At 38.7% G+C, this 72,089-nt stretch overlaps 3 protein-coding genes across 3 annotated transcripts; 1 reads left to right on the top strand and 2 right to left on the bottom strand.

The window, feature by feature from the left end:
• Positions 1-5,071: 5,071 nt before the first annotated feature.
• Positions 5,072-25,234, bottom strand: fmr1 (fragile X messenger ribonucleoprotein 1). Its single transcript, XM_030146224.1, is given in 18 exon segments — positions 5,072-5,359; positions 5,361-5,396; positions 8,634-8,713; positions 10,030-10,075; positions 10,078-10,128; positions 10,131-10,222; positions 13,105-13,345; positions 13,450-13,536; positions 14,922-15,049; positions 15,161-15,239; positions 15,420-15,590; positions 15,713-15,829; positions 17,377-17,470; positions 17,547-17,695; positions 20,666-20,737; positions 21,778-21,871; positions 21,980-22,032; positions 24,793-25,234. Coding segments are annotated over 18 exon segments (1,803 nt in total). The 5' UTR covers positions 24,844-25,234; the 3' UTR covers positions 5,072-5,197.
• Positions 25,235-34,701: 9,467 nt separating this feature from the next.
• rab33a (RAB33A, member RAS oncogene family) lies at positions 34,702-70,842 on the bottom strand. Its single transcript, XM_030146225.1, has 5 exons — positions 70,632-70,842; positions 64,798-65,359; positions 43,007-43,147; positions 39,905-39,985; positions 34,702-39,466 (listed from the first exon to the last, which is right to left on the bottom strand). The coding sequence occupies exons 2-5, from the start codon at positions 65,197-65,199 to the stop codon at positions 39,242-39,244; spliced, it is 849 nt and encodes a 282-aa protein (XP_030002085.1). The 5' UTR covers positions 65,200-65,359; positions 70,632-70,842; the 3' UTR covers positions 34,702-39,241.
• Positions 46,906-52,618, top strand: LOC115427615 (uncharacterized). Its single transcript, XM_030146223.1, has 12 exons — positions 46,906-47,123; positions 47,234-47,311; positions 47,408-47,503; positions 47,761-48,103; positions 48,287-48,569; positions 48,671-48,904; positions 49,028-49,113; positions 49,207-49,311; positions 51,169-51,362; positions 51,458-51,622; positions 51,758-51,921; positions 52,035-52,618. The coding sequence occupies exons 1-12, from the start codon at positions 47,002-47,004 to the stop codon at positions 52,058-52,060; spliced, it is 1,896 nt and encodes a 631-aa protein (XP_030002083.1). The 5' UTR covers positions 46,906-47,001; the 3' UTR covers positions 52,061-52,618.
• Positions 70,843-72,089: the final 1,247 nt, after the last annotated feature.

The following is a 72,089-nucleotide window of genomic DNA, read 5'->3' as shown; positions in this document are numbered from 1 at the left end:
TTCCCACACACAAAAAAAAAACCCTTTTACAAATATGGACCAAACATATTTCTGATATCAAATATTAACGCCATATTGACACAGTTACAACTTTTACTCTTCTTGCAAAGGCAAATGCATTAGAGCAAGAGAGGTGGATTTTGGCTTAAACAGTTATTCAAGACATTTCTATAGATGATGGAAAAAAATCAGTAATAACCTCCGTGGCAATGGTGAACCTAAGGGCAAAACTACCGACAGCTTCAAGTTGTTTGTAAGGCCAATTGATGAACAACAGCAAAAGTACCTAAGTCTCACCATGTCAGCCAAGCATGTCTTATATTAAATGCTATTGGATTGCCATCTGATTTAGAAGATAACTATTTTTTATGTGAATTCAGTTTTAGAGTGGATTTCCATTGTCAAAAAAATGTCAGGATTGAAGGTAGAACTAAGGACAATGGTCATCAATGACAACTGTGTGACTCAGCCCTGCCATGGGGTTACTATGTTTTCACACATTATTAAGTTAATAATCAGAGGTCCTAGCATTTAACTGATATTAAACAGAACAAAGAAAATATCAGGATAAGTGCACATTTTCTCAGACAAATAATGACATCATTATATACAGTATGCCACCCTCCCTGCTGTTACCATCTATTTTTTTTTTTTTTTTTTTTTTTACAATACATTGCAGCTCCATACTGTTGATGCTCTATTGACAAGATAGAGGTTACTTTCACTTCAGTCATGTGTCAATACACAGCAGAGATGCATACTGGAACAAATGCAACATGACTGCAGTGAGAACAGCAACATCAAGTGAAAGCAAAGGTCCGACAGATTAGTGAAAGACAAGCTGATACTAATAATACTTTGGAGAAAGGAAAAGGAACTTCTAAAGTAAAAAATGAAGTAGTTTCATGGTCATTACTTATGTTACATAGCTGTTCTTGTGACATTTTCTAAAGTAAAAGATTCCCATATGTGACTCTACGTTGTCTGTCATCCATTACTCATGACTCACTACTTCCAGCTAAACTCAGGTCAAGGAGAAATTAGATAAAGTACACTGCTTAAAAACTAATCTTCCATGTTTTGTTTAATTTTTCTATTACATGTCTCCAAAATCCATAATAAAAATGTACATTGATGTGCATTGCAAGTGTAGAAAGGTAAAGAAAAGACTTGACTCAAACTTCTTCAAGAAGAATAGAGGAAAGAGATAAGGATTAAACGATGGGCTACACTGAGTCCACACTAGTTTGCATCTTTGATTAAATGCAAGAAATTATGGAAAAATGGCTGCCATTCTGGAAGAGAACCGATGGCGCCAAAGAAGTCTTATGTAAGAAATCATGAACTGCACAAAAGTGACCTGAATCCATTACATAGATCAACTGAGCTGTGTAACTGTACAAGGATACAGGACCCACTTATCAGCATGAATTTAATGAGGGTTAACTCAGGCAGTTTACTGGTACGCCATAATCAGTCTCATAAAATGTAACATTAACACCTTGACTGAGCTCAGAAATGCTAAGTGTCGACCCAGAATGGAAAGCAGAGCAGCGGCCTGTACACTTCTGGTCTCACCTTCCCTGATTTACATCTTCTAATGCTAGCCACAATTAAAGGCACACAGAATACAGTAAGGTTTCCTTGAGCATTCGCCACTTTCTAGCTACAGTAGGTCTCATTAACCATTTTGCCAGCACTTTTGAAGGGTAAAGCTATTATAAAGGGTTAAATATTGACCGGAAGGCTGATGAATGTAAACTTAAATGGTAAACATCAACATTCTGTCAAATAATTTTACATAGCTAGGGTTAACCACATCAGTGCAAGGTAAATTTACACACTTATTCATGAACAAGACCCAATCGCATTAGAATGAGAATGAAAACCCCATATTGTGTGATGAAATTTAATTTAGCCAAACCACAAAAAGGTAAGCTTATTTTTCACAGCTCTTCCTGGACAAGTCTTAGTGAGTTTAGCTAAAAACCCAAAAATGCTGTGAAGTTTACTAAGCCATATTAGCCAGACACACCAAAACAGACACTAAAATTTATGCAGCTCTCATGGAGAAGTCCTAGCCACATTAAACAAATCTTTCAGGCACTCAACTCTGCAATGTGCATGTAGCTGCCCCCAAAAATGCAAAATTACAGCTAGTCTGCTTAGCCTTATACAAGACCAGACAGATTTACACTACTGGACTCCACCAATTTACTGTTTATGATTTATTACAGTATTCATGTGAAATGACATTAAAGAGTGAGATGCTCCAAGAAACCCTCAGAAACTTTTTTTTTTTTTTTTTAAATTTTATAGTGGCTTAAACATTTAACAGTTTCTAGACAAACAAATACTATTATTATGAGCCTTTTTGTCAACCATGAATCCTGAAAATATGTATTGTACACTAGCTGCAGTCAGTTTAAGTCCATGACAATTTAGGACTCTTGACCTCAAACTGTAAGATGGTGGCGATATTGATCATTCTATGCACACGCATGTAAAGTCAGTGATTCACTGGAGTGAGATGAGCGTTTTTGAAGTCAACTTTTAGTATCTTTGTTTGGTCTGAATGTTCATTCACATCTGAACACCTGAACTGGTTAAAGACAGGGTCCTTGATTTGTTTAAGACTACAGTCAAGGAGTCACGGTGCTCTAGCACATGCAAACACAATAAAAACCAAGACCACAGGATGGAACATACAGCCAGATTATCTATATAAAATAATAAAATCCTTCCTTATAATCAAACTCAATTTAAACAAAAGTGAAATATGGTCACATATTGCCAATATTAGCTAAGCTCAATATCAAACTATAATAATCAACTATTACTAGTACAGATTAAGAACGGCTGTCTTTACCTATAACCTGTCAGTCATGTGAAGGGAACAACAAAAAAACAAGTGTTGCACTGGGCCACAGAGCTTTAACCCTTCAGTGCTAAAAGCTTTGCTGTATTCACAGCAGTGAAGATGGGCAGAACTACCAACACTACAGAGGCATAAATCCAAGGCACCAGCAGCATGAATGCAATAGGATTGAGAACTGATTTAATACTGTGGCTTAGAGACAGATTGTACTTGAATCATCAAGCTGAGATCAATGTGCAGTCAGGTAACACACAATCCCTCCAGACATAAAGGAATGGACTGTTCACATCAGGCTCTCAATTGACCGATCCCAGACACATACCATTTGTTATGATGTATGAAGTTAAAGAAACAGTAGCTGTATTCGCTATACTTAACATGACAAACAGAGTGACAAACTCGGAGAAAATGTACTTCTTTTGACTCAATTTGCTCTGCGATATCTGGAACTTCTTCTGATTCATCCTAACTTTTTTCATTAGTGTCAGTTTAAGACAAAAGCAGATGTTAGTGACAAGTTAGTGCAAACTAGTGAGGACACCTTTAGTCAGCTTAGCGTTAGCAACAGTTAGTTAGAAAACGGCTAGTTACTAACTATACTGAATGAATGCCCAAAACAATATAAACTAAACATATACTTAGTGTCATAGCTGTTTGATACTGTTTTAGCAAATTTGCCATATGTACTTGAGTAAAAATGATCATTTATCAAAAAAGAGAAAAACAAACAAAAAAAAAAACCAAAACTCTAAATGGAGTTGTGAATACATGGGAATAAATTGTAAATCCATATAAGAATGTACATCAACATTTATTCTGTCAAGGTATGACTCAACGATATGTTTATTCTACAGTAGTCCTTGCTATCTGCAAAACAAAAACAGAAAAATACAAAGGTTTTCATAAATTAAACAAACACTCCTGTAACCAGGCCAGAGCTGCTTTTACAATAATATGGAGTTAATTTACAGTAATCTTGTAGGTTTCACCTGCATAGAACTGCAACATGACCAGGTCTGTCTCCAATGTAAACAAATAAAACTAATGCTCATCTGATATTTATTTGGTTCATGTGCAGTAAATGAATTAGAACTCATCAGGCTAACTGTGAGCTCTGAATGTTACATTAAGGTGGAGGAACAACTCTGACTCACTTTAAAAGGACATGTATTGGGTTGTTGCTGTTTATATATTGATGTGAACTGTATACCTTAGTGAAAATATAGAAACCTTTTTTTTTAAACCCATATATAGTACACTGACCATTTACTCCCTTCATCGTTGCAACATAAATGGATTCTATGTTTGTGCACAAAACAGCAGTTGGTGACATTTTGTTTGTTCCTGTTAACACACACCAGAGCTACACTGCTCTCTCCTTCAATCAAGATAAGGTTTTTTATGTATCTTTTTTTCTTTCTTCCTTTTTCTTTTAATTTTTTTTAACATCAGGGTGCCTCAGATTTATGTTTCCTGTTGTAAGTTTTACACATTGTTGACTTCATGCATGGTCATTAAATTTCCAAGGCAAAAGGCAACAAAACAGATATGGATTCACTGCTGAAATAATGTGTGATGAATCTGCACAATATCACTGCTGTCAGGGGGAAAAAATATTACAATTCATACCTTTCACATATGTTCCTGAAACTGGACACAGACTGAATTCCTCCTCATTTGTGATGTCAAATAGGTCAATATCAATATCAGTGGTTGAAGGTATGAAAAACTGCTGCCGCTACCAGTGTTCCCAAATGTTTTCCTTTTAAACATGCCTCTGGAAAGGCCACACTACAATCTCCACTTTCTGCAAAACGGTGTTTCTTTTACTTTATGTGCTTGAAAATTCCTTTTTGTTTGGCCTCTTAAGCCAACAATTTATTAAATCCGTCTGACTTTTCTGTTGTCCTAAGAGGGTCGTGGAATTATTCAGAAAATTGAATTTAGTGGATGGAAAAAAGAAAAACAAAAACACATAATTCGCTGCATTTGACAAGTAACAAATAATGCCTCTGTGAGAGATGAGCTCTCGTCAAATCCCTCCTCTTCCTGTCCTGCTGTCCAAAATGTTTCTTTTACTCATCCTTCCAGAGAAGAATGGGAGATAATCAGTCCAGAAACAGACCAGCCCAGCAGACACCAGAGCAGCTTTGATGTACGACTTCGCCGCAGTAAACTCTTCCATGTGTTTGCATGTGTTTGACAAAAGGAGAAAGAAAAAGCAAGAAACTGAGACTATAATGAAGCATGACCAGTTGCCTGTGGATGTGTGTTTCATGTGTGTTTATGGCAGTGTGAGAGGGTCCTCCAGGAGCGGATCTACGAGGACTCCGTTCCACCAGCGGAGGAGCGTCCTGTTTGTCCTTCTTCATCCCTCTTTCTCTGATGGGTCGGTGGTGATGGCGGAGGACCCTCACCACCAGTGACTCCGCCCTGGGATGAGGAAGGTCCTCCTCCTCCTCCTCTGGCTGCAGAGGAGGTGCTGCACGCTACGCTCATTGTTCCCATCTACACGGATCTGAAGGAAAGAGAAAACACGTTCAAGTTGAAGAGAGTAACTCGAACGAATTAATGAACCATAAAATTCCTAGCATGAAACCACAGACATGTAATGAGAGGAGTCTGCAGTACAACCAGAAATCATCTTTCACTGTCAGTGTTCATGTAACAGTGTCAGTAGAGACAACACCACATTTCAACTCCATATCCTGATCCCACATTATGAGCTTTTCAGAAAGTCACCAATCATCAGTGGTCGTTTCAGTGAAAAAAACTGCAGGTATCCTAATGAAACAGAAATGTGAAGGATTCAGAGCAGAAAGTCATGTTTTACACCAGTTGTCAACTGAGGTTGCAGGAACACCTTAGGGTCTCATACCCACATCCAGGGAGTCTGTAAAATAATTTGCGATCCATTTTAAAATTGTGCTGTATCTTTAAAAGGTAAAATATATATATATATCTTTATTTGGTTATTATTTTGTCAAACTTCTGCTCTACACTCAATGAATGATGGAGAGTGTGGTACTTGTGCTAGCCGTGGGTGACAAAAGGTGTTATTTTCTCTTTTAGTCCCACAGTTTATATTGGGTTTCATTTTACAATGTTATCATGCACTGTTTCATATAATGCAGGCAAGAATAAAAGTTTATTTCTGACTGTTTCTCAATCGTTCTGTTCTATAATAAGCTTGCCCTTTCTACAAGCCAATGTTCTAAATAAAATAGGACCCAATGGCCTGTAGCTTACCGGACAAATTAAAAGCTTTGGGAAATGTATCCAGATGCCATTTATTATCACCCAGTTATGTGTATTTATTATATCAGAGAAATAGCCCATGTTTTGGTCATATTCCAATTACATCTGTAAAAAATTCAAATTCCAACTTGATATGATTGATACTTACTGATTTATTGTATCAATCCACTTCCTATCTGTTACAATGGGAAAATTTGTCAAAGTCGCACCAAATCCAGAATCAGATTCCAGATCAAAATAATTTCAATACCTTGTGTTGACATCATCATAAGAAGCTGTATACCAAGTTTGAAGTCAATCGGAATTATCGTTTCGGAGAAGAAGACGATTGAAATTTATTCCCCATAAGAGCCCATGTAAAATTTTCCCTAAGCTCCTGGATCCAGAAGAAGATCCTAATCAGCATGTGGACATTATGTTTTGGTCATCTCCCCATCAGGGCTGGACTGTGGAAATTTTAACTTGATATCATTTATATTTACTGAGTTATTGCATTGATCCACTTCCTATCTGTTATAATAGGGAAATTTTTCAAAGTCGCACCAAATCCAGAATCAGATCTGGATCCAAATAATTTCACTAACTTTTGTTGACATGACCATAAAGAAGCTGTACACCAAGTTTGAAGTCAATCGGAATTGTCGTTTCGGAGAAGAAGACGATTGAAATTTTTGTAACGGACAACAGATCGACGACAGATGCTGCCGGACGCCGCATGATGACAATAGCTTACAGCCTGTCGGCCGGTAAGCTAAAAAAAGCTAAAGCACATACTCTCTAGTGTCTATGTAGCTTTGTGTCATTTTACTACAGCAGTTGTATCTGCCTATGAGGAAACAAATAGGAATTGAGTACACCTACTTGTGCAGAGACGAGAGTCACACAAGCACCTATGTTTTTAACCGATTCCCATTCACACACACACACACACACACACACAACACTATTATTGGTTGGAGGTTGTCTCATATTCAGACCCATCTACGAGGGCTGTTCAATAAGTTCATGGCCTCACCCAGAAATACTGGTTGTTATAATACAGGATGTTACATTCTTTCGTGATGGGATAGTGATGCTTGAACATCGACTGACCAAGTGCATTGCTGTAAATGGAGATTATGTTGAAAAATAAAATATAAATTATCAGTCTGTGTTGATCTGTTCTGGGTGAGGCCATGAACTTATTGAACGGCCCTCGTACACATTGTTAGTGCTATACCAGCATTGGCTCAATGATGATGTCCCATTCTGGACTGGGGGAAAAAACTCTGATATTTCTTTACATGAACCACACTCACTCAGCACCAAGCACAGGTTACAGCAACAATGTCTTTGCAAAACTGTGCTGGGGGAGAACATGTGGCTTGTGGCAATGTCAACTGTTTGGATCTTCACAATGTCATCAATCATTGAGGTTACCTTGGCATCGGACAGGGAACTGAAGCCGTTACATCTCTCTTTTCAAAGTCAATAAGACTCGCACCTAGTCATTTTACTATGCAAAACATAGGATCTAGTCTACCCTAAGTCTGTGAGTTTGTTAGTTTGCAACTCAACTAAGACATTAGAGCTACGTCTAACTTTCCTCACCAATTTTTCTTCAAATCTGTAAAACCCGAGTCATAGCCTAAGTATCACGAATCTGTAAGTCCTTTCCGTGATGTGGCACCTGAAACTCTTCCCTCACAGTGAACAATTTCAAAGTGGACTCCACCATAAACACTCCATTTGTTTACAGAGTCGGTAGGTCCCTCGGGCATTTTGGAAATTTGTTGCAATGTGCATTGTGGGAAGCAGAGCTCCACGCAGCCACATTATGGCTGCTGCAAACATGGGAAACGGCTTCATTGCCTCTTGCTCCTGCAGCTGTGTGGAGCTCCACTTCCCACAAAGCATATCGCGACAAATTTCCGAAAATGCCCGAGTGACCTACTGGCTCTGTTTGTATACACATGGAGTGTTATGGTGGAGTGCATTTCGAAACTGTTTGCTGTGAGGAAAGAGATTCAGGTGCGTAATCACAGAAAGACTTACAGATTTGTGATACTTAAGCTATGACTTGGGTTTTACAGATTTGATGAGAAATTGGTCACAAAAGTAATACTCAGCTTTGAAGTACAAAAGTCACAAAATAACACAAAGTAGCCAACTGAGGCAGTGGTAGAACAGCAATTCCTGTATTCTAAGAGTAAAATGTACTGTTTGCAATGTGATTTGGAAAAGCTCTTCTACACTTCACAGTGCCATGGGAAAGGGTAGTCTCACAGCATTGTAATTATAATCTATTTATAGCATAGAATGGATAATTGTTTTTAACTAGTTAAAATACATTTTGCTGTTGCCCCAGATCAAAACAGCTCTCAACTCCTGTCTCTAATAAATCTTCCAACAGTTTATATTAAAAAGGCTGCCTCATGTATCTGTGGATTGTTTACTGGATGTTAAGAGGATTAAAACACAACAGACCAGACCTTATAGGGGTTAGTAGGTGTGTTACCTGTAGGGTGTCTTCTGGTGCTCTGGACTTAGGGTCTCTGATATGACGAGGTCTCGGTTCTCCCCACTGCATGTCATCACCTAAAAGGGACACGGTGTGAGCTATCATTTACTGCTTACTACTCTATTCCCAGAATCCCAAAACCTGGATGTTATATGACAAAACACTGGCTCCAAGATCAAAATACTGTGAAACATATATGTATCACTATTAGTTTTGTCCGAAACACTTCTATTTCAGTCTACATCTCTCCTTGAAAGTAAACACTCCTAATTAGAATCTGTTAGAAGGAGGAGACTGCTGAGATCTCATTTGATCCATTTACTTTCTTGAGGCTTCAACATGAGGAAATGCATCAAAAACTGTTATACTGATTCAACCATTGTTTGTCTCTTTCTTTTTTTGTCCTTTATTGTCAACCATAAACACAGATAATGTACAACATTAAGTTTCAAATTAACCCAGTCAATCATTGAATAAAAATAGTGTAATAATTGAGAAAAAAACAAAAATAGGACAAATGGCCCTGTAGCTTACTAGCCACATTAAAGCTTTGGGAAATGTATCCAGATGCCATTTTATGATTACCCAGTTCTGTGTATTTATTTTATTACAGAAATAGCCCATGTTTTGGTCATATTCCAATTAGATCTGTAAAAAATTCAAATTCCAACTCCAATTTGATATCATTGATACTTACTGATTTATTGTATCAATCCACTTCCTATCTGTTATAATGGGAAAATTTTTCAAAGTGGCACCAAATCCAGAATCAGATCTGGATTGAAATAATTTCAATACCTTGTGCTGACATCATCATAAAGAAGCTATATACCAAGTTTGAAGTCAATCAGAACTGTAGTTTCGGAGAAAAGACGACTGAAATTTTTTCCCCATAAGAGCCCATGTTAAATTTTCCGTAAGTTCCCGGATCTAGAAGAAGATCCTGATCAGCGTGTTGACATTATGTCTTGGTCATCTCCCCTTCAGGGCTGGACAGTAGAAATTTACACTGGATATCATTTATATTTACTGAGTTATTGCATTGATCCACCTCCTCTGTCTTATAATGGGGAAATTTTTCAAAGTCGCACCCAAATCCAGAATCAGATCCAGATCCAAATAATTCACTAACTTTGTTGACATCATCATAAAGAAGCTGTATACCAAGTTTGAAGTCAATTGGAATTGTAGTTTTGGAGAACAAGACGATTGAAATTTTTGTAACGGACACAGCGCTGACGACGCTGAATGATGACAATAGCTTACGGCCTGTCGGCCGGTAAACTAAAAACACGTATTATGACAGAAAACCACCCATGCTCCAAAGGCTTCAGTCGCGTAACAAGACATCTATCCAAAGGAGCAATGACAGCCTTTGATAATTACTCCCCACCTTTATATCCTCCTCTTCCTCTTCCCCCTCGTCCTCGCGGTCCCCGCCTCCTGCTCTCTTCCTCCCATCTGTCCGTCTGGGCAGGGTCCCTCTCCTGTCATTAGGTCCTCTGTGGGGGCCAGTGACCAATCGCTGAGCTCGTCTCTGTGGTCTGATTCAGTTTCAGAAGCGTTGGATGCCTCAGAGTTGGTGCCTGAAGGATGAAGTGCACAAGCCAACAGCAATTAATCAACTGAGTGGATGATGTAGCATTAACCTTCAATCATCCATTTCATTTATACCAACTCATCTATTGGAGCGGTATTTCTCTGTGTTTGCAAAGTGCTTTATGTAAATGTACTGTTACGACACAGCACTGGGTTTCATCTGTTTAAATATGTATTTGATTCTGAATGGGCTCACTGCGCACGAGAGATTCAATTCTTTTGCTTAGTCACTGTATTTTAGAGCTGCAAAGAGTACTTGAGTGTTTCAAGTACAAAAAAATCCTCGAATCACTTTTGGCCTCGAGTATTCATTTAATTATTAATTTTGTTAAGCAGCTCTGGCTTGGACCGCTGTTCACCACTGGGTCCTGATGCTTGGTACCTGGGATGGACACATTCCTTCCCCGCTGCGGTACACACCGAAGTGGCACACTCGGACACACACCCTCCTTTGGGTGAATCTGAGGAATGAGCAGCGGCCCCGGTGAGGAATTGGCTGTTCACCCACGCAGGTGTCATCACTGAGGTTGAATATTATGGGGAGTCACCATGTCCACATCTGTCTGAAGTCTGCCGGCTTGTCGGGTTAGAATCGCCTTAGGGGCATGGTGGAGCGAAACACAGACCGGCCTGTCTGTTTGTCCCATATGCCTCATTGTGGGAGCAGTACACCCCCACTGGGAGGAGGAGGCCCAAATACGTGCATATATGCAGGGTTGGTAACGGTCCGGCCCGGAGCATTTTCCCTGGAGGTTGGTATAGTCCACGGTCATCTGGCCTATCTGGTCAGTGAAACAGAAGTTGAAAACATCCTCCAGGTTCCTGATCTGGGGCACAGTATATAAGGTGGGTCCCACAGTCACCTCAGTGGCCACGGGACAATAGTGGATGGGGCACAGTGCATCTCCCTGCTCCTGGAGATCCATCCCCCACGTGAACCTCCTCCATGCTGAAATCTCACTCCATCATGTCAGGTAGTGATGCAAAGTCAGAAATGCCCATTACTTATAAACTGGCCCTCTTCAAACCCGCCTGCAGCCACAGTGGGTTTGAAGAGGTTTTGCTTACAATATGTTCATGTGTCTTTGAAGTGCTGGTAAATGACCCCCGTTCTTGTACCTCAGCGCTGTGTAAAACTTGTGTGTATGGGGCTCTCTGCAGGTTTGTGCAATGTGTGTTTTACAACAATAAAAAAGCAGAGGGATTTTGATCTTTTGTTTAAAAAATAAATAAATAAATAAAAAATCTACATACGAAATGGAGTGACTGAACAGCAGAGCACTTTGAAGGCTTCATGCGCTTTTTATGCATAAGGGCACAAAATCATATAATATACGTACCACGCACATGCGTGCATGCAATAGTACTGTTTTTTACAAATGCAAAATAAATAAATAAATAAAATCTGATAACTCGATTAATCACTGAAATACTCTGAAATACAAGCCAGCCCAAGAGATGAGTAATTTATAGTATAAAACTGGAGGTCATGTTATTTACTACATCGAAGAAGTGGGCTGTTGTTGTAGACTGTTGTTGGACTCTTAGGGCTTTGGAAGCAGAAAAGACCGTATTTGGACAGGTGTATCTGGGGGAAAGCAACTGATGAAAGGCACTACGTTAATGCTAAGGCTAACTTAACAAAAACATTGAACAACCGCACTGCTAACAAACACCAGTTGTACTTCCATAAATTTTGCATGCATGTTCTGAAATACTGCTTTAGAAAATTATTTGTTTACAGACAATGGAATGGTCTACTATTAGTCTACTATTACAATCACTCCAAAACTGTGTGTGGAAACAAACAAAGCACTCATTTTTGTGTCACTTAAAAAAAAATTTGGCTGAAATTCATTTAAAACTTTACCAAAAAACAATCATCTGCAATATCATTTACATGACAAAAGTTACAGCGTACAGTTATACTTTATAACTACTTTTTGTACCTGTCTGTAAAGATGATTTATTCATGCTTTAAAGTTGGCATTTTAACATAGGAGTCTAGGGGGACTGACACTAGGCAGGGACCGCAGCCTAAAAGTGAAGGCAATGTGGATGCATCTTAAAGTGCAATACCAATAATGGCCACTAGATGCTGCCTTCAAAAGCCTGGCTCCCATAGACCTGCACTGAACTTATCCTGAGAGTCATTCTGGTCCATTTTGTTTTATTTGGTCCTTCCATTAAGAGTTCTGTTGATAAATCTTTAAACTACTGCTCCATTAATATGAATTTAGGGCAAATAGAAGGTTTTGATGTATGCTATGTCACTATGATTAGAGCTCATTAACCTTCTGAGATGAACTTTGGGAGAGTCTATTAAATAATAAAATATATTTTTATACCGACAGCTTTCCTGTTTTTAGTAAGTTAGACTAACAAGGCTATCAAATGATTCTGATGTTTGAATGACTGGTTTGCATGTCAAAACTGCAGGTTTTCATCATTGCAGTCATTTTTCAGCCTTGGGCACTCTTGCTTGGGTATGACTACAGGTTTAAGAAAACTACTTCATGATAAAAGTTCAGTGTAGAGTATTTAATGACAACTAATGTTGAAGTTGCTAGACACAGTGTTTGATTTGTCCATTCTGGGCTGCTGATCTGCTGGTTCACTCAAACACAGCAGGTGACAGTACTGTATACTGGACAGCAACAACTACAAAATGAACAAAAGGATAATAATAATAATAATAATAATAATGTTAGTTCTGAGCTACTGTAGAAACATGGCAGTGCAACATGGTGGACTTTATGGAGGTTATTGACTCCCACTGTGAAAGGTAATGAAACATCAATTCATTTCTGAGACTAGATCTCTCTAAATGTTGGCATCTTCGTCACACTTGTTGATTACTATGTTGTACCTGAGGCAAAGGCAGCACCTCCTCCTCTTCGCCCTCTGCCACCTCTTCCACCTCCTACATAGGGCTTCCCTCCTCCGCCTCCTCCTGCTCCTCTGCCCATCCCAAGCCCCATGCCGTTATCAAACACATAGGTCTTGTCTTTGGGATTTCGCGGTCCCGTTCCTCCTCCAACACCTCCCCCTCCTATTTGTCTCAGCTGCTCATCAATCTGAAGACGCTCCAGACGAAGCTGATCCACCTCCTGAATGGCATAGACAATTAAAAAAGTATTGATTTAGGGTAAACTTTTTAGTGGAAGTTGGTTTAAAATTGAAAACATTTGATACAGGGTGTAGCTTTGCAAACCTTAAGGTAGTTGAGGTGATAGTCCAGCAGAACTGTAGCGTTGGAGATGCTTTCCTTTGTACCCACAAATACAAATGGCACCATGCCCTGGGGGTCAAAAGGCAAGAGAAACACTGAATCACCTGGGGCCTCATGTATAAAGCGTGTGTACGCACAAAAACCTGGCGTACACCCCTTTTCCACGCTCACGTTCAGATGTATAAAGAGTGAAGTGACCGTGGAAATGTGCGGTCCTTCACGCCAAGTCCATAGCTGGCGTACGCACGTTCCTAGTGCTTTGGAACCATTGGCGACACTTAGAGGTGACACTGGGAAACTGTTAGTAATGCGAAAAAGGTCATTCCTCCGATTGATGTGCACATCGGAGATACACAGAAGAACAATGAACACACCAGCATGAGATCCTACTGTCAGAGCAGCACATCAACCAACAGAACCAGAACCAATTAGACCCTGTATCCATCAATGCCAATCCTGCCCGGATGGACATTCAGCAACAGCAAAGAGACAAGGACATAAAATTCATAGGTTGATAAATATAGTGTTCATGTCTGTGAGAACATTTATTAGTCGGTCCAGTCGCTCATTGACTCCGCCGATTGTCCTCACGATGTCCTAATGTGACTCGGGTCAGTACAGACCCATGCCGGTCGGACAGGCATCAGCAGTGGGCTGTGGCGGACCGGAGGACCGGCTAACGCTGGGGAGTCAACAGAAGCCTCCGTGACAGGAGGATGACACTGGGTCTGACTGTCTTCTGTCTCATTGTTGGAAAATAATAAATTGAGTGATTAAACATGAGTCAAAGTCATTGATTTCCTCTTTGATATCCTGACATGATCACATATGAACCTTTATCTAGTTTGGCTGTGATCAGACTGTTGTATGACCCGTAGAATGAACTAATGTGTGACTTACACAAATACTAAATCTATATTTATCTTGGGGGTGATCCGCATCAGCCCTGTGAGAAAAGTGTCACAATATCGGCGACTCTTTCCTCAAACAGTCTCAGTTCATCTCTTTTCTTCTTCCGCCTGTTTTGGCCTCCGCTTCGCGTCCACCTTGACGTCATTGTCTGATCCTGCAGACAGGGGAATCCCAGAGGGAATCCCACCTGCAGACCCCTTATACTGATTTGCATATTTAAATGTGGGCGTGGAGAGGGAGGAGTCAGGCACTCCAACATATGCGCTCAATTCCACGCTGATTGAGATGTATAAAGGAAATGTACTTGGATTCGGGCGTACGCACAGTTTTATACATCTGGATTTTTTTGTGTGTTCGGACTTTTCTGGATTTGGGCGTACGCCAGGTTTCAGTATGAAATCCACGCAAGTCTTTGTACATGAGGCCCCAGGTCTCTGTAATGTCCATACAAGCAATACTGAGAAATCTCCTGCTACATTTATGAAGGCTCAAGTAGACAGTTCTTCAAATTGTCAAATAACCTGTTTGTGTTCCTCACTGACCTCATCTGCCGCTGCTGCTGCTGCTGCAGAGGGCTTTTTGTCATTCTCTGGCTCAATGCGAACCCGCACCACACCAGACTTATCAACCACTTCCTGGATCAGTTTCCCGTTCTTGCCGATCACCTTCCCTATAAGGAAAGAACCCACCATCAATCATAGTGTGTAGGGACTGTGAAGCTCAGTAATCTATCTGTGTAAATGGATCCTGAAATACCACATGAATAGTCAGATTGTCTTACCTACTAAGTTTCGAGGAACTTTGATGACATCTTCAGAAAACTCCAGGAAACTCCTGGCTAAACGAACGGCATCCTGGTCCTGAGACAAACAACCAGTATGAAAAGAGTAACTTATGATTCAATTCAAATATGAACATATTTAGAGGATGTTTACAAGGAATCTTTAAGACTTTTCAAAAGAAACCCCCAGAAACATGTTAAGGGATAAACCCCAGAAACCCCTTATTTCTCTTTCCTTACTAAAGTTGAGCTGTCCTACCTCTCCATATATGTGGAAGGTGCATGTCTCTTCGTCCAGGTCTATGTTAGTGACTCCAGGGACTTTACGAGCTTGCTGAATATTGGCCCCGTGCGTTCCAATAGCCAGACCCATTAAATCATCCCGAACAGCAAATTGCTCGTGGAAGCGAGATGCAAGCTGTCTGGAACTCTGTAGAAACATAATGAGAATCCACATAAAGTAACAAAAAACATTAGTCATGGGATATAAGACCTGGCAGTTTCAGAAAAGGGATAAGTAGAGCTATATTTTACGTGGGTGCAGACGTGTACCTCCAGTTGTCTGCTGGCCTCTTCGTTCCTCAGCATAAGAGACAGTTTGGTGCGCAGGCTCCTGAAGTGCATGTCGCTCATCATGTTGGCCCTCTTTGTTGTGACCTCATTCACTGACTGTTGGCACAATCACAGCGCATTTCAATCAAATAATCAGCCGTTATCATGTAGATGATGATGAACAGAGTGATGTTGTGATGAAGTGACAGTTCAGAAGGCTCTACTCAGGCTGTGACAAAGTACTGCTGCCTCCAGTTAGGAAGCATGAGGAATTGAATAATGGGTCATTCACAGCATCTCAACTACATTTCAACACTCTGCTGCTACATGACTACAACTTCATGAGAAAACTTCTTTTATGTTCATGGGACTTAAAGCTCTACTCCGAATACATTTTGAGTTCTGAATTCCTTAAAGTTTGGCTCTAGGGGGTAAATATCATTGTTAGTGTTGTGTGTTTGTGAATTATAAGCCTTAGCCAGTGCTTAGTTTTCACTGGACTGGGTTTAAATTTCTACTGTACACCCAATAAAACTTGTATGATGGCTTTCCTTTTCAAACTGTATGTTTCCACTAGTTTTCACTGTCTTGCAAACAAACTTCTTTTTTTTTTTTTTTAATAATTCTCTGTAATGTTAACACAGTTTCAGCATTTTTAGAACTTATTTGGCCCTGCTCATAAATCTGGCAGCGGAGGTCAGTGTAGTTTCAGAGCTGGGAAAAAAAAAGGGCATATTTTCTTAAGACGGATTATTTACATTTCATTTTAGCTTTCATATTTACTGGAGAAATATATACATTTTTTTAAAAAGACGTGATTTTACTATTCATTTGATTATTTGTTTGGTAAGAGGTAGCTTTTCTCTGGCTGTAATATAAAATTCAGTGGTTCTACATTTGCTCAATCTCAGCATCAATGTCTGTGTGATACCTGTGAAATCTATTCTATCAAGTCATAACTTGGACATCACCGACTTATGACTGGTTACAGCCTAGTTTGTTACATAATAAATAGAGTAATTTATCCTGTGTGACAGGATAAAATAGAATTCATTAGTTCAATATACATTATTTTGTAAACTTCGCTAAATTTTGTTTAGATCAGAAAATACTTGTGTAAATATTTTACTTTTATATGTACATGCAGATGTGTTTCTTAGCTTAGATAAAAGGAATCTCTGGCTTGAATCTCTGGCTTTGTCCAGTGTTGCAAGTGTAAGAGACGCTAATTTAAACCTTTGTCTTTCAACATCTGTTTCAGTCAATATTACTCTTGATGATGTTGACTGCTGGTGATAGATAAGATAGAAAGATTGAATTTGTGTTTATTCATAGACAATGTGATGATGGCCTGATCAAATTTTAAACAGTGCATTTATTTATCTACGGTGAAGATTTCCTGCAAAAAATTGGGAATAAATAAGCACAATAAAAAATAAACTAATAAAAAATAAATATAAATAAATGAAATAAACAGAACATTGGCCAAAGATTGTCCACACTGATGTAAACATCAGTAACTGGTCCATAATTTTAGAATCAGAGCATTACTAAAACCTATGGAAGTGATGAATATTAACACTACCTAATGATCTGGTGTGGAATGACCATTATACGTTTTACAGTTCGTATAATACAATCTTAAGCAAAATAGTGCGACCTACCAAGATGACCAGCTGTTTCTTCTCTGAGTCGTAGGTGACACTGAATGCTCCCACTGCCTTTTTAAAGTCTTTGTGCGCTGACTCCTTGGAGCACCTGTTAACACAGTCACACGTGATTTCACTGTCACATTTCCTGTGTCACTGTGTGGATGAGTGTGTTTTCAACATACATCTGCCGTAAATCCTCCGGTACATCCAGCCTGATTTTGATGAAGGTGTTTTTAGTGGCTGCTTTATTTGGGTTGACTGGCCTTAACCGCTCCAGGGTCACTATCTCATTTAACGTAGCATCGCATGCGGCGTACTCTATAACGTAAAACTGGAGACACACAAAGAAGCAGAATGAGTTATTTTCATTGGTGGTTATTTGCATGAAAGTACATAAAAAGAGAAAAAAAAAGGAGCGATAGACTGAGACCTAAAGGCAGAAGAGGACAGAATATATGATAAGCATAAAACGAAGCTGGAGAAAAAAATGGCAGAACAGCTCATTTCTGAGTGCTCAGTCTAAATTAAATGGTAACTCAGCCTCAGAGACATGATTATATGGTAGGGCTGCTTATCTACACTGACAACTGACTGTAGAGTGCTGCATGAAGCCATGAAAACAAACCCAGTGTTGAGGTTGATTTGATGCTACAGACTCTGGTCTGTATAATACCTGAGTAAAATATCCAGAAGTATCAATCTGCCCACTTTTAGAGTCAGTCTAAGGTTGATGCCATAATGGACAGATGGACACTCTAGTCCACAGTGATTTTTCCATGGCTGACATTGGTTGATCAAATGCAACTGCTTCAAAATATATGCTAATATGGCTAATGTTGTGCGCTAGTCATGGTTAGTGCACTACTAAGTTGATAAACAAGAGCACAAGAGAGTAAGTACACCTTTGATTATGAAGACACACCCAAGAGTCATTCAGTTTCTTCAAGATGAAATATGTTTGTTTTCAACTATAAAATTCTTTAATGGGAATGACTAAATCTCCCGCCAAGCTAAAACACACAGGTCAGTGTTAGACTTGGCTCTGCTTGGCTGCTGACATGTCTAAATAAATGTCATCAACCTCTTGGTCATTTCAACAACTCTAAGGGAAATACAAATGTATGTCTCTACTAGGGATCGACTGATATGGATTTTTTAGGGCCGATGCCAATTTTTTCCCCCCTCAGCCTTAGCCGATGACCGATAAGGGATGCCGATTTCTTGAGCCAATATTTGGAGCCAATACTGCTTTTGCTCCCTCAATTTACATCATAAAAATGACACAATGATAACAAATGTTAAGAGTCTCAGTTTTAAAAAAGGAAACATTTATTGAATTTAAAACAAAATTTAACAAAGAATGAAAAGATGTAGAAAGGTGAGGTAGAACAAGTAATGTTTTATATAGTAGCATTTAACTGCTTAATCTTTGTTAAACTTTATCAAATATACAAAACAAACAAGTTCAGTGCTCTTAATTCTTCAAGTAATTTCTTTGAAAATAAATATTTAAGCATAAATACAATAATTACAGTATTGCACACAGTTGCAACAAACAAGCAACATAATATAGTGCACACTGTACTATACTTAATTTTAAAGTAAACAACTATTTCCCACCTAGTCATTTAATGCTTAGACCTAAGTTTTAGTGCACTTAACTTACAAAATCTCTTGTAGTGCAAATGGCTTTCCTAAGATAAGCTAAGTGTAAACAGTAGTACAAAACAAAAAACAACTTAAAAAGAATTGTGCATAATATGCACATTGCCCCACTTCAAATACTCTTTACCCCAAACACCCCTCACTGACAGTTCTTAATACTCTCACTTTAGGAGCTGCAGGTTATAATGGATTTTACAAGCATTTTCCTCAAAAACTGACATTACTCAAATTAATTTCATCTATTTCCAATTAAATGATTACTTTATATACATGAATCTCTGTGCCGTCTCATATATTAATTGGTTTTCAACCGATAATAAAAATAAGTGAATTTCAATGTATACAAGATGAACAAATGTAAAAACACATGACATAATTGTACAGAACAGATTTACAGGAGAATGTGTTCAATCCATAGCTCATCTCTGGTTCATTTTCATTCTTCATCTCAGTAACTGAGATGAATAAAATAAGAAATGAATAAAATACGACCATACAAAGTGAAAGTGAAACTTGCGTATACTCATTGTGAGGTACGTACAGTATGGAACGCCCCCCACCCCCGTGCCAAGAAAAATATAGCAGCAAACACACCTGTGCATCGCATGATGCTGATACAAGTAAAAAATAAACAAAACACAAATATAGGCCCGATATATCGGCCTTCCAATGTATCAGTCGCTCATTAGACTCTACCACCAAAAATTGTCTGTAAAAAAATCAGAAAATAGTCTCAAAGCAACACCATGCTAATGCAGCTTTGTCCAGTCAACAGCCTAAACCTCCAAATTATCAAAATGAGTGAAAGTATAAGCACTGATTTCACCTATTTAAAAAGTCAGAACTCTGAAATTCATGTGTTTTAAATAAAAAAAGGCGAGCATCATCCATTCTCTTAACACTAAGGTGTCACATAGCCTCTTTTCATATCACCTTTACCCTCAACCAAGAGAGGATGCAACAGTAAAATAAAACAGATTTATCTACTCAAAGATTTTTTTTTTAGAATATCATCAAGTAATCTTACTTCTGTGACATGATGTCTTAATGAAGGACAGGGTTCAACTAGATCAAGAAAAATGAGGCCAAATCAGTCTGGAAGGAAACTAGTGACTTCAAAGGTTGTTAGAAATTTGTTTAGATGGTGCTTATTTTTATTATTCTACATTTAAACTAAAGAACGACGCTGAACAATAGTGGGTTTCTAGATTTAATCTTACATTACTTTCACACAATCATTTTATCTGGCCTTCATCGAGATAACCATGAGTCCACCGGAGCATACACTTGACCAACCATTCAAGTGATGGATATATTATTTAGATTTTGCGACTGGCAGCCTATATTCAGATTTTCTCTTCAGTTTCAGCTTTAGTAATTAAGTCATATTTTCCATCTGTGGGTTGTTAATATCTATAACCAAAGCAGATCCACATCATCATCACTAACCCTGGGTTCAGTGCAGTTGGATTCTCTACACTACAGTTGTCTGTTCCAAAGTATTCATGAATTAATTCTCCTTGACCTCAAAACATTTTCCATCTATGTCAAGGATACATGTTTAGGAATAAATGCACTGAAAGTAATTTCTGGACTACACAACTACAGTACGAGAAGTGACGTGGACTGACCCTACCTCTCCTTTGACCATGCGGACCTTGGCCAGCCACCAGCCACAAGGCTCCTTGTCATTAGCCCTGGAATATACCTGGAAATCACAAGGTGCATTTCATTTAGGACAAAAAAAATAAACATATCTTAGGCACTGATACGTTGACATGGGCTCATTTCTCCATGCTTTAAGTACAAAACAGCATAATCAGATGGGGGGTTTTTAAGCATCATTATCTTTTTTTTTTTGTTTTGTTTTGTTTTTTTTTTTTACTTTCTGGTAATGGAAACTTACCATATCAGGGTCACATTTATTACAAGCTAAAGTGAAAACTACAGAGTTAAAACATATTTTTAAAGCCGACTTGATCTATCTAATTGTTGGTTCAATTCACTTCAAGTTTTCTGAAAAACTGTTAAGCAACTATCTTCAAAAGACTGTAGTAATACATATTCAAAGTCATGCAAAAGGGAATTGTGTTCAGTAAAACAACAACAGAAATACCCAAAGCCTCCACAAAAATTTTCTGAATTTCTCCTCAGTATTCTTGCTTCATGAATTTCATTAAGGACAACATTTAGTGAGATGCAAACACACTATCAGCTTCAAAATGTGAATTTACAGTCAATGCTTACATCAGGGCAAAGAAAACACTTCATCCTCGGATTCATTGTTTGCATTGCTCCAAAACTTTGAAAACCATCTTGTACTTCCATGTTTTATTCTCTTTAATGACTAATATCTTTATATATTCTGTAGCCCAGGTTTTATATTGGCACTGATTTTGGCCCTCAGCCTTACTTTTATTTTATTTTATTTGGAAATTAATTGCAGTTCATCTTAATTCCAAATTTTAAGGCAAAGAGTTTGCATCCTTAAAAATTTAATTCACCTTTTAAAAACTTGAATAAACTCCCTGACTTTCTCAGGCGGGGAAAATGAGACCTAAAATCTCATGATTTTCATTGACAGTGGGAACCCTGATACTGTTATACAACTGTTTATACAATGTTGAACAAGGATAACTCCATCAGTCACATTTGAGACTGAATCTGAATGTACTACACACTTCTTTCTGTCAATTACAAAGGGCCTATAAAGTCTATAAGTCAATGTTTATGAAGAGTCTATCCCACCTCGACTTCATCGCTCTCATTTATCTCCTTGCAGAACCCTGTTGGAGGAGGAAAACGTACATCCTGGAATGGGATCTGACGTTCCGGCTGCCAGCTGGGACAGAGACACATGAACAGAAATGAGAATGAATGTTGAAATAGCGTAAAATGTACCATGTGTAACTAATTGGTATATGCAGCATATGCATGGTAAGTTACTCACTTATTTTCAAAAGCCACAGTAACGGATCCATCGTGAACATCCTTCACAAAGGCCTACAAAAGATATCACAATGAATGTTATATTTAACAGGATGTGAAACCCCCTTTGACATCAAATACATAAATAAGTGCCCTAGACCGAGCCCACAAGTGCTTGTTAAGAGGTCTGGTTCTCGCTCTTTAATCTATAAACATGGTCTGGGTCCATGTATGTCAACTGTTTCAAGTAGGACATGACTGCCCAGGAGGGAAAACCAGAAACAGAAGTCTAGACTGAGAACTACATTAGCTTTGCAAGCTTATGGTCAAAAGAAATGAAGTACACATCATGACCCTGGTTCTGGAGTGCTCCCTAGTGTTCTGTAAACCTGGACAGGTTTACTGAGAACTGAGGGGACAGGTTTTTAGCACCTATAGGGATGTCCGCATTTAAAGAAATTTAAAAAAAAAAAAAAAATAGGCCTACCTGACCTCATGAATAATTTACAAAATAAATCAAAGCAAACCCCCATTGTCAACCAGCAACTACCACCTCTAGACAATAACATAACAATTTGTCTACAAAAATCAAATCTAACCATGCTTAATGTCAGTACTTAATTCAAATAATATCTTACAGCCAGTAAGGGTTACAAAAGTCAGATAACCCTAAAAAAAAATACAAGTAGACATTTTTTGTTTGAACTAAGGATGTAAATAATTAATTGACTATCAACTAATTGTCGATAAGAATTTCCTCGCTTAATTACAATAATTGTCAGTTAATTGCCCTTTTGCACCGCAGTATTTGTGGTGTCGACAGTAGGGGGCACCACTGCCTAAACTAGGCTTCATTGCTGAGGTTGAATATTGGAGGAGTCACCCTGTCCACCTGTCCCACACCTGTCTGAAGGGTGCCGGCTTATATGTGCTGCAACACCATGGACGGGATAGCCGGTCATCGAACCGAAGCATGTTGTTGATGAGTTTAAATCGCTTTAGGGACGTGGTGGAGTGAAACACAGACCGGCCCATCTGAAAATCACCACTTATCAATTAATCGTTAATCAACTGACAAGGTCAAACAACTAATGATTAATGAATTAATCAATAACTTGCATCCCTAGTTTAAGCCAATACTGCAATGATTAACACATGAAACTTATGATACTCAGAGATTCGGAAGAAAATGTGTAGTGCTGCCACTAACGACTAATTTTCTAACAACCAATCTTTCGGCTAATTTTTTGATTAGTTGACTAATCTATACGACTAATTAAAAAAAACAAAAACAATCAAGTGTTTGTTATTTTGTTGTATCCATTTTATTTTGAATCGGGGGGGAGGGGGGTTGTTCTGTGACAGGACACAGACATGGATTGCCCAGGTACTGCAGCATACCCATGGCATATCAGATACTGATAGTGTAAATAAGAAAAATAAGCACTTTTAGACCATGGCAAACGGATACCGGTGAAACCCCACTACTGCTACTACATCTTCTGCATAATTGCTTTATGTGCTGCAAAAATCTCTGACCGCGGCCACACCCATCTAAACCACCTGAGAGACAAAAAGTGCACTGCCACCTTAAAATGTTTCCTTTAACTCACGCTTATTTTGAGATGATTGTATTCTAGTGATTTTCATATCAGGGCCAGTTGTAAGATGAGTATTTATCAGAATCTAGCAGACATATCATCTGGTATTTGCAACATAAGGAGCCTAAACTGAAGGTATCAACACATTTTTCATTCAGAGAAGTCAAAACTCTTTGAAAATGCAGTCAAACAAGCAAACAATCTCAGTTAGCAGCAGCCTAGGCAATAGAACAGGTGTTTTGTGGTGTATGTCATGTGGTTTTCTCCATACAACAAATCCAAACCTGCCATGACACAGAACATTATGAACTATAGATGTAACTGTAGATATAGATTTCAGTGGTTGACATTTATGATCCTAAACAAACCAACAATTAAACAACGGGTACTTGCTGTCAACTGTCATAACAAAGCGTCTGAATAAGTTGCATAGCTATATGGTCTACCCTATCTAATGGAGTATTTTTGCTAATATTTTTGTTAATTTATAGTAATTCTGAGGTTACTTAAATGAAGAAATAACACAAGGAAAGAGTTGTTCCATTCAATGAATACAGGTCAGGTGATCATTACCTGTGTGATCATATCAATGTCTCAAACAGGGTCGGGAGCCCTGTCAGGGCCATCCAAGTAGATGACCCTGTCTCCATTCTAAATTGTTACAAATGACCACATGAATGAAAAAAACAAAAAAAAAAACCAAACTCCATCGTACTCGACGACTTTCACTTCATTAACCGCAAACAGCTCAGCAGCTTTTAAACATACATCTCCAGACCCACTATGTGGACATTCAGGCCATGCATGAGCCAAAACTGTTCTGTATACGTTTAATAACACTAAAGTGTTCTTCTGTCAATTGACCAGTCCATCACTTACACAATTACACATCACAATAACGATTTATACCAATTTTTGTAGCACTACACTCAATAACGTATTAGCTCGCAGATCTGCATTAATTACAATAGTTTACAAACCGCGTTACCACCAATAACCTTGATATACAAACCACAGTGCTGATCTTTGAGCAGAAGCCTGTCGCTATCTTTGTTTACAGATTTTGTGCCTGCACGTCCCGGTGGAGGATGGACATGAGCACCGAGGCCCTCACACACTGACAGGTATCTATTAGCTACCGTTTGTACGGCAGCTACTTTCATGTTATTAAACTAGCGTCAGTACTCGGTGTCGCACCTCGAGTAGTAAAGCGGACCAAAAGTCACAGACTTACCTTATAAAAGGCCCCACTTGTTCCTCTCACTTCCACGACTAGTTCATCCATGACGCAAGTTACTATAGCTCGCTAGCTAGCTAACTACTGTTAGCGATGTGAGTAGCTAGCTAGCTAGCTGGCTAGCTTTTCGCTAGCCAAGGCAGAGTTTGCTATCGCTGGCTTTGCTAGCTAGCCAAAATAGCCTGCCAGCTGGATGCAAGAAGAGGCCACGGTAGCAGTTTATGGCAGTAATTTTAGTAGCCGCTTTTCACTGTCTATAAACCTGACGTCTGTTTCTTGCAGATTGACAGATCCGGATGTACAATCAAAGGCGAACCATGTAGCAGGCTAGGTTAGCTTGTAGTAGCTAGTTGTTTTAATGTGTGATTAGTGGTGAAGCAGCTACTGCTGGTTGTATCTCAGTGTGACGTCTGAGCTTCTTCCTCTGTTGAAGTGAGAGGCTGCTTCCACTCACGACAATTGCTGCTCTCCACAGGTACTTAACAGGAACGTCACCCCATATACCGATGCAAATAAGAAAGTTAGGATTATCATAACTTTATCCACAATACACATCGGACGGGGTCAATGCTATGTCCCTTATTCAGTTGACACTATTTACAGTACTGACAGAGAGCTATCCGTTTTTGTTTTTCTGTTGTTTTTTTTGTTGTTGTTGCTTTGTTTGTTTGTTTTGTTTGTTTGTTTCTTGTTGTTGTTGTTGTTGTTGTTTTTTTGGGGGGGTACCTCTTTAATAAACCAAAGGATAACGTCTAAGAAAATAAATAAATAAATAAACCAAGGATAACGCCTATTTTTCTGGTGATCAATAATATTCAGTGGACTGACCTTACTACAGTTTGGGTTATTTTACCTCTGTATTTTTGGATTTTCCACTTGTTTTCTTTTTCCCATTTTACACCCCTCTTTTCATAATGGTTCTTAAACTATGAAAACAATCTACATTAGGGTTTGATCAAGCCGTAACACATGGGCACATTTCGTGTTCATCAGTCTCTATCATGTAAGCAAAATGATTTATATGCATGTATTATATATATTTGAGTAGGTATTTATAAGCACTTCAACATTATGCATAACAAAATGTGGGGAGATCAAATATTTAGGTGAAAAATGTAAAATTACTGCTCGGTAACACATGGACTTGAAATGGACATCAATTTTTTAAGCTTTACGCAAACATTCAAAACATGTGGTTCTTGACAGAAATTGATATCAAGTAGGACACAACCTTGTAGATATTACGTTCAGATATGCTTAAAAATAAATTTTTGTGTAAATTATTTAAAAGTCTGTGTTTTATTGATGTGAGCATGTGATAACATGTGGACAGGCTGCCGTAGTAACAAATGGACAACTCTTTACCATTGTATGCATCACCCAAAATGTTGAATTATTTTTTAAAACAACAAGCACAAACACAGTCCTTTATTTAATGTATTTAATACTAACACCGTGTTATTTACAACTTGTGGTGGTCCATACTGATATAGGTAAATTACAAATGAAGTGTAGGCCTAATTTCTCGGTAACAGTTCACAGATGTGACGAGTGTTTGAATTCACAATCTTCATCATTCAGACTTTTAATTTCTAAAAGTAATGGACAGTCTTTTGCGTGTCTTTTTGTTACGTAATTTAATACAGCCTAGCAGAAGATTCAGAACTTCTCCTGTACTGTGTAAGCGGTATTTTAAAATGGATAAGAGTTCCATAAAATACAGATCTGTAGCTAAAAAATGAGCCCACTTGATAAATTATGTGTGCGAATTTACTTTTTCATGTTGATGTTCACTTTTGCTTGATTGGACCCATTAGTGTTTATTGCATTACATAAATTACACATTCTCACATTCTGAATGATTATTGTCCTGTAGTCTTAACATTCTTACCAAAGAATTCTTATGAAAAAAAAAAAAAATTGACAGGACAAACCCTCTAATGGACTCATTAGAACTGGCATATAGAACCTACTTGAGGGTTAAGGATGGAACTCTGAATAAAAACACCTAGAGGGCAGTATGACCCACATCAGACCGTTGTTTTTGGATTTCCCTTCAGCCCCAAACAGTCTCACCTGCTGTAGAAGCTTGTGAATAGACACATCTGGACTTTCTTCAACATGAACATTGTCTCTACAGGGCTGTCCTCTCTGTTTTCATATACACTATAAAAACACATGTAATTGTCACAATGATGTTGATAACTGTCACATTGGGAATTTGTTGATGAGCGAGCCTGCTGAAGGCGGAGGAGACATCCCGTCCCTGTCATATATTACATAGCCTATATTGCTTTAAGATCATGACAGGAAGCCTACCTGGACTAATAAAAGACCAAAAAAAAAAAAAAAAAACCATCTGACGTGCATTGATCTACCCATGCAATTAATGGTAAAAACAATAGAAATGCTCAGATGATAAGTATTTTTGAGTAATAACTTATAGTCACCACCACTGCGACACAGTGGTGCAGTGGTTAGCACTCGTGCCTCACAGCAAGAAGGTCCTGGGTTCGATTCCAACACCAGTCAACGGGGGGTGGGACCTCTCTGTGTGGAGTTTGCATGTTCTCCCCATGTCTGCGTGGGTTCTCTCCGGGTACTCCGGCTTCCTCCCACCATCCAAAGACATGCACTAATAGGTTAATTGGTTAATCTAAATTGCCCATAGGTGTGAATGTGAGAGTGATTGTTTGTCTCTATATGTTCAGCCCTGCGATGAACTGGCAAAATGTCCAGGGTGTACCCCGCCTTCGCCCCTATGTAGCTGGGATAGGCTCCAAGCGACCCCCGTGACCCTAGTGAGGATAAAGCGGGTTCAGAAAATGAATGAATGAATGAACTTATAATCAACTGCACCAGCATGTTAAAAAAGGAAGTGGTATGTGTGTGTTTGAGAAAACTAGCTTGCTAACACTAAGCTTCATAAATGACTGATGACTTTAGATATTTTACTGAGTCATTTATTGTTTGTACTACTTAAAACTACTATTATTTAGTTAATTTCTTGTAATTACAACTTTACTTAATCTTTTATCTGTTTGCATTTATCAATCAATCTCAAGCAGAAAAAAGCATATACACTAGCCCTAAAGATCTGCAGCAATATTACAGGTACTCCTCAGAACCATGTTACAAACAGTTGGTAAAGGGAGCAGTCCATCTCAGTGGTGGGCAACATTTTTTTTTTTCCAGATGGCCATCGTAAATTACATTACACATTGAAACATAAAGCACACAGGGCTGAAATGTGTTAAATTATTTTAATTTGGTAGACATAATAAAGAGCTTTATAATAGACCATTTTCCAGTCCACAATGCGGAGATCTATGTTTAAAAGAAACATCATTCTGTCTGAAAGCTTAAGATGCCCATCTGCTCTACTTTGTTATAAAGGAAAATTGTTTAGAATAAATTATCCACTTAAATGCAGTGTAAACTCAGGCCACATTTGGCCAGTTGTCTGATACACTCCTGATCAAAATCTTAAGACCAGTTGAAAAATTGCAACAATTCACATTTTGCACTGTTGGATCTTAAGAAGCTTCTAAGTAGTTTCAAAATGCAAAAACAATAAATGGGAGTGAGACAAAAAAAATGTAAGTAAGCAATTTATTAAAAACAACAATTAAACTGCTCATTGTTTCTGTTCATCAGCTGATCAAAAGTTGTGGTTTTAAGAGTTTTGCTGAGTTTGAGTGTATACACCACTAAAAAATATATATATAATATCTATATATCTATATCTATATATCTATATATCTATCTCTCTCTCTCTCTCTCTCTCTCTCTCTCTCTCTCTCTCTCTCTATATATATATATATATATATATATATATATATATATATATATATACACAGGGTGGGGAAGCAAAATTTACAATATTTTGAGGCAGGGATTGAAAGACAGTGTATGACCAATTAGTTTATTGAAAGTCATGAGAATTTATTTGTCACAAGAAAATTGACATAATAGAAAATGTTTTATTCTATGTGTCCTCCTTCTTTCTCAATAACTGCCTTCACACGCTTCCTGAAACTTGCACAAGTGTTCCTCAAATATTCGGGTGACAACTTCTCCCATTCTTCTTTAATAGTATCTTCCAGACTTTCTCGTAATAGTTTTGTTCATAGTCATTCTCTTCTTTACATTATAAACAGTCTTTATGGACACTCAAACTATTTTTGAAATCTCCTTTGGTGTGACGAGTGCATTCTGCAAATCACACACTCTTTGACGTTTGCTTTCCTGATTACTCATATGGGCAAAAGTTTCTGAAAAGGTATGGATAATAGTGTTAGGTATGATTATGACATCAATATATGTTTGGTTTCAAAACAACTGACGTAGTGCCTGCTGAGAAAAAACAACTAAATGTTCATTGTAAATTTTGTTTCCCCACCCTGTGTATGTATATATATATATATATATATATATATATATATATATATATATATATGTCAGTGGCGGCTGCTCATCTTTCAGACAGGGAGAAGCTCATTATCGGCTCACATCAAAAAAAAAAAAAAAGAAAAAAAAATTGTCAATTTATTTAAACATAAATTCGGCCCTCTGTTCCTTTTTAAGAAAATGCTCGGTGACCTTATCGTACCAAGTAGGTGTCTTTTCCAGGGACTTGACCAGTGTCCTCTGAATGTCCAGCAGAGCTAGGCTGCTCAGATTGCCTTGGCCCAGTGTGTTGTGGGTGTAAGACCTCAGCCTTTTTAAACAAGAGATGCTCCTTTCACTCCGGCCTAGCCGACAGTTTGATTGATTTAACTGTCTACAAAACAATATAAAACTCTAACAAGAAATGATTAAATTATGTAACTGAAACAAGAAAACACTGAAATTATGTTAAATTGAAACAAGGAAGTACAATGAGTGTGTTTTATTTATAGTGCAAGAAATGAATGAGTAATTTTGTAGTGATTTCTCTCTCGATTTCACAGCAGAATGTGCGGCGGTATTTGACTGCACTGTGTCAGTGTAGAAGATCTGAAAACAGCTGTCAATCAAACGGGATTCAGTTTTTCGACTGATCCTCCAATCAGCACGTGGGATTTGGGCGTCCAGCCTGGCCGAGCTCCGCCCACAGCTCCATTCACCCCCAGAAACGCCTGGTGTCCGGGGGCGGGACAACATCATGGCATTTATCCAATTACCGTCCAGTTTTGAGGCAATGAAAAAAACTGTTCCACTCAGTCCCATTGAAGCCCATAGGTGCCCGGAGTCTATGGACAAATGCACTGAGCAGAGATCGAATGAGAAAACAGCAACACGGGAATGTATGAGAAGTGAACAACATCGCATCCGTTGATTTGTGATAAAGCTGATTCTGAATGAACTCATCTGTGAGATGAACATGTTCTAATACATTTGTAGTCAATAAAATGTCAACACAACCGTACATATTTAACCATTTAATTTTCGTAATTTTAGGGGAAGCCAGGCTTCCCTTGCAGTGTATGAGAAATCGCCACTGAGATATATATATATATATATATATATCTATATATCTATATATAGATATATATAGATATATAGATATAGATATAGATAGATAGATAGATACACACACACACACACACACTATATTGCCACAAGTATTTGCTCACCTGCCTTAACTCACATATGAATTTAAGTGACATCCCATTCCTAGTCTATGGGGTTCAATATGACGTTGGTCCACCCTTTGCAGCTATAACAGCTTCAACTCTTCTGGGAAGGCTGTCCACAAGGTTTAGGAGTGTGTTTATGGGGATTTTTGACCATTCTTCCAGAAGCGCATTTGTGAGGTCACACACTGATGTTGGACAAGAAGGCCTGGCTCTCAATCTCCGGTCTAATTCATCCCAAAGGTGTTCTATGGGGTTGAGGTCAGGACTCTGTGCAGGCCAGTCAAGTTCATCCACACCAGACTCTGTCATCCATGTCTTTATGGACCTTGCTTTGTGCACTGGTGCGCAGTCATGTTGGAAGAGGAAGGGGCCAGCTCCAAACCGTTCCCACAAAGTTGGGAGCATGGAATTGTCCAAAATCTCTTGGTATGCTGAAGCATTCACAGTTTCTTTCACTGGAACTAAGGGGCCAAGCCCAGCTCCTGAAAAACAACCCCACATCATAATCCCCCCCCCAAACTTTACACTTGGCACAATGCGGTCTGACAAGTATCGTTCTCCTGGCGACCGCCAAACCCAGACCCATCCATCAGATTGCCAGATGGAGAAGCGCGATTGGTCACTCCAGAGAACGCGCCTCCACTGCTCTAGAGTCCAGTGGCGGCGTGCTTTACACCACTGCATCCGGCGCTTTGCATTGCACTTGGTGATGTATGGCTTGGACGCAGCTGCTCGGCCATGGAAACCCATTCCATGAAGTTCTCTGCGCACTGTTCTTGAGCTAATCTGAAGGCCACATGAAGTTTGGAGGTCTGTAGCGATTGACTCTGCAAAAAGTTGGCGACCTCTTCGCACTATGCGCCTCAGCATCTGCTGACCCTGCTTCGTCAGTTTACGTGGCCTACCACTTCGTGGCTGAGTTGCTGTCGTTCCCAAACACTTCCACTTTCTTATAATACAGCTGACAGTTGAGTGTGGAATATTTAGGAGTGAGGAAATTTCACGACTGGATTTGTTGCACAGGTGGCATCCTATCACAGTTCCACGCTGGAATTCACTGAGCTCCTGAGAGCGACCCATTCTGTCACAAATGTTTGTAAAAGCAGTCTGCATGCCTAGGTGCTTGATTTTATACACCTGTGGCCATGGAAGTGATTGGAACACCTGATTCTGATTATTTGGATGGGTGAGCAAATACTTTTGGCAATATAGTGTGTGTGTATATATATATATATATATATATATATATATATATAACCTTAAAAAACACCACTGGTCAAGGCAGATGGCCATCCTCCAGGAGTCAGGGTCTGCTTGAGGTTTCTGCCTGTAAAAAGTAAGTTTTTCCTCGTCACTGTAACCAATCACCAGTGTTTGCTTCTGGAGGATTCTGGTAGGTTTCTGTGAATTGGCTTGAGAGTCTGGTTTTGACTGGCTCTATATGTAAAGTGTCATGAGGTAACTTTTGTTGTGATTTGGTACTACATAAATAAAATTTGATTGATTGATTTGATTGATGTTGCACAACTGCACAAAATGCCTCTCTGGGGAAAATAAAGTTGTACTGGACTTGACAGCTGCTGTTTTACAATAACAATTTTCTGGAGGTGTATCACTAGTGGTTTCTGTCGTTTGACAAATGACTTGCCAAAACACACCATTCACTCCGAGAAATGTCTTTCCACAAATAAGCTCTGTGTCTCGATTATCTCAGATTTCATCTTTTGATGCACAAAACACAAACAGAAAAACAAAAAGTACACAATTCCTTCAGCAAGCGAGTTACAGTTTTGTGAATGTCCTCCTAACTAATCTTACCAATCTTACCTAACTGTTCATCAGTGCATCTCCTTAAAAAGCCATGAACAGAGTCACCGTCTTTCTGTTTCCACTGTACTTTCAGTTACAGCGTAGGTCATACATTAATTATTCTGCTGACATTAAACATATTTCCATTCTTTGTGAGTGGGTGTATTTAAAAAGAAATCCTGTAATCCGTGGTTACCTTCTTGAAAGAAAACACTGGAAGGTCTTGGTGGCACCTTTTCAAGACAAATTAGTTAAGAAAGACCTGCAGAAACCGATTTACATAAAAGCATTAAAATGAGCATAATATGCTGTGTTTTAGGTCTCTAATCTTCTCACATTTTCAGTAAATGGCCTTTGTCTGCTACATCCATTAATGGAGACATGATTATGCTTTGAGAATTAAATTTTCTAGCCAAAGACAAGAAACCACCACAAGCCAAATGTTTTGGGAACAGAGGGAGGGGAAGATGAAGATGGATAGACAGACCAACGCAGACAGAAAGAGAGAGGGAGCTCAGAGAAGGAGAAAGTATTAAAGTATTAGGGGTCGATGAAACTGTGAAACTCTGACAGCGAGATACAAGACAGGCGTATACGAAGCTAAAGGGATAACTATAGAAAGACTGAGACAGAAATAGAATGTGAGGGAAATAGAAACAGGGTGACAAATGAAGGGTGAAATAAGATACAGGACACAGAGAGAAAGAAAGTCAGGAAAAAAATGGAAAAACATCCTCTGTGTGAAAAGGAAACAGTAAATACCTTTGTCAAAATTATGCTTAAAAAGAAAACAATATGCAGCCACAACTTTTATAATATATTTATATTCATTCTACACGTTAGCAATACTAAAAATAAATAAAACAAACTATAATCACTACATTGAACAGTAATCTGAGTCTGATCTTTCCATTAAAAAGTTCAATTGCCTAATTAAAATAGTATCTATAAATCCAGAATCTCACCAGATGCTTCCTATTCTTTAAAGTCTGGGTTTAGTGTTTGGACATTGATTTAGGTTTGAAAATCATGTTTGTAAAAGTTACATAGCAGATTACCACTAGCTCCAATTGTGAATTTGCCCCTGGGAATGAATAGTTCATCTGTATCTTTATACATATGTGACGGAGCATCCCCTTTACTGAGTGCGGACAGTGCGCGCGCACACACACACACACACACAATACACGACACACGAGTACACGCCACACAATACGTGTCGCACAGGTACACGCCACACACATGCACATAAGTACACGTCGCGCGCGCACACACACACACACACACACACACACACACACACACACACACACACACTTAGTAGTTCGTACGAGGGTGCACACTTGTACGTTCTACACACTAACATACACACACATTCGACATTCATGCAGTATACTTACCACACGCTCTGCTTCCTGCAGACTGACCCCGAGCCGGCCAAACAGGGAGTGCCGCCGTTTAATAAAGGGGGCGTCGGGCAGGAAAATGGTCACCTGACCATTTAATTGGTGATTTCCACTTATTAAGGTTATTTCTCTCTGGTAGAGAGTGGTTTATGATAAAAATAGAGTGGAAAGGTTAAAGAGGGTATTTTTGTTTATTTCCCTTGTGTTTTGAGGTGTCTTCTTCTTGTGATTTTCTGAGGAGAAATCATGTTTGTATAATTGATTGCTGCGGGTCATGCCCAGTGGGAGGGGCTTTTCCCTGTATATGTCGGCCATTTTTGTCTTTGTTGAGAGAGTCTGATAGAGCTGACAGCACATTGTGGGTGTTTGTCAGGCTACAAAGAGGTTTTGACTTTTCTTTTCCTTTTTTTCTGTGAACTCATGTAAATAGCTGTCACTGTTTGGGAGAACTGGAATTAAAAAAACCTTGAAAGGAAGACCTTCATTTTTTTTGTGTTTTTTCTCCGACTATTGTTAACTTTACAAGTTGAGCCACGCTACAACATGTCTGTGGTCTTGCACCCTTGCTAAATGTTATTACATACATTTGTGGCTGATACCAGTAATGTCGACTACATTATATCTATGTAATATGTATAAACACTAATTAACAAGCTAGCTGGAATAATTAGCATCCTAGGTAACTATATATATATATATATATATATATATATATATATATATATATATATATATATATAAAGATGCAGAAGCCCTTTATTAGGTCTAAAATGAGGTAGGGAAATCAAAAAAGGACCAGCAGTATTAGAGGATTGTGAAAATGAGTTCAGAAGGCCTCCTGGGAAAAATGTACTTTCATAATAAATGTCTATCAACTGGAGCCATAGACTTTATTGGAGCTAGCATGTAGCAGTCGTCAGTGGTGTCATTCATTAAGACACTTGCAGATTGAACTATAAGAAGGAACATTAAATAAGACCTTGGTTTTGGGATTGGATGTTAAGGGGTAGGCCTGTATAACTTCAATGTGTCTCAAGAGCTGATGATTGAAAGTAAGACTCTGAGTCAAGTGAAGTTTCTTCAACATTTTTATCAGAACTCCCTTTATAAGATTGTAACAATAACAATGTTACATATGAAACATATTGTAAAGACAGTCTGATACGGTTCAAAACAATAGTGAAGTCACAGCCAGAAAACATTGTCATGTCTAATTCAAAAAGTATAAGAAAAACTATGGCAACATGTTAAAATCAGGTAATGCCACGCTTAAGGCTTTTGTTAAAGGAGGAACTTCTACTTTGACTTTTAATCAGATGTTTTTGTAGTATTGTTTAGGCTGATTGCGCTTCATCCTGAGGATGAGGGTACGAATCCCTATCAGCAGGCATCTATTGTACTGAAATGTTGATGAGCAAGCCCTGCTGTTCTGAATCTGACCCTGACATCAACTTGTACAGAGTTACAATAAACTCAAAGGACTATAAAGAGAAATGTGATTGTAGTAATTCCACCATTCAATCATTTTTGATCCACAAAAGGCCCAAAGAACATTTAAAATCAGTAACCAAAAAGAAAAAAATCAGTTTTTGCTTGCAGTTCTGCTTACAGTATGCCATCCATGTTCATCACAGTATCACATTTGGGTATTTATTTTTCCTCATTTATTTATTCATTAATGTTTGATATTTTTCCTCATTTATTTATTCATTAATGTTTGATATGTTTGCAATAAGTACTGGCCTTAATGTATAGCTTTATGTGATACTGTAAAGTTACAACATTAATGAAAAGAAAGAATTTGCTGCAGATTACTGGTGGCAAAAAATATTTGACTTGGTCTTATAATGAGTGATAGGGACACAGGTGGTTTCATTTTAATGCCCTGAAGTTAAATTAAATAATGTTAATATGCTAGTCAGCTAACAAGCTAACATGTAACCTCCCACACTGCAGATATTGGCTAACAGTACACATTAGCTTGTAAGCAGTGAAATGTATTCATGGTCTGTTTTATTCCAATAAAAGACCTCCCCCATTATGAGGCTGGTGTTTTGGTCTCACAAAGACATTTTCCTAATATAACCTGTCTGATACCACGTTGTAATGAACTAATTCTTCAAACAGAACACTTCTTAAACACTGTGACTTTGTACATAAATAAAAAGACTAAATCCCTACTGCATACCTTTCAGAGAAAATATAAGTTATTAAAAGAGAAATTGAAAAACAACTGAAAACCATGTTATACTGTACATACATTTCCCCAAATAAAACACATTTGCAACCAAATAGACAGGAAAACATATGTAGGCCTCTGTACCATTGTATTATAAACTTAGAACCAGTATAAAATATTCATTCTTGATTATTTCAAATGTTAAAATTATGTTGTCTTCAGTGAAAACAACACAAATCAGAAAACAAATGAACTAAACAAAAATGTAATTTTATTCATGTCTGGCTAAGATTAAAAAGGAAATTCAGGTACATTCTTTATTTTTTCCACAAATTGTTACTTTTCCACAAATTCTTACTCAATCCAATTCCTGTTTCATTATGTATAAACAACTGTATGTTCCAGATTTGATAGCCTAATAATAGAGAGAACCACAGGCATTTCTTTTAAACAAATAAAAATTTGGGGACTGAACTTTAGGGATTGATTACCCTTGTTTTCATGCTGGGATGCAAGCTGGGGTAGCATCAACCACTCCACACACCCTTGAGTAACAGAGGTTAGAAAAAAAAGAATGAATTGTTGTTAATAGTCATCTGTTTTTCTCTGTTGAATCCACAGCTCTGGGTTGAATGTACAAGTCACAGTGAAAATGAACTATGCAGTAATCATATTTGATTGCTTGCACTGGTTGCATAATCCTACTGCTGTTCTTACATGTTTAAAACTGGGAAGAAGAGTGAAGAGAGACTAAGTAATACAAATTAACACTGAATAATGACTTTCAGAGGCTTTAAATTGGTTAAGGTAGAAATTATTTGGGTCATGGGACTGTCAGCTCTGAACAAACACTTGTCTGAAATGCTCAGTGATTTACGTCACTGACATCTGGCATCCAAGTGTATTAACAGAACAGCTAAAAAGTAGGCAAAGTTTACATTTGTACTATTGGATTCATGTATTTTTGTGGTATATTGTGGACAATGTGCTCTTCCACCCACATACTGGCTGTGCACTGTATCTCTGTGTGCAGTAAGTAATAGATATGACTTTCAACAGTGTTTCATGCAGCCTGTACATTCCATGACTCACAAAACATTTAAGTCCACTCATTCATCTGGCTCAGGGTGTTTCAGCAAAACAAAGAGCTACGTATTTATCTAATATCAATTAAAAACATTACAAAATCTGGAATTGTTGAGGATAAAGAGACAAGAAGAGTCACATACTGTTTTTTTGTTTGTTTGTTTTTGTTTTTTTTTGCATTTGCACACATAGAAAACATTGAATAAGCCACTGTACCATGGCTTAGAGGATGCATTTACATCAGCATTAAATGAGAAAGAGGAGCCTTGCCATGATGGCTCATCTTAGTTGGGACAGTGCATTTGTCTTGCATATTGGTAAGAGGATCTCATTGCTTCTAAATCAATATGTGACGTTCTGCCTGACAATGTCTAAATGGTGTGTTTTCAGGAAATGTTATAGTTGTCAAGGTCTTCCAGAAGGTCCCTTGAGCTCACTTGTTTTTATTTTATTTTATTTTATTTTATTTTATTTTATTTTATGACAATGCCTTTGTCTCTTTGCAACCACACTTCACCTTTCCCGTGTAATAGTAATCTCACAGTGATTTTAAGTAGGTTTTCCTCCTTGGGAAGGACTGAGTCTTGTATTAAAATGCTGAGACAAAAAAGTCTCTGTTGAACAAGTCTTTTTTGTGTAAAAGGCTTCCATAATTTCATTAGGTTCTAAGTTAAAATACTCTGCTACTTTTGGCTGATGATTTCTGTAAAACTGACAAAAGCAGCTTTTTAAGGCAATAATGAGTACTATTATTTTAACTTAAATATGTGAATTAGGATATGAGAGTAAATGAGACTGTTTGATTGTGGAAACTTCAAGGGAGTACACTGTATTATCTAAAGCAGTGCATGAATTTCATTTTGGTTGTGTTGTTTCGAACTGAACACCATTGTAATGAATTTACTACAGTTGTGACATAAATACAACACAAATACAACTGGGCTGTACATTACTTCCAACATTTAACAGCAATTGCTGTCCAAACTGTTTGCTAGTTCAATTTAACTTAAGTTTTATTAATAAAAAAAAAAGTAGTTTTGCTTTTCCTTCTCATGTCTGTGCATGTGTGTTTTATGGACGTGTGCTGCGTTTCTAGTAGTTTACAATCAAAGTGAACTGCTTGATTAGGCATGTCATTTGCAACAAAGCTAAGTACTTAAATAATCTGGACAGTATGCTTGGCTTCCATATTTCACTAGTTTAGTTAATTTTCTTCTACTGTGTACCCATGACGACAGTCATTGAGTTTAAGAAGTGTCCAGCATTCCACACTCAACCTTTGACTGAGTACTTTTCCCAGGTACCATAACTGTCAGTTATGAACGCACTTGTGCACTCAGACTCAGTTTCCCAGACATTCACTTTTTTCAACAGACATCATCATTGAATTTTTCCTTTATTCCTGGACTACATTTAAACCAAGGAGCAATTATCTCAGCTCTAAAATGAAGCCAGTGTAAAGTGAAAGTGTCTTAAAAGTTTCAATACCACTGAAGGCCAATGAGGGTGGTGTTTCCCGGAAGTGTTCTGGTCTCATTTATTTTATTTAGACTCTATGATAAGTCATCTGGTGCTTCATCTTTAAATTACTGCTCCTTAAATTATATCTCAGGTTGAATAGAATGATGTCCAGTAGTTAATGATCTTTTTTAACATCTGTTTATTGATGATATTACACTGTTTTACTGAGGTGGCAAACTAGCATTTAGCATTAGCGCTCCCCTTGACCCTCTGTTGTCCAAATATGGTCATGTCTGACTCCAAAAATCCAACATTGCAATGGGCAAATCACAACCTAATATAACCTAGCACTTCAGAAACCAATGGTTTCCCTGTCCACTAATTGCAATATATGCAGTCAATTATTTAAACCATGTCTGGGAAAAACTGGTCAAAAGAGCATGTACTGTATAAATTAGGAAGTATGTTAATTGAGACACAGGACAGTGATTTGAAAGGTTGAATATGTTGCTGTTAATAAAAGCTGCAGTGATGGATGATCATTTGGAAAGAGTTACCTTATGGCATCCATGTTTTTTCCTGCTCTGGACCCAGTTCATTTACTAAGTTTGTACTTAAGTATGAATACGTGGAAGGATTTCTGCTCTACACTGTAAACTGAAAGGTAACCTCATCACGTAACATAATTGTTAATAAATGTTACATCCAAAAAAGTATTGACAATAGTTCAACCAAGGTTCATCCCTCCTCTCCTACCCAGTTCTTCTAATCTTTGAAGCACATTACTCTTAGTGTCAATCTCAAACACACTCGCTGTAGGCTCATTCTCCCATCAGTCACTCTTCTTGCCTCACTTTAATTTTGCCTCCTTCTCCTTCTTGTCCTCAACATGGACAACTGCTCTTTGTTTCAGTCTCTTGCGTGAGTCGCACTCTCCCATCTTCTCTCTCCACATCTCTGTAGAGGAGGGATTTCTGGGCTTTCAGGCGGCAAGCCAAGGACATAAAGATGGAGTCTACGTTCTGACTCTCCCTTGGGTCCTTGGCTGACGTCTCAAACAGCAGCATGTTGTGGGAATCTGCAAACTTCAGTGCCATATTGGAGGGCACCTAAGAAAATATAAGGTGATGAAAAATTTTAATCATAATGTTATAATGTTCAGTATGAAACATTTCAAATGCTTGTGTACTTGCAAGAAATTTGTGTTGTTTTTTGTGCAGTGAGGTTAGTTGACTCACTATCACTATTTCCAAGCTAACAATGCCTCAGTTGCCTAGATTTGTGGTAACAGCCTGAACATAGATTTACCTCTAAGGACCAGGTTTTCTTTAAAAACACTTACGTCTGCTGGACAGTTCTTCAATACTACTTTTCTGCTCCTCTACAGCAGCAACAATGAACAACACTGGTCACCAAATGGAGTTAGCTAACGTCAAGAAATCACCATCTTCCAGCATTACAGACTCCAGCACAAACTTCTCAAGTACACACATGAATCTTACATCTTGTGTTTTATTGTATTGTGGATGTTGCCTGACTACACAGACCTGTATTTGGTCCACAAGGTCGCACTTGTTTCCCACCAGGACTCGAGGCACTGATGCTGAGACCCTATGGCCATTACACTCCTGCAGCAGAACAAAATACAGCTTTGAATAAAAACAGCTTTTTATCTCAACATCTTGACACGTCTAGCAGAATAGCAACACAATCACACCATAAAACTGAACAGCAATGCTCTATATTGAGGAGGTTTTTAAGGTCAACTGAAATCACATTTAGTTATCCCTCTTTTCTGTCAAAATAACATCATCATAACTTTTTGGATGTACTGGCTTTTTTATTATTATTTAAAGAATTAGGATTTCTTCACAAATATCAGAAATGCTTATTTGTCCTCTCCATGACTGGATGTGCATCACTGTCTGCCTTAGTCAATAAGAATCTGCTGATACAATACAAATCACAATACTAGGATCACGAAATATATATGTATATATATATGTATATTGCAATACATCACGATACTGTTAACAAGGCGATATATATATATTTTTTTGTTCAATATTTTTTATTGTTTTTCAAAACAGCCAAGTACTTAACTTACAGGAATACAAAGGAGAAAAGAAATTAATAAATACAAAAAATGAATACCCCCCCACCCCGCCCCAAAAAAAAAAAAAAAAGAAGGAAATTGCATAAATAAAATAGGGTGTACAACTCAAGATGATAAGGTACATGATATTGCATCACTGGTAAACTGACCTATATTCCACAGAGATTCCTAAAAAAATAAAATAAAATAACAGGTGAGTGGCATGTTATGGACCACTTTCCTGGCCAAAGTCTTCATTGGTTTGAGCAATATGGTTCAAGTTTCAATGTCTGTAACTGGCAAATGAATCACGTGTATGCAAAAGCTCAATCTGTGTCACTGGCAAAACTTTCTGCCTTACATGAACCTGAAAAGTTGTGGATTGGTGTGGCTTGCTGGAAATACTCTGTTGGAATAAGGGTGAATATTAAATGTTTGCAGTGGCAGAACTTTATCACTCCTTCCTTCCTTGTGCTATCTTTGCATTACATTTTGAAAGTCTCCCTCACAATCTGAAAGACCAAAAACCTCTGAACACCAACTGCGCCCTGAAAATGGCAAGTTTTGATCAAGATGCACTTCTTTTTCAGTGCCATTTTTTTTTGTAGGGACTCTGTGATTATAACATCACAATGTGCTTTCTCATGTGCACACCAAAATAACATCTTTGCTGGCATTATTTTGCCACTGCAAGTCTACAACATCCTATACTCAGCAGCACCTAAGAATGAGCCAGACAAAAAAATAGAGACCTTTTACCCCTAATTCAGAACCATAGTGGAGAAAACCAGACCTATCTACAACACTGACACAAGTGATGAGATAGGTCTAAAAGCTGTCACAGTCTGCTTTGCTAGTGGTCCCTCCCTGACCTTGCCGCACCTTGTCAGTCACATCACTTCCACCTGTTGCTCTCAGCTGTGCCTAATCAGCTGGCCAGTATATCAGCAGCTCTTGTTCATTCACTCATTGCCAGACTGTCTTCGCTGTATGCCTGTCTCTTTCTGTTCTTACCTGAATTCCTGGTTCTGACCTTGCCTGACCCTGACCTCCTTGTCTCTGCCCCAGTAAACTGAACAGCCTTCTGCCTTTGACTACAAGATCTGCCCTGGTGAATCCTGCTTCTCGTCTGCCTGTGACAGCATGGCGTTTGCCAGCCCTGGCTTCCCCGAGCTCTACTTCTCTTGCTAACATCTGTGTCCCAATCCAAGCCGGTTCCAGACCAGAGTTCAGCTCCAGTCCGAGTCAAAGTCTGGTTCCAATTGGTGTTTCAATCCAGCCTGCCTTTCTGGCCTTAAGGATTATTCCTGCCTTGCCACATTACAGAGACCCCGGTTCAAATCTGGCTCACGCATCCACTCACCTGAACTCATCTCAACCCAGCCAGTATCAGAGAGAGAACTCTTATCATTGTCATTCTTGTGTAAGTTCTGCCTTCCCTTCCTGTTACCACTACTACCTGCTGAGATGTATTAAAGACTGTTCTGACTTTTACCTGTGAGTCTGTGCATTTGGGTCCTCAATCTATACTACCTCTTACAAACACTGAAGCAGAAAAAAATGAAAATGTACTGTCTGATGTCTATGAGGTGAAAGTTGTGCTGTATGAGTATACAAGACATAACTTGTTTGAGTGGTCTTACTGTTAGTAAAGTGAGCAGGCATAATGATAAAACATGTTTGTTTTTTTATTATGGCCTGCTATGCAACTACATTTTTTCCAAGTGGACATATGATTCCTTATAACTCCTACACAATCCACATTTATTGTTACATTTGTAAGTGAGATTACCCGGGGCTTTCCTGACTTCTTCAGAGTGATGGTTGGAATTGCTGTAGTATTAATATTCAGAGAAGTACACCATCATTTGTGAAAGATGGACCCTGCAAACTCAGGCACTAAAACTCATGTACCCCAAAAGAGTTCAGAAGCAGATTTTGGTGAGTCAATGAGTACATTTACATGTGCACTATTATTCTGAATATAAGGGAATTTGTCAGTTGTGTGAACAATATATTCTTTTGGATATTTTGAATTTTTGTGGAATGGAAGATTTTGAGAAGGGCTGATATTATTACAGTTTTATGAGGATTTTTAGACATTTTTATATTTGGAAAATTAATCTGATTTCTGGGTTTTCCACAAGTTGCAACACAGTCTCTGTTTACAGTCAGATGGAGTAAAGACAAAGATACTCTCTGGTAGAGATGGATACTTCAGAGAAAATTCCATATTATGACAGAGGATATGAACAGGAATTAGAATATGAACAAATATTGAAATGCTGACTTTTTCAAGAAAATGTTTGAAGGAATGAAAGATGGAAGCTCCGTTCATGCAGTGAAAAGTTTGCTTCCAGTGGAAGACTTTGAAAAAACAACTTATTTTTACAAAGCTTTACACAGCTCCATGTAAAGAGGTTTATCTGAGGAATATTCATTTTAATAAGCAATGTGAACAGATCAGTAGGAAAAAACTAAGAAAAAAACAGAATGTTATCTGCATGTAAATGTGTTTTGTGTTGGTTTGTCTGAAACGTGTTGACTGTGTTACCTCTATCCATGTCTGTAGGTTGCGGAAGGAAGTCATCTTGGTAACATCGTACACAAAAACCACTGCATGGACATTCCGGTAGTAGTGTTCCACCATGGATTTACGGAAGCGCTCCTGGCCTGCTGTGTCCCATACCTGAACCTGTAGAAATCAATATGGAAATGACTGAGAATGATGTACAATAAACTATGTAAAAAAATCAAGGTGATGAAAGATTTTTAGATCCAAACTATTAGTTTTTATTCTGTATTCTCTTGGTGTTTGTTTCTTATCAGGGCTGGTCAAACAGTCATAGAGTTGTCAGAAGTGAGACCATAGGGTGACACAATCCAGACGTCCAGGCTTCCTATACTCTCATTAGAATGTTTTATTGTTAGCAGTTGCTTTTGAGATAAACTATAAGCATTGTCTAACCCAATAAAAGGTTATGAAAAACAGTATGCAGGACTGCATCATGTCAGCAGAGAAAAGTGCTACAATCTTGGCTGTGAGGTGTGATTTTTTTTTGTATAAAGCTATGTATATTTAGCCATATTCTTTCATCCAATACAAATTGTTTATGCTTTTGTCAAGGTTGCTGCCTGTTTGAATTATGCTGACCTGTAACATAAATAAAATGGACAATGTCACGAGACAAAGATCAGAAGGGAAAACCAATGAGGTGAAACTCATTAAACACCTCATATTGATTCTAATTTAAATGAGTGTCATGTCTGAGTAAATGTGATTTATACTTCATTCCAATTCAGACATATATTGTACATTATGCATCTAATTGATGGCTTGTTGTTTTCCACACTGTGTAATCCCTTTGTATGCCAGCAGGGACATCTCCCAGCACTCAGCTCAGTCCTGTGGTGTAAAAAGGACCAGGGAATTATGGGCTATTAGCATGTGAAAGGACCAGCCCAGCTGTTTAGCATGACTGAAGATGAATGCTGCATTGATACAGCTCACAGCATCAAAGCCCAGCTTGTGTCGAATGCTCTTGTACGCATCTTTTGATGGCAAACTGACAAATTTCCCTTCTAGGAAAACCAATCCATTATAAAAAAAAATAGGACCAATGGCCCTGTAGCTTACCGGCCAAATTAAAAGCTTTGGGAAATGTATCCAGATGCCATTTATTATCACCCAGTTCTGTGTATTTATTATATTACAGAAATAGCCCATGTTTTGGTCATATTCCAATCAGATCTGTAGAAAATTCAAATTCCAACTTGATATCATTGATACTTACTGATTTATTGTGTCAATCCACTTCCTATCTGTTATAATGGGAAAATTTTTCAAAGTCGCACCAAATCCAGAATCAGATCCGGATTGAAATAATGTCGATACCTTGTGTTGACATCATCTTAAAGAAGCTGTATACCAAGTTTGAAGTCAATCAGAACTGTAGTTTGGGAGAAAATATGATTGAAGTTTATTCCCCATAAGAGCCCATGTTAAATTTTCCATAAGTTCCTGGATCCAGAAGAAGATCCTGATCAGCATGTGGCCATTATATTTTGGTCAGCTCCCCATCAGCGCTGTACTGTAGAAATTTACACTGGATATCATTTATATTTACTGAGTTATTGCATCGATCCACTTCCTATCTGTTATAATGGGGAAATTTTTGAAAGTTGCACCAAATCCAGAATCAGATCCGGATCCAAATAATTTCACTAACTTTTGTTGACATCATTATAAAGAAGCTGTATACCAAGTTTGAAGTCGATCGGAATTGTAGTTTCGGAGAAGAAGACGATTGAAATTTTTGTAACGGACGACAGACAACGACGACAGACGACAACGCCGGACAACGCATGACGACAATAGCTTACGGCCTGTCGGCTGGTAAGCTAATGACAAGGGGTAAACATACATTTTCAATGAATTTTACTGAACTAGATTGTATTTGTTTCTATTCTATAACAGTCAACTTAAAACTTGGTAATTTATCTTAGCATTAAGTAAACATTACTCTGGTTCACCTGCCAGACAACTCCAAATTTAATGCTCAGGTGCATTTATATCACACTGTATGTACTTGCCGGTATTTGGCTCAAAAAGTTAGCAAGTACTCTTAAAACTACCTTATAGTTAGCTATTTCCTGCAAAATGACAAATTTTGATGACTCGTTCATACTTCTGAGCAAATTTTTTGTGTCCATGGCAAAGTACCAGTGAGCTAGCTACCAGTAGGTTGTCAGCAGGTCCTATTTTAGTGTTCACTTCCAGTCTTTTAAGTGGGCATAGTCAGAAAAATTTTATCAATATTGTCCAAATAAATAACAATACAAAAATATTATGTTTTTTTCTGGTAAATAACTTTAACATTTTATCAAAACCAACATTGTCTTTATTCTCTCATTTTTACCTCCCACAAGCAAAATTTGTGTTACAGGGTCTCCAAAGAATTCTGAATTGCTGAAACAGACAAACAATGTAACATCAATTTAGTGTCAGAAGACATGTGGCTTATTATGGCTAGTTAGTGTGGTGAAACTCCCATGCACCTTGGAAGGAGGTCAAGTTGTGCCAGAGCCTTCTACTTGTTTCTACATTAAGCTAAGCAAATACTGTAGGCCTTTACCACATGAAAAACACCAGCAACATTGGATTCAAGAGAGCTCAGAGACAGTCTGTTTTTGAACCAGAGTGAGCTAAGTTTGTTAAAGCTGCAGTATGTAGGAATTATGTTCAAAGTAATCATAAAATGGCCCAGATATGTCATCAGACATTAAGGAATCATGTTCATTTGAAATACTGATATAACTGACAGCAGCAGTCCAGCCAGAATATCCGTATTTGAAAAGCTCAGTGTCAGCCCTGAAATGATGTTTATGTTTACATTGTGTGTTTTGGTCTGAGGCTCCGCCCATCACCTATCGCCCAATCACAGAGTCAGGAGCGTTTAGGCATCTAGGTTGCCATTTACCAGTGAGCCACAGCTCTGTCCGCAATGTCTGACATTACAAAGCCTAAAAAGCCTCGTTATGATTCCCAAATAAGTCATGACAAGGTCAGAAACAAAACAAGGATATGTATAGGAGATGCTTTAGAAAGATGGAGACGACTGAAAGCGGAGAAGAATTTGAAGACCGACGCCGAAGTCGCTAATTTTCTCTTGGACAGGTAAGATTCAGCTAAGTTTGGCTAACTCTATTCTACTTACTGTAATCACGGATATTTCAATTATTCTCTACAGTCAATAATGTTATGCATGTTTGTTCATAGTAGCTAGCCCGTATGCAGTTGGGTCATAATATCGACCGGGTAATAGACTGTTTGAGAAACAAAAACGGTGACTCGTTATCGCTAACTTTAGGAATGCATTATGCTAAGACGCTGTTAGCACGGCATGGCAATATGAAACCTAATTTATGCAATACATAGGCTAAATAAGTCCTCTTTCTCTCTTTACGCATAGTATAGTGTCCCGTAGAACAGAAACAACGGGCGCATACCGAGGCATTGGAATGGATTCTGTGGCGGCTGCCCCAAGGCATGTAGCCGGGGTAACAGTAGCACTAAGCCGCAGCAGCTGCCCTGAGTGCCGTGGTGAACCCATGCTAGTGTGCTTGCTGTTTGTCCCGTTGAACTTGGTTGACTATTCACGCTGAAGAGTGAAGAGCAAGCTGACCAATGTGACCATTGCTAACGTTTTTTATTTGTCAGTAGCCTCGATCTTTTCTGATAGAACTGAATAAGTTACTATCCTGCAACAGCCAACCACTTGTGTTACTGAAACTGGACACGGCTTAATTTACCCCGCGATATCTCTGTGGCAAATGTGTCGATTGTTATATATTTGTTATGTATAGTAAAATGTTTTGTCTCTTCAGCTATGATGGTCCCAGCACCTCAACCCCCAGGAAGAGACAGAGAAAGTGGAAGAAGCACGCCTTGACTGCGCCCTCACTTTCCAGTATTGGATGTCCATCATCTGAAACACTTTCAAATCGGTAAGTGGTCAGTGTCACATAGTTTTCATTTCCATTTTATGTATGGAAACATTTCTAGTGTTCCAACACACCTACACTATCCGTAGAGAGGACCAGCTGCCTGTGACGGAAAGACTCGAAAATCCTGACAGCACCATGGATGCCACTGAGGTTCTAGAGGAAAGGTAGATAAAGCATCTCAAGCTTCCTCATTTACTTAAAAATGAGAAATGACGTTGAACATGTACTTATTTACACCAATCCATAGTGTGACAGCCAAATTGTTTTCTTTTAGTCTACAGAACATGAGCATCCAGGATGCTGAAATCCAGAACATGGATGAGCAGGAGATAAATGACCTGAAGAATAGTGTGTAAGTGCACCTTGGTTTGGCTGTATAGTGTGCAACAAGATGTGCTGATGTGTATTATAGTTATTATAAAACATTTTTTTCTATCAAATTTAACAGAATTGATTGGGGTGATGGTGGAGGTGTCAATAATGATGAAGACATTGAAGCAGATGACAGTCAGTATGAGGACTATGTCCCTCATATTAGTATTCGGTAAGTTACCTTTTCATTCCCATAGTTACTGCTTCACAGATTATTCACAATACTGCATCAGATATTCATTCAATTGAAATAAGTACACACACAAAAAAAGATATCCACAGAGAACAGCTACTGAAGGTATCTACATAGGTAAACTACTATCTACTTATTACCTACTATCTACTTATTACTGCTGCAGCACCATGCAGGCATAATTTTTGTATTAATAGGGAATTTATAAATAGTAAATATATTTCTCATTTCTTTAGGATGGGTGGAGCATTGCAGGCACCACCATGCCTAGACAGTCTGCCTTTGATAGATGCAAGTGAGACAGTACATGACATCCCGGATATAGAGCCTCCATCAGTCGACCTACCTCCACCTCATCAACCTAATTTCCCTACACTGGATGTCATGACTGAAGACGACCTAATTGGTAAACAAGCCTCCATCACATATGAGGATTGTTTGGAGCAGCTAGCAATAACCCTTGTGCTTCCAGTCCAAAAGTGCCCATACAGATGTGGTGTCAGCCAAGTGGAGTGTCAGTACCGTCCTCCCTTTGAAGTTACCATTACTCGCAGGGGTACTGCGAGCATCATGGAATGGGTAGGTGTTGTAATCACACTACATTCCAAATAACTTTAGATCTGTGTTGGAGGCAATGCTAATGCATTGACAATGGTTTTGTGACACTCTACTAAGATTCCAAAGTTTCTGATGTACTTATTTAAAGCCATTCTGTTTTTGTATTTATTAATGCAACTTGAAGTATGTCCCCTTTTTTGTCAGACCTGTCCTGTTGGCCATGCTGTTTGGAGATGGAGCTCACAGCCTACTGTGAAATACAGGATGCTGGCAGGGGACTTTATGTTGGCCAGCAATATCCTGCTCTCAGGGAACAACTACGCCAAAATCTCTCTTCTGTTTCAGTTCATGAACATGGGGATGGTGGACCAGAGTTCCTTCTTCAGTATTCAGGACACATATTGTGTAGATACTGTAAAGGAATTTTGGGAGGAGAGGAGGGCTGAGGCTATACATCGCCTAAAAGACAGAGATGTGGTGATAGTAGGTAATGTACACATTTTTTGTTCTTTTAGGCTAAAGTAGTATGTCAATATGTGAATTTGATGTTCTGTGAAAATCACTAATTATTGTTAACTGTTTCAAAAGCGGATGGAAGAATGGACAGCCCTGGACATTGTGCCCAGTACTGTACATACACTGCAATGGAGAATGAATCAACGGAAATAATCTCTGTCATCACTGTGGACAAAAGGGAGACTGGGCGAAATTCCATAATCATGGAGAGAGAGGCATTTGTGCGGACAGTTGACGGGCTTCTGAATGAGGTGAAGCTAGTGGAGGTCTGCACTGATGCCCATGTCCAGATCTCTACCCTAATGAGTAAGTTGGCACTGAAATTGTCTGTTAGGAGTGTTACTTTAAGAATTAATTTGAACAACTACTGGTATTTTGGGGTGGGTTGTATTTACTGTACTTTATTTACATTTTATTTTTCTGAATCAGACAAAGGAAAGTACAAAGACCTTGGGGTGCAGCACAGCCTGGATATGTGGCATGGGGCTAAGAATTTGGCAAAAAGGATCCATGCTGTAAGTTCTGCTGTCATTATTATGGCTTGATTTTATGCATGATCACCCACCCCAATTGGAGGTATGTAATGATGACTGTTATGTCTATTCCAGGCTGCACAGGTCAAGGGTCAGTCAAGTTTGAGCTACTGGCTGAAAGATATTGTCAACCACTTTTGGTGGTGCTGCAAAACAGCAGATTCTTACGAAGACTTCCATGTAAGTAGTCATTTTTTGGAAAATATTTGTAACGCTTTATGGCAACTCCGTCAGAAAATAATGTCTGTAACTAACATACAGTGTAATTACACATAGCTTGTTGGCAAAGGGAAGAATAAGTACACATGGCTCCTTGACTTTATATAGTACCTTAAATATTAAAGGTTACCACAGGTACCTTGTGGTCAATGAGGTGACCCACTTGTTTGTTTATGTATTTGTTTCGAGCAGAAGAAGAAAACATAACTTTTCTGTGTACAAGGCAGTTATAGCAGAGCAAATAAATTAATAAATAAAGGTGATCAAGACAATATAGCAATTGCCATGTACACTTATATTATTAAAAAAAATTAAATATATATTGCTCAAAAAGGGAGTGGGAAGAAGAAAACTTATAGTCCTACTCCCTCCTCATTTATACAATATTACACATTTCTTTGCTTCCTTAATGATAAAGTTAAATCTTATTGGAGCCCTAATAATGTAACTAACAGACTGTAAACAGATTAGGAAATATTAGTAACTATGTAATTGATAGTCTGCATTACTCATAATACAATATATTTAAACAGTACCTACATAACAACAATGGTAAACACCGACTAACACATACCAACAAAGGTAAAAAAGAGCCACAAAATTTCACTGCCCAGTAATTAACAATAAGCCCCTCCCTCCTTGTACTGTGACCAGACCATATGTTTGTAAAGTGCTTTTAAACTGTGGATATTTTGGCACTGCCTGTAATGAAGATGCAGACTGTTCCAGAGTTTCATCCTACATACAGACAAAAGTTCTTCCTGGTAGTTCGAACCTTATATAGTGTCGTGGAAATTTACCGTTCAACTGTTAACTCACACAAAGAAAAAGGGAGAAAGTTAGAGTTAAAATAATAAATGCATTTATTGAGAAATCAATCACAGACAAAGCTCTGTAAATGAAGTCTGCCTAAACAAGAGAAAACTAAAGATTATATAGAACCAAATCCAACCCCCTCAAACTATGCTGTCATTCCTTACGTACATCGTACCACCCCATACTACTCCTTCTCTGCTCAGTGAAGAGGTCATGAGGACCTCTTCACTCTAACCTTGCTTGAATACAGGCGCCATCCTCTATCTACACATTCAGACATTTAGGTGTTTGGGTTTCAACTCAAGGTAAGAACTTCGTCCCCAAGTCGGGGTTGCTACAGAGTGGTAAACATCACACATAACAATGACTCAGCATGTACTTAACAGTATAACATATTAAAAGAGTATAAAATATAAAAAGTAAATTTTTCCACCACAATAGTGTAAAATTTCAAAAGCCTCTTATGCCATAAGTACTGTCTATAAGTGTAAAAAACCTTTTTATGTTATGTGATACTGATTTGGTAAATGCTTTAAATAAGATTAACAAGGTATAACATTTCACACGGTAATTCATTTTTAATTATTTTGAATAAAGAGATTATTACTATGTTCTAGAAAGTCATTGCTTTCCTTTACTCATTTTTGAGAGGGTTTTTGAAATTTTTGTTCTTTTATGTTTGATGTGGGCATACCATGAAAATTTGTTATCAGTTGTTACTCCAAAGGATTAATTTTCCGTTACACTTGGTAATTTTACACTGTCTATTTTTCTTTGTAATTCTGGGTTACTTTTATGATTACCAAATATCAATACTTTTGTTTTACTTACGTTTAGAATTAACTTATTGTTATTCATTCATTTTTTTATTTTATTAAGTTCTCAATTTACTGTACTCACAAGTACAGTAAATGTACTTACAAAGACCATCATCATCACTGGAGTACATACTATGTGCAGGCTTGTTTTTGTCTGTACATAATATTTATAAATTATTTGTAGGAGTTGTGGCTTGGACTTCTACATCATGTCACAAATGAACACAAGTGGGTACTGGGAGGCTGCCAGCATGCAGACTTGGAATCTGGTGGAAGTCAACAGTGGCTTGTGAGAGACTCCATGGCACATGGGGCCCTGAAGAGCATCGTTAGAAACAAGAGGTGGCTTAACGAGGTCCACAAATACCTGAACTTTAGGTAATGTGATGGTTTTTTTCTAATAAGTACATACTTCTGGGAGAAAGTGATTTTCAAAATCCCCCAAAATGTCAATTTTCCCCCACCACCCACAGGTCCACTGCTGATCTGGAGTCCTTCCAAAATCACATTTTAATGTATGCCAACAAGCGTACAGCATTTAGCCCTCCTGTCTTTGAGGCCAGGATGCTCCTTGCAGCGATGGACTATAATTATCACAAGGACCGCCCTGAGTTTTGCAAATCAGATGGAAGCAAACTGTAAGTCTTCACTCATTTGTAAATGCTATTGTTTCCAACAAGTACCAGATTACCTCCGCATTAAAATACTATAAAACATGGCCCTTGGAATGTAAATGTCTTCTTCACTCCCCTCTCTGCATCTAACTATTTCAGGTATAAGAGACTATATAACAAAAATGCACGCAGGTATATGCTGTACACTGTGAAGGCATCTAAGACGTATGGCTACATCCCACAACTGCAAACTATGATTCTTCGGAAGAGAATAGCTGGGAAGGGGATGCCCAGACGGAGGACACTTCGACCTGATGACCCCAGAAGGTGCGGCCTGCTTCCCCCTGTGCCGGCACCAACCATCGAAGAACTCCAGCACACCCAAGTCAAGAGAGGTCTTGGTAGGTATAATTCCAGTGTATTTCTTTTTCACCTTGGGCTACATGCCACACTCCAAGTTAGATATCATGCATAATACAACTAAAGTTGATATACACTATTTTTTTTGGTTTCTCTCCTCAGTTCCAGCATTCCAGACTGAAGACCAGTGAAGCCCAGTTTACAGAGCCTCGCAACCTTAGTTGTTGTCATGTTGCATTTAATGTCACAAGCTGCTTCTCACCACTTTGAGACTAAAAAGATTGTAAAGTACAAAGGAACTTAGTCAAGTTATCTATTTATATGTTTATTAAACCTTTACCACTATACCATACTTTGTTTTGGTATTGATCCTCTACATACTGATTGTTGCATTCCTAATATGCCATCTTATGGAAAAAGGCATAACACTGTTATTCTGAATAAACTTTTTTATCGAAAAAAGGAGAACGGTTCATTACAAACTTAAATCTAAAACAACCATATAAAACCATATATACAGCAATAAATAACTGAAAGTAAACAGTTTACAGTAAATCAAAATAAATAGTGGTTACAAAGCCTGAGTTTGATTAAATGGTGGGTACAAAGCCTGTGTACTGGCCCTGTGGGTCAGGGTATTTGTCCCTTACTCTCCATACACAGCAGCTGGGAATAACATGGCGGTTACCCTGACTCAGTGCCCCATGCTGCCAAAAGATATATTGCAGATAGGCAGCATACCTGAATTGTCTATTATCATCCCCTGGCTCTCTAGGTTCACCTACAACCAACACATCATTTCTGTACTGTCTGTGGAGACGTAAATAACCATCTTCCAAACAGTACAGTTCAAAGTGCGGCAGTTTGCTGATGTAGTGGTCAGGCCCCTGGCCACAGCACTTTCTTTCAGCGTCTGTAGCCATTTCCCTGCAGTTTCCACAGGTGCACCATGGAAGAGCAGCAGCAGGTGGGAGAGTGGGTGTGCCTTGGAGTGAAATTAGGGCATCGAAAACTAATCCAGGTTCCCGGGCGAATAGCTGAGTTGTTAATTGTCGTAGCTCCACCTCACTCATCTGCTGAATGAGCGCCTAAGTAAACACACCGCAAAAAGCATTTTGGCATTTAAATTTGGTTAAAAGTAAAAAAAGATGATGACATTTTAAATCAGATGATAAGATTTTACTTTAAGCCATGAAGTTACTGCAGTCTAACAAATGTTTTGCATACTCTTGTAAAATCTCAGGAAAAATGCATACCTCTATCTGTATCCTTCTCTCATTTTGGAGAACCTGAATTCTGTCCTCCTCTGCTGCCTCTCTGCCTCCTCTCCTTCTCCTCCGTCTTCCTCCACCTCCAGTGCTGGGACCTGCATTATTTCCTCCTCTTGCACCTCTCTGGCCTCTACCACCTGAAACAGGACCTGCACTTTCTCTTCCTACTCTTTGGATGCTGCCACCTGGTCTATCTCCTCCCCCTGGTCTCTCTTCTCCTTCTCTCTGCTCTGTGTGTCCTGCATCAATGCTTGCACGCTCTCTTCCTCTTGTCCTTCTCCCTTTTGCCTTTCTTTTCCTTGGTCTGTGCTTCCTCTCTCCTGCCCAGCTCTCATCAGCCTCACTCAGGACAACCTCATAACTGAGGTCTGCATCAGGCTAAAACAAGTGAGAATAGTACAAGTGTTAGCCCGAAATAAACATGAAATAACCTTATCTGTTCAGTTTGTAAATACTCTATGCATATTCCACCTATTGGGCTATGCAGCAGCTTGGAATTATTTTAGAAGCACAAGGTGGAACTCCACGGAAAATGAAGTTTTTGTCACGTCCATAATGCCAATGAAATGCCATGGTAAAATAGAACAGAATCTTTATCACATTACACTGACAAGCTCAGATTGTGCAAAAAATGGTGTAGATATAATAAAAAATAAAAATAGGCATCTTTAATATAAATAATAGTAAAAAATAACAATAGTAAAAATACAATATGCAAGGAAAGATAGAAATGCAAGAAAAATAGCGTTCCCTGACTGTGTGTTTGGGGGGGGGGGCATAACGGGCCTTGATTGTTGAAGGGGGGGGGGGATTGGCGTTCCATGATCGTCGGACCGGTGGGGGGCTGGGGGGGGGTAGCGGTCCCATACTGTAATTGCTATATGAGCTCCCCGGGTAATACATTGATCCGACGAATTTGTCATGTTTAAACTAACGGCACCCCAGATCATTCACGTTATGGATTACCATGATATGTTCCGGTTATGGATGTGACAGAAAAGAAAGTTCATTTTGCATGGAAATGCCCCTCGACTTTTGGATGCTATTCTACCATGATGGTAGGTAAGGTAAGCTAAAAGCCTGATGCTTCCGTACATTATCAACAAGGCATTTTCTATGCTAGCCCGTGCATTTATGCTAAATGCACTTCTGAAAAGCTTTACATTGCACTGTTAGCCTAACGAAGACATTTAGCAGGGTAATGAAAACAATCCATGTTTCAACAGGAGTGAGCTATTACAGTACTTATCTTTACAATTCTTTGGCTTATCACCATTAGTCAATTTTTACTTTAAATAATTACTTCGCAAACCATCATGAAAGAAGCATACATATTATTAGCAGACGATAAACTTACAGTGTAGGACTCGCTGCTGGCCATGGTAGCTCCTTATAGTGGACGCTGATGCTGGATCTGGCAACCCGTTGTCAAGGGGGAGGGGGTACCACGCTCGTCAGTACTTACAAAGTGATTGCAGTACCACTTTTGGCCACAATCCTTCATACTGTAGCTTTAAGGTATTAAACAGATGAGTTGCCATTCAAATTGTATTGTGAAAGTAGATGTCATATGTATAATAATCATATAGTTACTATAATGTCATAAATAATGACATCTTCAAATTGAAACATACATTTGTCACGGCCCAGACTTTCCTTGCCCTGTCTCTCTTGCTCTATCTCTAGCTTCTGTAGGTGCTGGGTCTTGCTGGTGGGTTTTTACAAAGGATCACCTGTTACAGGTTGCTGAACACTACAATATTAACATTTAGTTAGTGGTAGTGATGCCTAATCTGAAAGAAAAAGGAATTTTTGGTGAAGAAGTTGTTTTTTTTTTCTGTGACTGATCCTGATCCTGATCTGAATTTGAGTTTTGAGCAACTAAAAGAACTAATCTAATTACAAAGGGTACATGAAAAATTTAAGTTACAGATGAATCTGGAGCAGGAAAAAATGAAATATGAAATTGAGAGGGAAAAGCAGTTGGTTGAATGAATGAAAGTGGAGCTTGAGAAAAACAAGTTATCCTTAATTGGAGAGAGAAAATTTGTTCAGGATCATTTGATGTGTCCGTTAACTTGAAGTTGGTGCCAACATTTAATGTGTGATCTGGATACTTTCTTTTTGTTATTGGAACATGTGGCAGATTCAAGGTGTTGGTCAGACACTAAAGCTGTTTTCAGACCAGCCAGCCTGGTGTCGGAGCTGGTTCATACTATTATGTGAGCCGAAGGCATTGCTTTGCCACCAAAAAATTTAAAAACAGAGATGCCATATTGCTACTGTTTTGTCCCTCGACACTTACTGTAGATGTAGAAGGCCAGATGCATGATGGGATAGGTTGTAGGAGAAAAAACATGTCTGCAAGTGAATGTACGAGTGGCAATTAAGATGACACAGAACTCTCAAAAGATGTTTTTTTTTTTACCCTCGGCCACACTGTCCGTGGGGTATTGTCATCAGTTGGTTGTCCGTCCATCCGTCTATCTATCCAAAAACTTTGCTATGCACTGATAAATCAGGCCACTGGGGGCAGTATTGCGCCTGATAAATCAGGCAGAGCGTTTTCAAGTGAGCGCACGTTATGTTATTTAACGCAACACAGAACATTACAACTCCGTTTCTCTACCATTTGCCACACTCACGTTTTCTTGGTTTGTTTATTTTTCCGCTTCTGACCCGGATTAACTTGGTGACGTCCACTCATGTCATCACGGTTTGGTTAGAAAAACCAAGTTTTACTTGGTGCCCATCAGGAACAAAATTTTCGGTTCTTGAACGCTCTGACTTTAGGTGTGAACACATCAACTGGTTTGAGATTTGGTGCAGGAACCGGCACCAGCACAGTTCTCTGTCAGTCTGAAAACGCCAAGAGAGGACCCTTTTGCTTCAATGTGTATTGACAGGCAGGGCTAAACAGGCCTATTCGGTACTTGTTGATGATGATTATCGGTGAAGGTTAAGCTGGCAGTTATGAGCTGGTTCCTGAAGCATATAGGCAGAAGTTCAGAAACTGGGAGAAGGGGGAAGCTCAAACATATGTTGAATTTGGTAAGGATCTACAAACCCATTTTGATCAGTGGTGCATGAGAGCTAACATGTTTTTGGATCATCTAAAATAATTAATTGTTTTGGAGCAATTCAAGGTATCCGTGCCCTTGATTGCTGATTACTGTTTATGTAAATGGACAAAAAAGTTTGCAAAGTGTTGGAATCTGTGGTCTTGGCTGATGAATATTTCTTGAGTCATAAGGATGGTTCTATTGGTAGATGCTGGAGAGGCACTCTGGATGTTGCTGGTGCTAATGATCCAATTTTTTTTCCAAACGTTTAGGCCCACATGCAAGTTTTCAGCTGGAAAGCAATCTGACCCTTCACAACAGTCGTGTCATTATTGCAAGGCCAAAGGTCACTGAAATGATGAGTGTCCTGTTCTTCATTCTATAAGGGAGATGGAACTCGCAAGTGCCAAACCCGTAGTTTTGGTGGGGTCTTGTCAAGAGGCATGTAACCCTTTAAAATCAACACAGGATCAGAAATCAGCAGTTAACTCTGTACCGGCAGATTTTCTACTGTTTGTTAATGAAGGGTATGTTTCTCTTGTAGGTGGTGCTAAACGTCCAGTTACTGCATCCGCATCTGTGCTGCCAAATTTCACAAGAGTTGGATACGGGTGATAGTGTGTTAGCCCAAGGTGAGGTGTGGTTTTACTGTTTCGACTGTTCCTTTACACTGAGTGGTTCTTTTAAAAATTTTACCAGCATGTGCTGCTGTATTTCTAAGGGATTTGACCTTTTCTAGATTCACATATATTGTCAAAACAAATCAAATAAAAACAGAAAGAATTTGTGCACATCAATTTAGCATCACCCAATCACTTCTACAGAGTCATCACACTGGAGTGAAACCCATAGGCACCTGTTCAGCTACGACTCCAGCTGTCTGAGTGCATGTGCAGATAGCACACACACCAAGCTGGGCATCAGCAGTGATGGACAGAATCTCTGTCTTGTGTTTATGGTTCCGGTTGGAATAATGATTCCACCACTGTAGTCATAGTCTCTTTAATTCTACCTCCATTAGTGAAGGGCTGTTGGTGCTTGTCCAGGATGTGAACCACTTTAAATGATGCCTGTGTTGAACTGATGGCTTCTTGGTGGATTTAGTGAACATGGACTGTTTTCGGAATTTACTTTTCAGCTCATTTGCCTTCTCTTTATGGAGGCTGATTCCCACCAGAGAATCACAGAAAAAGTTCCTGTGAACTTTGGTGAAATTCTGCTTCACATTGCATCTTTTACCAATGCCAGGCTTATATATGTTTCTATATGGTTTACTGCTAATTGGCTGGTTTATAAATGTTTCTATGTGGTTTATTTATGTTTCTGTATGGTTTACTGCAAGTTGGCTGGTTTATTTATGTTTCTATGTGGTTTACTGCTGGCTGCTTTGTGCATCTCCTCTCATGCTTCATGTATCGTGCCCCCCCCCCCCATATGTATATGTGTGTGTGTGTGTGTGTGTGTGTTTCATATCTCGCCTAGGGTGCCAAAATGGCTAGAACTGACTGACTATGATTGTTTGCTTGTTTGATCAGCTCTACATGATGTGAAATTATGATCGCAAAAGCAAAAAAACATCAACCTTTAGGAGTGCTGCCTTGGAGCACTTTTATGTCCCCACCAATGTCAGATTCAAACCTACTCCCTTGCTTAAAACTAATTGTTTTGTGTGTGTTCATGGATACTATTCAACTTCCAGCATTCGTAGTAAATCTGTGCACAATAGTGTGAGCTCGTCTGCTCTGTTTAATCTCTATTTGACATTGACACGCTTATATTTTCAGTAACACTAAAAGATGGATGCTGTAACAGATGTCTGTGCAGTTGTTTGCATCTTGGTTTGAGTACTGACAGATCATAGTTTCCAAGAAGAGAAACACTTTTCAGCTGTATATGCATTTAATAAAGAGATGCTGGTATGTTTTGTTATGCCACCATCTTGATGTATAACATAATTACACCTGAGAGGTCAGATGCCACAAATACAGCCATTTAACAAAAGATGACTCATAGTGTTGAAAGTTTTAATTTCTGGAGGAATATGGATGACTCAGACACACTGACCTTATAGGTGTTAGTGTGTGTATGTGTGAGTGTTTGTGAGTCAGCATCAGGGGGCATGTGGAGGTTGCAGACAGACTGGTCTGATTGGAGACAGGAGTGGGAGGAGGCATGTAACAGAGATTGGATATATGCACACAAGTCAACTGAGAAGACCCAGGATGTGCACATAACAGAGTAACACATGAGGAAACACTGAATGAATACAGATCCTAACAATAAGCACTAGCAATACCCTCTAGTTCAGTTTTAATGACTCTTCGCCTAGAATGTTACACCATACTGTTGTCCTCAGATTGATTTTGGCCCATCTGTCCATTCCTAATAGAGTTGTTCTTGACAATTGTGAAATTTTAATTAATTTAATTTAATTCATTAATTACAGTGCCTCAGTATGTAGGGCGTACATTGGTAATGATGTCAGTTACACAAAAAGAATAAGATATGATAGCTATGATTTAATACAAATTGCATTAGAAGGCACATTGCTTGAGTGATAATGTATCTGCAGTGAAAATCAACTTCTATCCAATTCACAAATGTACATATGTGTATATCTTGAATGTGAAAACAGTATATATGCATTAATCCAACCATCCATCCATTATCCACTGCTTATCCGGGGCCGGGTCGCGGGGGTAACAGTCCAAGCAGGGATGCCCAAACTCCCCTCTCCCCAGACACCTCCTCCAGCTCTTCCGGGGGGACCCCGAGGCGTTCCCAGGCCAGCTGAGAGACATAGTCTCTCCAACGTAACCTAGGTCTTCCCCGAGGCCTCCTCCCAGCGGGACATGCCCGGAACACCTCCCCAGGGAGGCGTCCAGGAGGCATCCAAAACAGATGCCCGAGCCACCTCAGCTGGCCCCTCTCGATGTGGAGGAGCAGCGGCTCTACTCCGAGCTCCTCCCTGGTGACTGAGCTCCTCAACCTATCCCTAAGGGTGCGCCCAACCACCTGACGGAGGAAACTCATTTCAACTGCTTATATCCAGGATCTTGTCCTTTCGGTCACGACCCAAAGCTCATGACCATAGGTGAGGGTAGGAACGTAGATTGACCAGTAAATCGAGAGCTTCGCCTCTTGGCTCAGCTCCTTCTTTACCACAACCGTCCAATACATGAACCATGAACCCTCGAGCACCTGATGGAGAGTATAGAGCTGGTCCAGCGTTATGCGACCAGGACGAAAGCCGCATTGTTCCTCCTGAATCCGAGGTTCAACTATCGGTCGGATCCTCCTCTCCAGTACTCTGGAATAGACTTTGCCCGGGAGGCTGAGGAGTGTGATCCCCCTGTAGTTGGAGCACATCCTCCGGTCCCCCTTCTTAAAAAGGGGGACCACCACCCCGGTTTGCCAATCCAGAGGTACTGTCCCCGACTGCCACGCAATGTTACAGAGACATGTCAGCCAAGACAGTCCCTGCACATCCAGAGACTTGAGGTACTCAGGGCGAATCTCATCCACCCCCGGTAACTCTGCCACCAAGGAGCTTGCCACCACTTGGTGACTTCAGCTTGGGTGATGGACGAGTCCACCTCTAAGACCTCAGCCTCTGCTTCCTCCATGGAAGACGTGACAGTGGGATTGAGGAGATCCTCGAAGTATTCCTTCCACCGTCCAACAACATCCCCAGTCGAGGTCAGCAGCTCCCCACTTCCACTGTAAACAGTGTTGGTGGTGCACTGCTTTCCCCTCCTGAGGCCCCGGACGGTTTGCCAGAATTTCCTCGAGGCCGACCGATAGTCCTTCTCCATGGCCACCCCAAACTCCACCCAGACCTCAGTTTTTGCCTCCACAAAAACTGCTGCGGCACGCTTGGCTCGCCAGTACCCATCAGCTGCCTCTGGAGTCCCAAGAGCCAACAAGGCTCAATAAGACTCCTTCTGCTTGACGGCATCCCTTACTTCCCTTACTTATATGCATTAATATGTTCATTAATTATAATAAATATATTATGGATATATTTGCTAGGACTGGACATGTGATCTAGTTTTCTGCCTTTGTTCTACAAAGAATGAATATATTCAACTAACTGTATGACTAATATATTTCACATTTGAGGAAACTGCTAGGTATTTTCAGAATGACTTGATAATGTTTGTCAGTCCAAACACCAAAATCCACCAAAACAAAACATTGTCCTGTTCCCCACAATGCCAAAGATCAGAAATCCAAAGCTACTCACTCTAGTGATATAAACAAAGAAAACCACCAATTTCCCCCACTGAGATTATTCAATTATGTCTCAACTGGCTTGATAACTGAATATTTGATTTGATTTATTCATTTATTTCGAACATGCAAAAAAACCAACAAAGAAACAAAACAAAATAAAAATAAAATAAAACATTCAAATGGACAGAATCCATCTCCAAGCACATACAAGTCTGAATTTTGCATGGTCGAAAAGGTGTAGGAAGAAGTATGAACTTATTTAATCCTACCCCTCAGTGCTTTTACACTTTTATCGCTAACTTGATACAAGAGTCAAACAATAATATTTTCCTAATTTTAACATCAAACCACAACAAATACATAATGCAGTAACTGAATTACACCCAACAATATGATCATGGCAGTCCAGTCATACAAGCAGACTCAACAATTCAACCATTTTCTTCAATAACTACAGCAGATTTATCAGTACAACATCATCCATAAACAAACAGTCCTTATTGTCATTATTAAATACTGTACCTCTCAAGAATCATTTTTTTATATATTTTTTAAAAACTGAATTATGTTTGATGTTTGTTTTATCTCCACACACAATTTGTTCCACAATTTTACTCCACAGACGTGATACAGAAACTTTTTAACGTAGTGCGTACTTTATGAATCTTTAAATTGAACTTTCCCCTTAAATCATAGCCTCCCTCTCTTTCACAAAACATTTGTTGAATATTGTCCGGCAGTAAGTTATTCTTTGCTTTATACATTATTTGAATAGTTTTGAATTCCACAAGGTCAATGAGTTTTAAAGTTTTAGAATGGAAAAATAGTGGATTTGTGTGGTCAGGAAAACCAACATTGTGAACGATTCTTATTGCTCTTTTTTGCAGTACAAAAAGTCTTTGTAATGAACTTGTATATGTATTTCCCCATATCTCCAAACAATAACTTAAAGAGGGTAAGATCAATGAATTATACAAAATCTGAAGGGATTTTTGATCTAATATCCCCTTTGCTCTGGCCAGCACTGAGATGCTTCTGGATAGTTTGTTTTATACATGTTTTATGTGAGGTTTCCAGCAAATTTTATCATCAATTATTACTCCTAGAAACTTGTTTTGATTCATCCTTTCTATGTCTACACCCTCTATCTGTACCTTTACCTCATTACTGGTTTTACATTTACCAAAAATCATGAATTTCGTTTTACACAAATTTATTGACAACTTATTTTTGTCAAACCGTAACTTAATTTTATTTAGCTGAAGTGATTATGTCCAAAAGTTGATGCAAATCCTCACCGGTTCCCAGAATATTTGTGTCATCAGCAAATAAGACAAATTTAATTTGTTCAGACACTTTACATATATAATTAATATACATTAAAAACAATTTAGGTCCCAACACTGACCCCTGGGGGACACCCCACACAATACCCAAACACTCAGAACGACAGTCTCCCATTATCACAAACTGTTTCCTATTCTCCAAATAGCTTCTCACCCAATTCAGCACTACTCCCCTGATTCCATACTGTTTCAGTTTATTGATTAAAATGTCATGATTTATGTTATCAAATGCTTTTTTTAAATCAATGAAAACTCCAACTGTGAATTTTTTATTGTCTATGGAATTCGTGATTTCTTCATGAGTTTAGTTAATGCTAGTGATGTTGATCGGTTGGTTCTGAAGCCATATTGACTGTCTGAAAGTAATTTGTGTTTTTCTATGAATGTGTCTAATCAGTCATTAAAAAGTTTTTCGAGGATTTTGGAGAATTGTGGGAGAAGAGAAATAGGCCTGTAATTTGTGAAGTGGTGTCTGTCGCCATTCTTGTATAATGGCATGACTTTAGCCATATTCATTCGATTTGGAAATGTCCTGGTTTGGAATGATAAAGTAAAGATGTAAGTTAATGGTTTGGAAATGCCTAGAATGACCCTCTTCACAACTATCATGTTGATATCTTCACAATCAGTTGATGTTTTATTTTTACATTTATTAACAATTTCTATCATTTCTTTTTCATCAGTCACTTTGAGAAACATTGAATTTGGATTTTGATCTGCTGATACTACATTACTCAGATCTGTTGCTGAAGCAGGAATTTTATCTGCCAAGTTTGGTCCAACATTAACAAAGAAGTCATTAATCATGTTCACCACCAGGTCCCTATTACTGATATTGATATCATTTTCAATGAAATAATTTGGATAGCTCTCTTTACTAGGAGCATTTCTAATAATACTATTTAATACGTTCCATATGCCTTTAATATTATTTTTATTATTTTCTAGTATTTTATAATAGTATTCCTTCTTACAAATTCTCATTATATTAGTTAACTTATTTTTGTATTTCTTGTATTTATTTTCCGCCTCCTTAGTTCTATATTTTATAATCTGTCTATATAGTGTATTTTACTTTTTACATGTATTTTTTAACCCCTTCGTGATCCATTGATTATCCTTATGTTTTCCTCTTCTACTATATTGTATGATTGGACAATGTCTATCATATAAAACCTTAAATATTCTTAGAAAATTATCATAAGTCTTATTTACATGTTTCTCTTTATAAATTGGTTCCCAGTCAAATGCTTGTAAATCATTTTTTAATTTGTCCAAAGATTCCTCTGTCCTGACACGTCTATAGTAATACCCATTGTCTATCTTAGTGTTTCTGTAGTTGTTCTTGTAGATAGTAAAGTCTGGCAAGTGGTCACTGATGTCATTTATTAATAATCCACTCACTATGATATTGTCTATGACATTTGTCCATATATTATCGATTAATGTTGCACAGTGAGATGTGATCCTGCTGGGTCTGGTGATTTTTGGAAGCAAATTATAACTGTACATCGTATTTATAAATTCTTCTGGATTTGGATTGAGCAAATTGATGTTAAAAATGAACATAACTTTTTGATTTACTTTTGAAAGATGTTCCTCCATCCAATCTTTAAACAGGTCAATATTAGAACTTGGTGCTCTGTATATACAATTCACAATGACATTTTTCTTTTTCTCCATAAATATTTCTATAGTGACAAATTCTAATACGTTATCCACCACTGTTGACATGTTTTCCACTACCTTAAAATCAAGATTCCTGTCTACGAACAAAGCAACACCACCCCCACTCTTGTTTTGTCTATTAATGTAAACCATCTCATAACCTTCAATTCCAAAATCCATACCCCTACTGCTATTTAACCAGGTTTCCAATATAGCTATAATATTGAAAGGACATTTGAATTGACTTAAAAAGGATTTGATGTTATGAAAGTTGGCATAAAGGCTTCTGCTGTTAAAATGGATTATTGGTAAACTGTTGTCCATGTTGATGCTGCTGTTAAATTGTTCTTGAGTATAGTAGTTACAGCTTTCGCTGATGTCAGAGAAAAAGTTGTTATCTGGATCAATGTCATTTTCAGTGTTATGTGAATGATGTTCATTGTACGGGAAGTTTTTCAACTGCAGTTCATCACGCTCTGTGATGTTTTGTAGTAAATGATTGAGTCCAGTATGTGTGTAAGTTGTTCCTGTTGCCATAAAGAAAAGTGAGTGTCTGCATACCTGGTTTATGATTGCATTTGTCTATGTTATTTTGGCATGCTACATTTTGAGATTTTTTCTTTTCATTTATTTTTACAAATAAATAAATACACAAATAAATAACATGATCTGATTCCAGCCTCTTAAATGTGACTACTTTCTAGTTTGTGACACAAAACCAACATCTCTGGGCTGTGGCCCAAACTGGACATTTGAGGACATTATCTTGTTTTTCAAGGGGAAACATGGATCAGTATTTTTCATTATTTTCTCACATGTTGTGAGGCAAACAACTAATTGATTGTTGAAGAAAATAACAAATAAATCAAGGATGAAAATCGTGATTAGTTGCAGTCCTATGTCTAATTATAACTAAACAGTTTAATGTGTGGCAGCACTCATGAGTTTTTTGTTTTTTTTCCCAGTGATCAAATGAAATAAGAGGCTTTAGAGGAGATGTATCAGAAAGACTATATAACAATATTCCTTAGAAAATATTTACATGTTTGAATTAGTTTGCAGATGTTTCAAAATACAAGCAAAAATGCCAAAATATTCCTCTTGGTGATATCTGCAGCACTTTTTATGTGTGAATAAAATAAAGAATAGGCCTGATGGGATCCACAGGCACATCAACAAAAACCAAGAGGAGGGGGTTGAAGGCAGAGAGGAAACACTGCACATCCACATCCACATCCACCCTCTGTTAGCTTTACCTTTATAGTCTCCCCTTCAATCTCCACCGCCTTCTCCCTGAAATCCACGCCGATCGTGGCCTCGGTCTTGTCGGGGAAGCTGCCTCCGGTGAAGCGGAAGGTGAGGCAGGTCTTCCCCACGTTGGAGTCCCCGATGACGATGATCTTAAAGATCCGCGTCTGGATGCTTAGCTCCAGGGAGGAGGTGCTGAGGTCCACGGAGGACGTGAGGCTCTGGGCAGCTTCGGTGCTGCTGCTGGCCCGGCTCCGGCTGGCTCTGTGGTAATCCATGGAGGGTGTCAGGATAGTCACATTGTCGTCCGCTCGGTTTTTCCGCGGGATGCCTCTCCCTCCTCCGCCTCCACCTCCTGCTCCTCCGCAGCTCGGAACTCGGGTCTCCTCCTCCGGGGAATCGTTAGTCATGATGCCGGAGGAGGGTGATGCGCAAACGGGGTTGTGTGTGTAGAAAGGAGAGGGGGTGGCTGGACGGCTGGATGGATGAGTGAGTGAAGGGAGGGGAAAGAGGAGGAGACTGAGGATGCAACAATACCAGCGACGCTCTCTTTCAGCAGCTGGTTGTGGCCTTAAAGGGAAAAGCATGAAAAACACAAGATCACTTTTACAGTCCTGCTCCAATATATTTAAGATTTAAATGGAGCTAATATTCTGCCAAAACCTCACACAATGTTTTACAAATGCCCCAAGATTCACTTCATACATAATTCTCTTTGCATCCACAAAACATAATGAATGAACAAACACATTTTGTTTTGCAAAAGCCAAATGCACCTGCTTTAGTTAATGTGTTGTAACATTGACTGTAACGTTAACATAAATAAGCAAATAAAGAGAGACTGAGGTTTTTGTCATTTCTGTGACTCCTCTCCATATACACATGGAGTAAAAACGAGAAAATACAGAATAAAAACTTCCATTTCATTTTCACTTTCACAAAATGATATTTGAATCAGTGACCAGCTACATGAGTATGATTATGAATAAAAATACACATACTTCTGGCAAGCAGTTAAGTGTACATAGCATATCACATAACCACATACATTTTTAAGATGCACAAAAAACTACAACCATAAACATGAGCAAGTCTTGCTACCAAACCACCACACTTACATTTCAAGCATGTACTAGTACAGAAATACTCAAAACAAAAACAAAATAGAAACAAACAAACCTGGATTTAACTCAGCAAATAGTTCAGATTCTTCCACTGGATAATTACTGCAGTAATTAACATGATTCAGCTACGACAAGTTTTTGATGTGATCCACTGCGTTTCACAAAGGTCAAAGTCCTACATAAAGGAAAATAGGTTAAAAACTGTCCAATGCATTATTAAAACCTTGAAGGATAGTGATGAACCATTGTCATCAGAAAGATCTGGGTGGAAGAAAACTTGAATGACTGTAATTAAAGATCACTTGAATGTTTGAAGAAAATAAATTAAAAAATAAATAAATAAATCTAAAGTTAAAGTTACAGTTACATTTAGTAATGCAAGTAAAACATTTCCACACACACAATGTTAACCGAACTCAAGGGATTGAAAGTAAACATGTGTTACCAGTTTGCGGTTTTCAAGCTAAGTCAGTTTTCAGCTGCTCTATAAACACATATCACCACTCGGATACACCAAAGTACATGGACCACTATTTCAAAATATCTATTTAAATTGAAATAAAAATACACAGTATGTGTTTTCAGTCATCTGTTCTTTATATGTAAATTTCACCTGTCTATCCTTCAAACCTGCAAATTTTTCTGTGACTATTGTTAAAGTCAGGCATGTCCCTGACAATTGTCTTTTCCACTGATAGTATGGCCAGTGCATTTAGACCAGCGGTGAAGGTAGATTGCATGGCATTAAAAAAAATAGAAAATCATCACAAGAGCTAACACAAATCAATAATACCACATGTGCTATGAATCAAACCCCCGCCTACCACATTGAAGAGAGTTGTGTTAACCATTGAGCTATCCAGCCACTTAGTAAATTTGTTGTGCCTAAATGCTCTTCTACATCTTGTATTGGGTAGGACAGGGGGGGTACTGCGCACACGCCATTTATAATGAGAGTGTATTATGGTAAATGCACCCCAAACAGGAAACCATTAAATGACACACAAAAAAATTTTTAAACTAGACTTGAATGCAGATTATATACAGTAATCATGGACTGTATCATGAATAGCTTGTTTATTTAAATATTAATGTTTTTGTCAAATTGTTACAGGTGATTCCTATCATCTTCTTCATGTGAGAAAGATGGGGCTGTGCCCTAGTGCCCTCTATTGATGAGCTGCAGCTGTGTGTTACGCTAAGAAAACAATTTTTCAGTGAGAAAAATTGGACTGTGTTTCAGTGGAGAAAGGCCATGTGGTCTGATGAGTCCAGACTGACCATGTTTCAGAGTGATGGATGCATCAGGGTGAGAGGAGTGGCAGATGAAATGTGATTACCCATCATGCCTAGTGCCTACAGTACAAGCCTGTGGGGGCAGTGCTATGAGCTGTGGTTGGTTATTCTTTGTACAAAATTAGTGTCAGAACTAAATAAAAAAAAGGCTGAATATTAACTGAACTTTGTGTAAAAATCAGTGAAAACTGATTGCAGTATGATGATAATTTTGTTTACAGCTTTGTCTAAAACCTTGGAATAACAGACATTTTAATAAATATAGAAAAAATGGTGTTCACTTGAGTATGATGCACTAAACAAATGTATTTAACTGCAATAAAAGTATCACAGTAACTGATTGTACAGGAGGGTTGAAATGTGGAGATGTGCACACTGAAACACATATTACATTAGTATTTGTTGTTCTTACCTAATAATGTGATGATTCCTCTATATAATCAGAAGATGTGTAAGAGGAAGAGGGAACCCAGAGAATGATTATGAACAGGGCACTGAATTTTGAGCTACATCCCTGTTCATCAATGCAATTCAGTACAAATTCCAAAGTTGTAGAAATTGTAGAAATACTGCAAATAAATACAATATCTGGTTTAGGAGCAAAGACAACACAGTGGGTAGTACCAGAGATACAAAGTGAAACAGATTTTCTCACACTGTTTAGTCATGTGATCTGGTCAGCTGATCATATTATCACATTCCATGAAACAGCATGGCCGTGAGGCAAAAGACTACAGTGTCGACAAATTGCTGGTCTGTTCAGTTTCTCCTTTAGAAGCAGAGTGAATATGTCCAGGGGAAAATCAAATAAATTATATTTATTATTACAATCAGCTGGCAGTGAACTGCTTTTACAGGCCTCTATCTTTTCCTTCAAAATACGTTTCTTTCACAGTTCTCTTCATGATTTGGTATAGTCCTGTCTAAAGGTGCTTTGATGCAGGATTAATACCTGCATTCATTTTCCAAGACTGTTTGGTATGATTTTACAAGAATTAGCCATATAGGACAAAAAACAAGAAAAACTACCAAACAAACCAAACCAAACCAAACCAAACCACATTACCTCTGAATACCTCATTTAAAAAGAGCAATGCCTGTATAACTGTACAGAGCCACAGCCTTGGACACATAAGTATTTTCCTCTTCATTTAATTCATTTGTTTTTCATTCATTTGACATATGGACATATGGTAGAGACATAAAGAACTCACTATTATAACGCCTAATATAGCTAATTTCCCAACATTTCCCTTAGTCAGACTTTTATGAAATTAACACTATGCAGGCATAAAAACTAAAAACAGATTAAGTTAAGATATTTTATGTGTCATGGTGGTATATACATTTCTAAAATGTTACTATGTTTTTGCGTTGTTATTCACCATTTATAACTTGTTCACATTTTGAACAAGTAGAAGGTAGTTTTTTACTGCATGGGGTTGGCATAATTTTTTATTATTTTTTTTATTGTGCAGGGTATTCTGAAGAATGCCTAGACAATGTGGTTCAGGTCAGCAAACGGGTGAGGTGAGGTGAGCTGAGCTGAGATCCAAGTCCACAAACTCCATCATCAAAGGTTTTTGTCCAATGCAATCCATTTCTGATGCCTTTACATTGACTTTAAAGGTGTGGGACACTTTCATGACCAACTTTTCATCAAATCTGTAAAACCTCAGTCAAAGCCTAAGTATCACAAATCTTTAAGTCTTTCTGTGATTACTCAGCTGAATCTCTTGCATTATGGTCAACAATTTCAAAGTGCTATCCACCATAAACAAACCATGTGTTTACAAACAGAACTGGGAGGTAACTCGGGCATCTTCAGAATTTTGTCACAACATGCATTGTGGGAAACACCGGTTTGCGCAGCTGCCTGACACCAGCAGCTGCTACAGACATGACGTGGAAACGACAGGAGCTCCCTTCTCTCTATGCATATTCCTCCAGCTGTTCAGCCGTTTCCGCGTTGTGTTTGTTTCATCTATATGGTTGCACTACTGCTGCCATTGTCAGGCGGTGGCGCGAGTCTTCGCTTCCCACAATGCATGTTGCGACAAAATTCCGAAGATGCCCGAGTTACCTCCCGGCTCTGTTTGTAAACACATGGTTTGTTTATGGCGGATGGCACTTCGAAATTGTTCACTGTAATGCAAGAGATTCAGGTGAGTAATAACAGAAAGACTTACAGATTTGTGATACTTAAGCTATGACTGAGGCTTTACAGATTTGATGAAAAATTGGTCACGAAAGTCTCCAGCACCTTTAAGGCTTCCACTGACTTCCATCTAGTACCCTGTGTATTGTAAATTGATGCTCTATGGATGCCCTGGGTGTTGAAAACCAGCATGAAGGCCTCCTGACCAAGCATCAGTTTGTGAGAATGTCTCATTTCTTTCCCATCCCCAGATGGGTACTCAATGTGGTAGAGATTCCATGTCTTGTTCAATGGCCCTTCTGTACCCAGGATGATTGCAGGCACAGGAACCTGTGAGGGTCTTCTAGTTGACATTTACACTATTGTAATGTGTCACTAATGACTAGCACTCAAAGACAACCACAGTATGATAGGCCATAAGGCAGGGGTCACCAATCCTAGTCCTCGAGGGCCGGAATCCTGCATGTTTTAGATGTATCCCTCTTCCAACACACCTGATTCAAATGCTAAGCCTATCATCAAGCTCTGCAGAAGCCTAAAAATGACCGTCACCTGTGCTGGAAGAAGGAAACATCTAAAACATGCAGGACACCGGCCCTTGAGGACCAGGATTGGTGACCCCTGCCATAAGGTATTGTGAAAGTGCTGTGTCTATCGTCGTCTTTGTCATTGTTATTGCCTTCATCATCATTGTCATTGTCGTCATTGTTGTCATCAACAAAACTGCTTGTCGGATTCATTTAAAATTTTTGTATGTAGCTACCTTGGGACAATGTCTACACAGTATGTTCACAGTTTTGAGAAATTTTGAGTTTTGAATTTTTTAAAAATTACAAATTTGCCCTTACTTACAAGGGGCCGTATTTTGATGGCTTATAACATGTAAATAGTTAGATATCAATATAGTTACCATTGATCACTGATGGGAAGTCATACGTATATGGACTTTCATTTAATTTGAGTTATCCTCAAGTGAAAGCACCACCCACCCACTTCTATTGGGAGATTGATCACTTGCATCAACACCACAGGACTCTAACATAGCAGCGGAACCTGACAACCTTCCATATTCCCTCCATATCTCAGTATTAGCTCAATATTATTTCTATTTCTCAGCATTTGAATAGCAGACTTAGATGATAGATTATATTGCAGTAATTTTTTTGGAGATTTGTTTAAATCCTGGTGTGGGATTTATTTTTAGAAACCAATGTTGTGGAGGGGTAAAAGCAATGACCAAAAATTTTAAATCTGATGTACTTACTGTGGAAAATGAAGCTGTATGAAATACAGTCAGGTAATGATGCAGCCTTGCTTCCATTTTGACTCTGCTAACAGAAAATGAAATAACAAACACAAATTACACAACATAAACCTGCACACACTCCCTGTCTGATGGCATCAGACTGACGTGCAGACACAAGTACCAAACACTTGTCCTGTTTTTGCTCGCTAAGCCAATGTCTCTGTTGCATACAGGCACACCACTCTGTGCTGTACAATCCCTCACACACAAACCTAATCTCTTCCTCACAGACATGCACTTGCTTTCTCAAAGAGACACACATACTCTCTTTCTCACATACATAACAAACTCACACACACACTTGCATTGTGCTGAACAATCCCAAGGCTTGTGTCTGACAAAGCGTCGTTCTTTACCAGTCAAAGGCCTGTTTGTCTGAAAGTGATTCTCAGTGGGACATTTACATTCTCCTGAATGCAACTGACAGTGAAATATAGAAAGCATTTATATAGAAAAACACACACAACCTATCAATGTTTCAAGTCAAAAAACTGACACAAAATGAAACTGAAACAAGCCACACTGCCATAAGAAAGAAGGCGACTGCAGGTGCCACTTTGGCCATAAGAGAAAACTGTATTTTAAAATAAGAGGTCAAGGACTTCCGGTCGGAACTTCAACATGTCAGCAGCATAAACTTTAGCTCCCCGACACTAAATTCAGATTTTGCCCCTCATGGACAAATTTTGAGATCAAAAGACAATATTTCATTACAAGAGTTGGGGCTTTGAAGATGAAAAGAGGTAAACCTAAAAAGTATACTCGTAACACTGAGATTAACGCAAATGAAGAAGAGGGGCAAGTTAAGCTAACAGCGGAGTTTATAGTAGCTGAGTCGGAGACTACTGAGCTAATGCACGGCCCCCCTGAAACAGCTGAGAACATTTCCGAGTTGGAAAGAGTTCTGCTTGAGATAAATGAGTTTTGCCGAGAAAACGCAGAATCCCTCAGAGGCATACAGGACGAAATAAAGAAGGCAAACAGCAGGATTGACAAAACGGAAAATCGCATTGCGGGTGCTGAGGAACGTATTCAGAACATTGAGGAGGCAGCATGTGAGTTAATCAAACAACAAAAATGGCTAGAAGGGCAACTGACTGACCAGGAAGGCCGTGCCAGATGAGAAAATATTCGGCTTCATGGTGTTAAAGAGGGGGTGGAAGACAGCGCAGAGTCGGTTAGTACGTTTGTGGAGGCCAAACTGGAGTAAAGGACAAACTGGAGTTACCACCGACGTTTACATTCAGTGTGGAGAGAGCCCACAGAGCGCTAGGAGCCCGTCCGCCCAGAGATACCCCTCCACGGTCGATTGTTGTGAAGCTCTCTAGCTATAAGTGCAAGGAAGAAATAATTAGGAATGCTTGGCAGAGGAAGGGTTTTCTCTATGATGGGCAGCGGGTCTATGTGGATCACCTG

The sequence above is a fragment of the Sphaeramia orbicularis genome, chromosome 10 (assembly GCF_902148855.1).
Source record: "Sphaeramia orbicularis chromosome 10, fSphaOr1.1, whole genome shotgun sequence".
Lineage (NCBI taxonomy): Eukaryota > Metazoa > Chordata > Actinopteri > Kurtiformes > Apogonidae > Sphaeramia > Sphaeramia orbicularis.
This window is presented reverse-complemented; position numbering and strand designations above follow the sequence as displayed.

Bases quoted from the DNA above. Each gene is read 5' to 3' on its own strand.
- rab33a (XM_030146225.1), bottom strand. From the start codon at position 65,199: ATGACTAACGATTCCCCGGAGGAGGAGACCCGAGTTCCGAGCTGCGGA. The intron at 43,148-64,797 runs GTAAAGCTAACA...TGATTTCTACAG, and splicing joins TTGAAGGGGAGACTATAAAG to GTTCAGGTATGGGACACAGC. The intron at 39,986-43,006 runs GTAACACAGTCA...GTTCTGCTGCAG, and splicing joins ACCTACAGACATGGATAGAG to GAGTGTAATGGCCATAGGGT.
- LOC115427615 (XM_030146223.1), top strand. From the start codon at position 47,002: ATGGAAACATTTCTAGTGTTCCAACACACCTACACTATCCGTAGAGAG. The intron at 47,312-47,407 runs GTAAGTGCACCT...CAAATTTAACAG, and splicing joins AATGACCTGAAGAATAGTGT to AATTGATTGGGGTGATGGTG. The intron at 48,905-49,027 runs GTAAGTTGGCAC...TTTCTGAATCAG, and splicing joins CCAGATCTCTACCCTAATGA to ACAAAGGAAAGTACAAAGAC.